This window comes from Aethalodelphis obliquidens, unplaced genomic scaffold (genome assembly GCF_003676395.1).
Source record: "Aethalodelphis obliquidens isolate GAN/ISIS:26980383/991018 unplaced genomic scaffold, ASM367639v1 scaffold1, whole genome shotgun sequence".
Taxonomy (NCBI): domain Eukaryota; kingdom Metazoa; phylum Chordata; class Mammalia; order Artiodactyla; family Delphinidae; genus Aethalodelphis; species Aethalodelphis obliquidens.
Genome location: NW_020837945.1, coordinates 91,550,101 through 91,622,189, shown reverse-complemented (window position 1 = coordinate 91,622,189; position 72,089 = coordinate 91,550,101). Strand labels below are relative to the sequence as shown.

Genomic DNA, 72,089 nt, shown 5'->3' with positions numbered 1-72,089 from the left:
CGGAAAAATGATAGTTGTAGTTGAAATAAGTATATTTTCTAACGTAATTTTCTAGCTCCATCAGTTTTGCTTTTTAAAAAAATTGTTTCCTTTTTACAGCCATGACATATATTTATTTCTTTTTATCACATTTTACTGCCTTTTAAACCCGTATTTTAGTTGAGAAAATAAGTACATTTTATCAGATGCAAATGGTAATTAGGTTACAAGCCTAGTAGAAGATGGGAAGTGGGACAAGTCAAGATACTCTGGGAGTCTTATCTATTCTTTTTGGCACAATTCAAATCAGAATTTATGTCTACAAGAAAATTGAACTCATGACTGTGGGGAGCCATGTGTGTTATCCCAGTGATAAAGGGAGAATTAGAGGAGCTGGGATTCTTATGCCTCTAGTTGAGCCCTCTCAATAGCTTCTTCTTTCTTTGTTACTTGTATAGTTTTTAATTTCATGACCATGAGTATCTGTATGCAAGTTACTTCACATATGATCAATTTGAGAATGGCTGTATTGTGTGAGGTATGCTAGAGCTTTCAGATAATTTTTTCACGTGTTAATAGAAACTGTTACTGCCCTAAGATATATAACTTTGAAATAATGTTTTAAGAGGCTTTTGATACCCAATGCACGTTCCTGTGCCTGATGCACAGTGAGGCCAAACAAACTGAAACATTGGAATTTGAGGCAAAGAAAGGTTTATTGCAGGGCCATGAAAGGAGAATGGGCGGTTGATGTTTAAAAAAAACCCCAAATTCCTGGAAGGGTTTCATCAAAGCATTTTTAAAGACCAGGTGGGGGTGGGAGTGGGTCGCAGAGTATGTGATCAGCTCTTGCACAATTCTCTGATTGGTTGATGATGATCAAACCTTAGGCGCCAGAAGATCTGGGAGCTATGTTTTCTTAATCATCAAGTAGTTAATTCCTTCCATTTGGTGGTGGTTATCTGAAAAACTCAGGAAATATGCACGAGATACCATTATCTGGTTACTTCAGAGAGGAGCTATAGCAGAGGATATGGGAGAGGAGTCTGTCCCCAGAAGGCCCCATAGGGTCCTGCTAGGTTACACTTTCACATTAGATGTTATAGTCCAGCCATGTTGTCATGTAATGTATTTTCTGTACGTTTCTTTGATAAGCAAGTCAAAACTGAAGTACTTGGATGTTAATGCTCAAACTGCTCAGAACTGGTTAGATCTGTTCCTTCACTGACCCATTACATCTGACATCAACGAAAAGTATCAGCTGTTTTTTCAAACGTACTTGATTTCTTCTGAAGGCTGCACATATTGTGGAAAATAAAATAAGCATATACGTGAAAATGTCAGCAGATATAAGGTAAACTATACAGGGAGGCTTCTAATGATGTTACCTTATTGTCTTGTTTTACAGAGGCATTTTTAAAAAAATTACCAGTGTGAGCAAGCATTCTCTTTATACTATTCAAGGAATAAATTCATATATGTTTATCTTCAATGCTTTAGTTACACACAGAGTCTATGGACAAAGTAGACATTTAGACAACAAACTCAATCATTTCTATATTATTTTTCTAGATTTTAGAGAATTGATGACAGAAATGTCTAATCTATTGCTAGATCACTGATTCTCAACATGAAAATAAAGTAATGCAAGCTTCTAAATTGAGGTAGTTAATTGCTACCTTTCTTGTATGTACACCTCATCAGTGATTCTGAAACTAAGAACCCTCAGACTAGAATTCCCTTCATGCTATGAAAGGTGCTCTGACATGCACTCATATTAAGACATGAGTTCACCTTTAGCATTTGACATTTGTTAGTCGTGGCCTTCAAATTGTTTAATTAAAATCGAAGTGCCGTTGTTTTTAATAACCCAGAAAGAATGGGTATGGATTAAATTAAATGTTTTTAAAAAACATGACAGTGGATTTAAGAGTACCGTAGCTCCTGTGTGAATATTGCAGTTGTTTGAAAAATTTTATGAAATATTCTTATTATCAAAATCTAATTTAAGGTTTAATGATGCAGTAAAGTTGAGATGTTCACAAAGAAACCAGAATAATAACAGTAAAAATTTAGCCATAGTTGAGTACAATCTAACTAAAATTTTCTGGTCAATTAGATTTGATTGTGCTGAACAGTGACAAACTACAGAAGTAATTAGAAATCACGTATTAGTGAGTGGCTGGATGCTGGAGTCAGTTAAAGCCATTTTATGCTGCCTGAGGTTTACCACCCCTTCCTGGGTCTCTTTAAACTGAAGCAGATGCAATTATCCCAATTTTTATTTTTCTTGAGGTTCTCACTAAACTGTTTAATAAATGTGATTTGTTCTGGAATTGACTATTTTATTTTCTTTAAGAGGCAGGCTTTCCTTAGGGTACAAGACTAATAAAAAAAAAATAGGGCAGTTAAATGATCTAATAGCAGCATTTCAATGGAAAAATAAAGCCTAGTATCATAAATAGCTTATAACACTCAGGGGCGCTGCATTTCTAACCCAATTGATTGAAATAGACCCTTGCCTGATATTCTAAGTTCCATGCAAGGGATAGATACGGAAGAACACCGATGGCAAAAGTCTTGAGGAACTTTTTATAATCTGTCCATAAGTATTCCCACATCCCCAATGTAATTTCATCTAAACAATGTTTTCTTTTAGTTAATCTACTCAGCATGAGATTAGCTTTGTTAGGAGAAGACTTATAGTCTATTGCCTTTAAAGTACATTTTAATAAATTCATTGAAATATTTTTTTGTTTTGAGCTATATCATACACTTACCTAATATAAAATGCATAAAGTAATTTAACCATAATAAATATTTGAATTTCATTGTACCATTTACAGTAGAAATGGTAATTTTTGTATTTTTAGAATTTGTCCTTGAAAGCTAAAATGATATTAATTTTTAAACTTTTTCTTTAAGAATGTTGTATTTCTCTCAGAAGACAATTTTGAAATAATTTCTTTTCTATTCTAAAGAAATGAAAGAACAGCATTCATATAGGGAATGAAAGGTCAGTCATTAAGAGCTAAGTAATATTTTTTAAAGAGGAAGAGCCCCAACTCATTAACTTTAGCTTTATACAGATAAATCAATTGTTACGTATCTCTTGCCTGATCTCATAAGTTTTCTGAAGCTTTTTACATATACTTTTTCATATAAATTTCAAAGATACCAACTTTTTTTTTTTTTTTGCGGTACGCGGGCCTCTCACTGCCTTGGCCTCTCCCATTGCAGAGCACAGGCTCCAGACGCGCAGGCTCAGCGGCCATGGCTCACGGGCCCAGCCGCTCTGCGGCATGTGGGATCTTCCCCAGACTGGGGCATGAACCGCGTCCCCTGCATCGGCAGGCGGACTCTCAACCACTGCGCCACCAGCGAAGCCCAAAGATACCAACTTTTAACCATATTAATCAGTTCGGCAGCAATTCATTTACTACTTGACACTGAAAATTATCTTCACACAAGTAGCTTCATTTCCTTATATAACTGAAATACATCTGTAACATTTCCTTGAAAATTTGACAAGTGTCTCGTTAACTTACATGGTATGAATTTCATACCTGTGTATATATGAAGTGCTTTCTTGTCCTTGAAACATCTTTTTATATTTGTCTTTCCAAGAGAACTATTTCTAAAGTTGATTTTTTTTTCAAGCTGAATGTTCACCTTTTAAGTAAAAAGTTGTTAGTACTACAGCAGAACTCATTCTCTTATTTCTTTTGCTCTTTTACATATAAAATATTTTCTCCAGAGGTAACATGTTAATATTTTAAAAAATATTCTTTAAAACTTTTCAAAGAGGGGCTTCCCTGGTGGCGCAGTGGTTGAGAGTCCGCCTGCCGATGCAGGGGACACGGGTTCGTGCCCCGGTCCGGGAAGATCCCACATGCCGCGGAGCGCCTGGGCCCGTGAGCCATGGCCGCTGAGCCTACGCGTCTGGAGCCTGTGCTCTGCAACGGGAGAGGCCACAGCAGTGAGAGGCCCGTGTGCTGCAAAAAACAAACAAACAAAAACAACCCCCCAAAACGAAAAAACTTTTCAAAGACAATTTCATACAAATATTTATGCTGAACCTTTTATATGCCAGATACTTTATTGGGCACTAGAGGAACAAGGGTAATTATGCTATACTACTTTCCCTCACAATGTTTGCTGTTTTGTGGGGATACAAATAATTACAATGTAGTGTGATATTGTACTGTGAGCATGTAAAAAGTAGCACAGGGTTGGAGTGATATTTTTTAACTCCCAAATACTTATTTCCAGCCCAGATCAATCTCTTTGGCTTCAGATTCAAATATTAGAGTGATTGGATTTTTAGAGAGCCATCTTGTCATACCATGCCAGTCCAAAAAAACAAATATAACATAACATAATATAACATCACATAATGTAATTATACACATGCATGTTATTACTTTAACATATGAAAAAAGGCATTTATTTGAAATTATATATTACTTATTATTTACTTTTACATTATTCCTAGTAAACAAAATTGCAGAATAGTTAAAATGGCAGTTAGCAGTAATAAACAGGACTAATTAAACAAATAGTATGTATAAAAACAATATTTTTATAATGTTTCATTCTATCCTGTGATATAGCAGTTTATTTTATTTTTTGAACTTTTACTGGATATTTAAATTTTATAAGCTATATTACTGTGAATCTTTAAGATAAATAAATTTGAGATTATAACAGGAGAATTTAAAAGCAAGCCGACTAAGTAAGCACAAATTACCTACATTTAATACAAAATAACAATGGCATGTTTCTTTCTGTCTCATAATACAGTAGGAGATTTTTACTCTTTCTCTTTCCTTTTCTAATAATGCTTCTCTGAACTGCCTGCAGGCTTTAGGTCATCATTCTTCTTGTAAGTAGTATTGGTAAAACTGAATATAGTCACATGTAAAACTGGTTTTGATTTGAAGCTCTGCTCTTGTCAAGCCCTCTTTGTACTAATCCTGGTATCAGGCCATTGTGATAGCACCAAGCTAAACATCCTCTCAACAGAATCCTTTAATTACTTAAGATTTTAACTCCTTGCAGCAGCAAGTGTTTAAACGTGCTAGAAATAGATTCCAGATCTATGTATCCACTCTGTATCTACAGGCTTGTTCTGGTGGACAAGCTGTTTGTCAACCAGGTCTTTTGCTTCTATAAATTTACCGTGTAGTCTAACCCTGTGGAAAATAGCCATCATTTCAAAAAACTTTAGAGCACTTTGTATGGCACCATAAGTTAAACCTCTCTTTCTCAGGGATAATGGTTTTAAAGTACAGAGATAATTTGAACTTACAAAAATGGATTCCAAATACAGTTTTAGTTAAAAAATGAAAAAGTCCTCGTTAAACTTGGCTTTCCTTTTCTGTTGATATTTTTTGGAGTTTTGAAGTAGTCTGTGAGTGTTTGTCTCAGCCTGAATATCAAACAACTTAGATGCAGTCAGTTCATTTTTCTCTAGATTCCTTATGGCCACTCAGAGTTCATCAGACAGATTTAAAGAAACAGTCCATAAATGTCTCTTTTGTTTTATTATTTATTTTTCCCTCTCTTCATTCTCATCTTCAATATATTTCCAAATTAAAGAAGATCATTATTCTTGTCCCATACTTTGGAAATGAATTTATGGCAGGATAACATTTTAACACTTTGTGTGTGGCCAGTGACAATGATAGCCATTTGTAGGCTCATGTCTAAGGAGGATACATTTCTCCATTTCTGTAAAGTCCAAAATCTCATTAACTACTTCTGCACATTGAGGAAACTGAAAAATGATCAAAAAAACTTTCATTATGAAAACCTCAATTTCACAGGTAGGTAAAACACACCCCCTTTTAGCAGTAGTGTATGTGTGTAAGGTATGCAAGATACTTAGCTGGTAATATCTTTGCGTTTTCTTTGGTCAGAAGTTTATAGGCTGATTGGGATTTTTCAAGATTTACATTCACACTGTCTGCCAAATAATGTAGATAGCTGAGTGTGGTAGGCAGAATCATGGCCTCATTAAGATGGTCACGTCCTAATCCCTGAAATCTGTTGAATATGTTATGTTACAAAAGAAAATCAGATTAAGGTAGCAGATAGAATTAAGTTTGCTAATCAACTATCTTTAAGTTAGGAAGACTATCCTTGAATATCCAGGTGGGCCCAGTGTAATCACAGGGCCTTTAAATGTGGAAGAGGGAGGCAGAAGGGTCGGTGTCAGAGTGGTGTGATGTACAGATCCAACCAGCCATTGGTTGCTTTGAAGATATGAGGGAACCACCAGACAAAGAATAGAGGTGGCCTCTAGAAGCAGGAAAAATCAAGAAAACAGATTCTCCCCTAAAGTGTTTAGAAAGGTAAAACCATGGTAATACCTTGATTTTTAGACCTGATGCCTTGATTTTAACCCAGTGAGAGTCATTTCAGAATCCTGACCTCCAGAACTTTAAGATAGTAAATTTGTGTTGTTTTATGCCATTAAGCTTGTGGTAATTTGTTATGACAGCAATAGAAAACTAATACAGTGGGCAAAGTCTAGTTTTTATTTGGACAAGGTATTACCATTCTTTATCTTCTCTGTGGTTTTTTATGATATTCTTATAAACCTCAAGAAGATGATTTAAAACTCCATTTTTCCAAATCAAATCACCTAAGAGCTAGAGGAAAATTTTTTTCATTGTTGACACGATTCAGTGCATCACTTGATATACAGTACTGTAAAAAGCATGATTGTTAATAAGGCCTGACTAAATCAGGTCTGTGCTGCAACAGGCCAACACATCAATTGTCAAAATTTCTCCTTTTGTTTGCCTACATGGTTGCAACCTCTGAATCAGGAAATGTACCTTTATTCATGTTGACAGAATAATCAAGTGGATGTAGGATGTGTGTTTATTCTTGTGGTGTGCCCACAGAAAAATACAGTAGCTATTTTTGACTGAGCATTGGTGTTTTGGGGGGAGATAAAAAAAAGTTTAATTGATTTAGAAGTACTTGCTTGCTTAATCTAGAATCTGCAAAATTTAGACTCCTATGTGCTTTCACATCTCCTTTTCCACTATGCCCAATCCCCAATTCCTTTCTGCCTTTTGTATAGAATGCTCTGTCTTACTTTCCTCCCTAATCCAGTTGTATGTGTCTTTCTATCCGTTAATAAAATAATACAGTTGTCTGGATTATGCTGACACTGGCATTATAATAATTCGCATTTCATTATCTGAAGTCTTGGAAAATGTGGTCACAATATGCACAATGTTAAAATTAAACTAGCTTTACCTTAATACAAAGTACATAGTTAATCCACAGGCAAAGTGAAAGTTGACTGTTAATGCTCACAATTACAATACATTTAGTTTGCAAACGTAAGTAACATCACTCATAGTCATGCAACAATGGATATTTCATTATTATGAACTACAAATCAGAGTTGACAACGTCAGTGGTCAGAAAAAAAGTAGTGACAGTAACTACTGAAAGTGAATCATCTATGCCATATCCATTTGAAGTTAAATAGAGTACTACTTTTAGGCTCAAATGTTTTGGCTGCTGTACGTATTTTGTACTTTCCCTCTAACCTTCTGTACCCATTTCTGAAAATCAGGATATTTTGCACCCTGAGGAGGGGTTTCCCAGGATGTGGGAATTTTAATGCTGAAACCTAAATAGTGTCAGGCAAACCTGAATCATTGGTCACTCTAAGACCAGTGAATAGCTTTGGTTGTGATTGGTATTCAACATATCTAAAAATTAGTCTGCTTTCCCATAGATATGATGACAATATATTTTCTCTCTTGGTGTATTGCACTAAATTGATCAAACCAGAAGCATAGGAATCATTGCATTACATCTCTTAATCCCCTTTTCAGTAATTCGCTAAGTCCTAAGACATATTTTAAAGTATGTTTCATTTTATTTTATGAATATCGATGCCTTCCCACAGTTCCAAAAATTATATATATTAAAAGATGTACAGAGAAAAATTTGTCTCCTTTCCACCTTGTTCTCAGTCTTTCCAGTTTCCACCCAGGCTAAAGCAGTCATTACTGTGATCAGTTTCGTATGCATCTGTATGAATATACATGCAAAGACAGATACCGTTTTTTATTCTGTCTTCCTTGGTAAAAATCACTGTCATTTGAAAACGAAAAGAATGGGCATCATATAGCAGTCAGAGGTTCTTAGCAATTCTAAAATGCACCTGGGTAAATATTTGCCAGCCTACTACCTAGAAGATTAAGAAAAGTACCTTGAAGTTAAGTCCTGGTTCTGCCCTTTGGGTATAACTCCCCAGTTTTTGTGCTCCATGGATTTTGAAGTTTTGGCTTTACTTTCTGGAAGGACGTTCATTTTCATTATCCTCCTTTGTTACATAAAGAAGGTGTTGGAAAGTATTCACTTATCGGTGACTGAGCAGCTTTCTTAGCCTGCTTCCCCCAATGGGAAGTTGGAAGCTTAGTGGTCTTTTACATGTCTCATCTAGTCACAGTCTCTTGCAGATGCAACTCTCTCAAAACCTTTTTTCCCCCCAAGTATGTTTGATTGCCGTCAACTGTGTATGCCAGAAGCCAGTTGACTCTCTTGGATATTCTATGTATGCAATTATATTTTTATGTTGTCTGCAGTTAGTAATAGTTTTACCTCTTCCTTTCCAAAATATTTATTTATAATTTTTTTTAATTTAATTTTTTGGCTTATATTTCCAGTACAGTGTTACGTAATACTAATGACTGAGAGCTTTTCCTTGTTTTTGATTTTGTTGGTAATGCTTCTAGTGTTGTCCTACTAAACATGACAGTGGCTTTTGGGCTAAGCTAGATATATTGTATCATATAAAGTAAATTATCATCAGTTTTATTTTATCGAATACTTTAATCCAAAATGGTTATTTGAATTTTGACAAATGGCTTTTCAGTCTTTTATACAAAGAGAATAAAATGTTTTTCTGCAATCTATTAATTTGCTATAAAAAGTTATTAATAGACTTCCTAATATTGAAAATTCTTAAATTCTTGGAATAAACCTCACTTGGTCATGATGTAATGTTATTTTTGTGTACACCTAGATTTTATTTGCTAATAATATTGAATTTAGGATTTTCCTTTGATATTCATAAGTGACATTGACTTGGTTCCTGTGTGTGTACATGCAATCTTTGTTGGATCAGGATGTTTTCTTCATTACCCTATATTCTGGAGAGATTTTAGAAGCCTTGAAATTTTTGATCTTAAAGATTTTAAAAATTTCCCTGTGAAACTATCGAAGACTGCTGCTTTTGGATTTATCTATTGACAGATTTCTTCTATGTAAATCAGTCTTTAGATTTTCTGTCTCTTCTGAGGTCAATTTTGGCAAATTATGTTGTCTTAGAAAATTATCCATTTTAGTTAGATTTTCAAGTTTACTTGCATGGTGTTTAGCAGCATTATGATTGTTTTAAGTTTATTCTGACTGTGGTTATCTTTTATTTATTTTGTATATTTCTACCTTATTACTTTTTCAAAAAAAATTTGGCTCACTGGTGATTTTCTTCTTTTCAAATAGTAAGCTTTTGAATTTATTTATTAATTCTACTATGCTTTTAGCTTTCTTATTTATTGCTTTTTCCTTTGTTAACTTGCTCTGTTTTGCTTCAATATAATTTGACATTTCTAACTCAAAATCAATTTTCAATACATTATTAGTGATTTTCTTATGGATAAAATACTTAAGAATAATAATTACCCCCTAAGCAATGTGTTTATCTTTTAAAAACTACATTTTGCAGAAGTAGGAGTTATGTAGTCCATATGTATGTAGCTCCATAAAAAAATGTAAATACATGTAGAGGCATAAAACAGTATGGCATGTTTTGCTAGAGCAAAAAATTTGAATGGGATACTACTGTAGATTAAACTGAGCCAGATTATGGAAAGCCTTTTTGCAGATTTATTTGTGTGTACTCTGATGTTAGCTTTTCCATGCATATAAGACTTGTGATGTATAATTAACATTTATGTATCTATCTGTATGTGTGTTTTTGTGTTTGTATGTATTTCTAATAATTTTCTAACAAATTTACTATGTTGTTGATCTCCTTTTTTCCCTTAGGATTTTATTCTAAAATTAGTGGGGAAGTTTAAATTACAGTGCGATTTTTTAAAATTTCCTTCCCGTTTATCATCTTTAAATTAGTTTTGAACTTTTAGATTTATACTTTAATTCTTTTGATTTATGGGGCAAGAGACAAGTATTGTATCCTAAATTCATGCTTTTTATATTAAGTAGGAGTACTCTGAAGGACTAAATAGCTATGTAACCTCTGGTCATTAGGAGTGCTAAGAAGGCAAGCTTGAAAGGTGTATGTGTGTGTGTGTATGAAAGTTTAGAGTTGTTTACATTTCCCTTCTTCTAGCCATTGGTCATCCTTTGTCTGTTCTAGCAAAGTGACTGCTATGGATTGAATTGTGTCCCCCCCTGACCCCCAAATTGTAAGTTGAAGCCTTAACTCCCAATGTGATGGTATTTGGAGTTTGGAGAGGGGGTCTTTGGAAGATCATTAGGTTTAGATGAAACAGTGAGGGTGGGACCCTCATGATGGGATTAGTGACTTAAAAGAGACACCAGAGAGCTTTCTTTCTTTCTCCTTCTTCCTCTCTCCACCTGCATGCACCACAAATCAAAGGAAGGCCATGTGAGGACACAGCAAGAATGTGGTTGTCTGCAACCCAAGGAAAGCAGGCTCACCAGGCACAGACCCTGCTGGCACCTTGTTCTTAGACTTCTAGTCTCCAAAACTGTGAGGAATCAATTTCTGTTGTTAAAGCCACCCAGTTTGTGGCATTTTGTATGGCAGTGTGAGACGACTAAGACAATGACATGCCACTTCATTTATAGAAGCCTCTGCTAGCTATTGTGTCTTTTTCAAAGTAGTAAAAAGATAATCATTTTTACCATGGTAGTGATTAATATGGGAGGTTGGATATATTTGGAAAATGGGATTGTTTTTGTATTTTCTTTAAAGATACATATCTTTTTAAAAATAGATCTTTATTGGAGTATAATTGCTTCACAATACTGTGTTAGTTTCTGTTGTACACTAAAGTGAATCAGCCATATGCATACACATGTCCCCATATCCCCTCCCTCTGAAGCCTCCTTCCCATCCTCCCTATCCCACCCCTCTAGGTCATCGCAAAGCACCGAGCTGATCTCCCTGTGCTATGCTGCTGCTTCCCACTAGCTAACTATTTTTAAAAGGCATATCAAGAAGGATATGCAGAGGTATAGTAAAAAAATGTGAGTTTGTAAAATGAAAATATTTTATTAAATTTCCAATTCAGAAATTACTTAATAGGCTTAAATTCTTGGAAAATCATGATTCCTGTGTGAATGAAGATTGGCAAAGTATGAAATAAGGACAGCATATTTCCACATATGCAACATTACAGAACTGTATTTTTAACATTGGGGATTTTGAATTGCTTGCTTAACAGTGGTTCAATGTGGGTTGGGTTAGAATATGAGTATCATTAGAAGAGTTTGCCTTGTGATTAATAGCTATAACTGTGGTTTAAAATTTTTCAATCCTGTTCCACTCAAGGGATATGACACTCTCATTAATAATGGCAGCTAAGGATGCTTTTCATGTTTTACATCACTTAGTCCTCACTACCATCTTTTGTGAGAAGTTTTATTATCCTTATTTTGCAACAAGGAAACTGAGAGTAAGAAAGGGTAGGTGCCTCTTCCAAATTTATATAACTGTGGCAGAGCTACACTGTGGCAGAGCTAACATTTAAATTAATTTATACCCTTAACCATTGAATGAAGATTTTTTGAGTATGTGGCTAATGAGCTTCTCCATTTGGTCAAAAATCTGGTCAAGTTAAGATTCAATACACTTTTGTTTTTCTTAGTTTGTTACACATCTTTGTTACATTTTTGTGAAATGCCAGATACCTTCTTTAAAACAAATTTTGAGCTGCCTCTGCTTTGCTTGTGTCCTAAATACATATATAGTGTGCCTTTGAATAGTCCAGTTCTGCATACTGGCAGATAATTTAACAGAGAGAGCAAGGCACATGGTAAGTCTTGAGAGAAACAGGACATATTTCCTGTTTCCAATGACTATTAGAAATTATTTTCTTACAACACTTATTTTATAAAATGACAAAGCGAATAGTTTATCCTTGACTTTAATAATCCTCATCCGATTTAAGACATTTGCCTGATATATAATAGTTAGAATAGTTCTAATCAAAATATCTTTTAATGTCTGTAATTCCACTTGCCAGTATGGTCCCAAATACGAGTCTGCACGACCATCATTCTGCTGTTGCAATTTCTAAGCAGTAACTTTGTTCATAGGTCCATTGTGTAGGCTGAGGTTTTAATCCTGTAGCTTGCTGTGTTTATTGATCTATTTCTTAATAATTTCATATCAGGCAATCACACGATTCACAAACTGTCTAGGAGGGAAGAAACACACACATTTCCATCAGCAGGAGATTGAAGTAGTTGTGCATTTAGAGGCTATACTAAGGATTTTAGCCTGGTCTGTGTTATGTAGAATGATTGTGAAGCACCGCAGTGAGACTTTTAGACAAACCAAAATTACAGCTTTCTTGTTCTAAAATATGAATGTTTCTTTAAAGAATCATTTTGGTATTTGCCTAAGGTTGTTTTCTCCTTCAGTTTGAATAGGATGTGAAATTTTCTAAGTCCAGATTAGGTGGTTAGCCAAGCAGTAGTCAGTAATGTTCAATCTTTGCTCTCAAATGTGCTTTTTCCATTTCGTGGCTCTGCTGAGTGTCTGGACTTCTGCTATGTATTCTGGGCCAGGCAACGTTCAGCTATTCTGATGTCACCTCTGCTCCATCTACTGGAATAATGATTTTTACTATGTACACTCTAGCAAAATCACTATTTTTATAATGGCTTTTTAAGGAATTTTGTCAGAAGCCTGGTGCCAAAGAACATTAAAGTTATTTAGTTAAATTGAGAAACCTCAGAGCAGAATTAAGATGAAACTATTAAATTAATCCTTTTCTTTTGCACTCAAATATATGCAGCCAACACTGTCTTCTGTCATGGAAAGATAGAGCACTGCTTTGCACTGAGGGAGAAGCCAGTGCATGAGAGCAGAGAAGTAGGTGAATTTTGAAATACAGTGGTACTGCAGTGTTCAACTTGCTCTGATTCCTGATTTCACAGCCAGCCACAGAGAGCTATTTGTTCTCAGTCATGCCCTGACCTCTCGTGTCTCCTTGCCTTTGTCAGTGTTCTTTCTTCTTAGAGCCCACTTCTCGACCTTGCTTACTTGGAAAACTCCTATCTCCCATTTTTCAAGATTCCTGACTTTCTTTTGTATTTCCTGATACCCTTAGGCAGAAAAAAAGAGTTCTCTTCTCTGTGTCCCTATAGTATGGCCAATCTATTTCTGTTTTAGCATTTTTCACAAAATAATTATCTCTATATATCTGTCTTCGTACATTAGTCTCTAAACTTCTTGAAGGCAACAGAATTGTGTAGTTATTGTTGTCACTTCTGATCAACTGCCTTTGTTAAGGAGGGGAAGTTCCAATACTTGGAGATCACTTTGCTTGCAAAGTGTTTGGATAGAAGTACTCAAGTCCAGAGAAGTTAAGCAAAGCACCTTTGTTCTGCATAAGAATAGCTAAAAGATTTTGGGCAGGTGATGGCAGAGAGACCAAAGGCAGGGATTCCATGGCCTAGGCAGCCAGTGAACAAGGCTTGGGTATCACTGAGGGGTGGTCATGCTGCAGGGTAGTCTGGTTAGATGCTTAGCCAGAGAGACTTTGGCAAATAGACATGACTTAGGAGCATTTTGGAAGTGGGAGCCTATGGCTCACCTTCTCCTCTGACTTTTCTACAAAATAGTCTTCATTGTTCACCATTGATTTTTGCTGCTAGAACATAGTTTGAGGAAACAAAAAGAGATGCTATTTTTTTCCTCAAGGTTAGCCTGAGGTGAAAGCAGAGATAACATGTCTAGGGATAGACAGACCTCTAGTTTCCAGTGAAAACTTCAGAACTGGCAGAATACCTGGTACGTGATGGTACTCAATGAATCGATGAGCAGAGGAATGAATGGTGAATTCTTAGCAAAATGCAGGAGGAGCCAGTAGAGTAATTGATTTTAACTTTTTTTTCAGAAATTCAAACTTCTTTAAAATTAGCAAAGGAGGGGAAAATGCACATACTGACCTGAAAAGTTACTACCGTTGTCCCTTGCAGCAGCAGGAAGCAAGGTCTGTGAGCAGGCACCTTCACTTGCCTCAAGACCTCAACAACTCACAACAGGGACCAGCCAGCATCCCTGTCCTGGCTCCTTTCAGTCCTCAAAAAGAGACAACCACAGAGACCCAGTTTCACATTTTAGAATCTTTTCTTACCCTCTTGATGAAACACAAATCTCCCCAGGGTGTAATGTATTTTATTTTTTTCAAGGAGGCAGCATGGTTTAGTGAAAGACAGTGGAGGAAATCTGTTTAGATCCTTGTACCAGCACCTTCTCACCTTCATTAATTACCTTCAGGTTAATTGATGGAATAATAACATCTAAAACTGGTAAAGAGCTAGGGATATAGTAGATACTCAATGACCTTTCCCTTTCCTCCCTTATCTGTTGGCTGTACCCTTGGCATAAGAAGTCATCAGATATGCCAAGGGTCAATTTCGATAAAGTGAATGAAGTACATGTAGCAGGAACACTTGAGGGTAGCATCCGGGCACAGGACGAGTACCTGAAAAATGAGGAGCCTCAGGCTCAGAAGACAATTCCCCCTTGCCCATTGCTGCCTTAGGCTTGCCTTTGGGGTGACCTTTTGCCATGCTTTCATCAGCTGCTTAGCAGCATAGGAAGCCTGTCCAGGAGCAACAGCTTCATGCTCGTCCAGTCCCTGCTTAAACTATAGATTGCTATAGACTGCATGTGTGTCCCCTAAAATTTGTACATTGAAATCCTAACCCCCAAGGTAATGGTATTAGGAGGTGGGACCTTTGGGTGGTGACTAGGTCATGAGGGTAGAGCCCTGATGCTTGGGATTAGGGCTCTTATGAAAGAGACCCTAGAGATCTAGCTCGTCTCTTCCACCATGTGAAGATACAAAGAGAAGATGCTGTCTATGAACTACAAAACAGGTCCTTACCAGACGCTGAATCTGATCTTGAAATTCCTAGCCTCCAGAACTGTGAGAAATTTCTATTGTTTCTAAGCCCCCCAGTCTATGGCATTTTGTTATAGCAGCCTGAATGGACTAAGACAGAGACATTTTCATATTGTTGAATGGCTTAATGGTCTTGTAATGTGGATGAATATTTGGTCTGTCTAGGATGGGTTTAACACTTATTTTCATTTGGATCATGAAAAAGCAGATACTTTTTTCACACTGCTGCCTCACTTAGTTTAAAGAAGGGAATTCAAACAACATTTTACAGTGAGATTAATTGCTGTTCTCTACTGGGCATTGTCTAGACTGTGTTCTTTATCTATAACAATGCCTATGTCTATAATTTATAACAGATTTTAGAAAAATATGTGTGTGCAATAATTATGCCAGCAAACTTTTTTTTTTTTCGGTACGCGGGCCTCTCCCTGTTGTGGCCTCTCTCGCTGCGGAGCACAGGCTCAGCGGCCATGGCTCACGGGCCCAGCCACTCCGCGGCATGTGGGATCTTCCCAGACAGTGACACGAACCCGTGTCCCCTGCATCGGCAGGCGGACTCAACCACTGCGCCACCAGGGAAGCCCCCAGCAAACATTTTATCTAGTTATAATGGAAGTACTTTCATCCACATATTTTTTTTCTTTTTTTTTTTTTTGCGGTACACGAGCCTCTCACAGTTGTGGCCTCTCCCGTTGTGGAGCACAGGCTCCGGACATGCAGGCTCAGCGGCCATGGCTCACGGGCCCAGGCGCTCCGCGGCATGTGGGATCTTCCCAGACCGGGGCACGAACCCATATCTCCTGCATCGGCAGGCGGACTCTCAACCACTGCGCCACCAGGGAAGCCCTATTTTTTTCTTTTGATAGTAGAAAATATAAGATTTGTTTCTCAAGAAATTTAGAATTAACTAGAAAATCTGTTTTGCATTTATGCTACCAAAATTACTTGTGTATTTGGCAGCTGGGATTAGTCTACTATTTGCATTATTTTATAATGGCTGCACTCAATGCTGTGTTGTCAATTTGCACTCAGTCAGTTTATCTATAATGATTCAGATGTTTTAAATGTACTTGTTTTTAGATAGGAGAAAAAAAGATCATGTATCCTTTTTACAATTTACATGAAAGATCCAGATGCAAATTAATTTGCCTGTTCAAATTCTTCTCATGATTTGTAAGAGATGAAATTCTCATTTCCCACCCAGATTGATTTGAACATTGTGTGCTGCCTTATTAATTGGTAAACATGCAGTTATAAAGATGCTTATGTAACCTCCTTAAAGTTTTTTGTTAACTCTTGGAAAGAGGAGCATACAAAAGTTGGGAGCAGGAATTGTGTGTATTACACATTTTGATGGCGTAGAGGTTCGTTAAAAATTAGTTTTCAAGTAAATTTTTAATCATCTATAAATAGATCTGTCATAATAAATTCTAAATAGAATTTTCGAATTAGGGTTAGACCAAATCTAGTACTGTATTTCTTATGCTGTGTAATACAGTAATAATAACTTTTATTTGACTAATGTTTTATGGTCTACAAAACATTTCAAGAGCATCTTATTTAAACTTCCAGTTCCCTGTAAAGTAGATAGAGCAGGCAATAATTTTCTTCCCATTTTATACTCAAGGAAGCAGATTCTCTCAAGGGTGAAGCTGCAGAAAACAATGGAAGAGCTGCATTCGGTACCCATAGGCCTTCTCTTTCTGACGTCTCCCCTACATCTCCATGTCAGTGAAGCCTGTGCATGACCCCACACTGCCAGTCATTTTTCTTCTTGTTTGCAAAAAAAGCCTTCCTCCCTAGAAGCTGCGATAGTGATTCTGCAGTGAACTATAAAAAGACAGTTAAACTTTCTAACCTAATGGTAAATTTCCAAGGTCAGCCAATATCAAAGACATTGTCTGGATTCACTCACATAGAGAAATCATTCATTCATTCAATGGGGACTATAATTAGGGACTATGGGCAATACAGATAAGTGAGCCCCAGATTTAGTGTGATCCTTGATTCATTTTCAGATTTATTTGTGGTGGAGAATTTAATTACTCATCTATTTATAACAGCACTGAGAACAGGTCACAGGGCTTTGTCAGAAGGGCAGCTGCATGTGGACAGGCACTGGGTAGCCTCTGCTGGGCTCTTGCCATCCTTGTTGCTGCTTCCTAGGTGTGTAGGTTTATAATACAGCCATTTGTGATGGATTTTTGGCTAGACCCGGGGTTGGCAATATTATGAACATGGGCATTCATTCGTCTTTGAGAAGAAATGTTCCCTTGTCATGGCTAGCTAAATTATATACACTTGTTTTGAATTCTATTCAATTGTCTTAGTTGTTTTTTTTTTTTTTTAATTTTTGATCTACTTCCAATTTTTGCTTTCTGTGATTATCTAAATCTAGTAAACAGGGCAAAGAGAAAAGAAATGATTTCTTTTTTTGACAAAACCAGTGTGTGATCTCTTAATTCCTAATGATCCCCATATAGCTGATACAGTACCCAAAGGTTCTCCATGGGCCCTTTGAATATAATTTTCCCTTTCTGATCGCAGATTCTAAATCCTTTCCACAGCAGTGCACACTGCAGGCTGTCACCTAATCTCACATGTCATATTGTCTTATATCCCTTCTATTTCTAAAGAAAGTAATTGTTCCAAGTGACTGGTGCTATACCAGAATCCATTTTCAAGTGGTTAGCAGTATCTACCTTATAATGATAATTGAATTTGATTATTCTGATTTGAAAAATTTCATGGAGCCCCTGTTTCTGAATTATATTATTAAAGCCACTTGATATTTTTTACATTGATAGGAGTTGGAAAACCTAACACACCTGCAAGTTTTTAGAGTAACTAGAAGCCACTAAGTTTCTCTTCTAAAAGAAAGCCCAAAAAGTGGAATAAAAGATATTTTTAATATCTTATAGTAGAAAAATAACAAATTAAAGCTTACTACATGACATGTAAAATGCATTTTTTACAATATTCTAGAAACAAATTTTAGGAGCATATGCTTTGAATTATGTGTAAATGCTCATATTTATTATGATTTATCTAACAGAGAGAATATAAAGGCTGCTGTTATATTTGAATTCTCTGTTCTGTGTTGTTCATTGCAGGTAGATATTATGTTTCATAGTTTAGAAAGTTTCACATCTCTGTGGCCCTATGTTCAATATTATACCTTCCAAATTTATAGTCACATATATTATGTATTTTTAAGCCCTATTGAATTTTTCTAATTTTTTTTCATGAAAGAAAACAATGCATCTATAGTAAAGAATCTTTCTATATACATATCTTCTAATTTATTAGGGACCTGCTCATATACACATATTGAAAATTTTAAAATGACTTCAAGGTCCCTTATTACATGGAAAGCATTTTTCACTTAAATGTCCGACATTTAACATGTAGTAATTGGAAATAAATCTTCAGTAATGATATTGTGAAAGAGAAACTACTGGGATGTATTTTTGAAAGAGAAGAATTTGTAATTAAGTATATTGTGAAAACACAGCTTTGTGCTTTTTTTTTTTTCTATTTTGTGGGAAATGATAAATAAAGAGGAGGGTTGTAAATTGGGAAGAAAGAGGATGAGTCACATAATTGAAACACTTCTGAAATTCACCATTGCAACCATTTGAAATTAAATGCCCTGCTAAAAAAGATTAAGAGTTAAGTCAAATCTCCATTTTTAAAATTTGCCCAGTATTTAGATGCTGAGGGAGATCACTGTTGTGTGAATGCAGTAATATTGCCAGGATAGAAGTTTATTTTTCTTTCATTCAAATCTTCAAATGATTATTCAGGCTTCTGTAATTTCATGGAGAGATTATTGCCACTTGTCTTTGTTGGTTAAATGACCTGACAAAGTACTTCCTAAGCTTTTGGTATTTAGAAAAACATGACATTTGGCTTTTTTTTTTTTTAATAAATTTATTTATTTTATTTTTTGGCTGTGTTTGGTGTTCGCTGCTGCGCACGGGCTTTCTCTAGTTGCGGCGAGCAGGGGCTACTCTTCGTTGAGGTGCGTGGGCTTCTCGTTGTGGAGCACGGGCTCTAGGCATGCGGGCTTCAGTAGTTGCGTCACGCAGGCTCAGTAGTTGTCGCGCATGGGCTTAGTTGCTCCGTGGCATGTGGGATCTTCCTGGACCAGTGATGGAACCCGTGTCCCCTGCATTGGCAGGTGGATTCTCAACCACTGCGCTACCAGGGAAGCCCCAACATTTGGCTTTTGTTTTTCTTTTTTATAAATACCTGGAAAGTACAATCTGAAGACATTTTGAGATCTTTAGATTACTTCAGATAGCATATCACAATCAATAATTTATTTGTGCTCTATTGTTTATGGTTAAAAACAAGGCATGATATGGCTTTGATTCAGTTTGTCTTTCTGAACTTTTGAGCCAAATTTCTAAAACTGGGCATGAGAAGTACACTTGAAATAAACATCACTTACCTGTGCAAATCAGGTAATTACTCACATAGCTACCTACCAATTAGTCACTTATTGATGCAATTAGCTGGAGGTACAGCTAATTTGGGGTAAAGAAAATATATGTCAGTTCAAAATGAGGACAGCCTAAAATCTAGCTTAGTGGTTAGTTTCACTTAGGATAAGGAATCCTCAATCTCAAGCAAATATAAGAGTTTGAGCACAATTTTAGGTATTGAGGGTAGTATATAAAAAATATGATCATTTGTTCTGGTTTCACATAGTTGGTATTCCTGGCTCAGATCTTGGAAGGAATTAATGCTTTTAGGAAATGTGGGTCATTTTTATGCTGACTCTTTTATCCCCCAATTTATTTTGTTTGTTTGTGTTTGTTTATTATTTTAGCTGTCTTGAGTTATAATTACATATAAAGTTATAAGATATTTAAAGTGTACCTTATGATGATTTGATATACATTGTGAAAGGATTCCCCCAGCCCACTCTCTAGTTAATGAACACATCCATCATTAGATGAATTTTCTTTGTGATATGTGTGACAACATTTAAGTTCTGCTCTCTTAGCAAATTTCAATTATACAATACAGTGTTATCAATTATAGTCACCATGTTTTACAGTAGATCCTCAGACCTTTTTTACATTATAGCTGAAAGTTTGTACCCTTGTACCAACCTCACCCTGTTTTTCCCACTCCCCAGCCCCTGGCAACCACTTTTATACTCTCTGTTTCTATGAGTTTGACTTGCTTTGTTTTGTTTTAGATTCCACATATAAGTGATGCCATGCAGAATTTATCTTTCTCTGACTTAGTTCACTTAGCATAATAGCCCTGAGGTCCATCCATGTTGTCACAAATGTTTCATTTTTTTTTAAGTGGTGGAATAGTATTCCATTGTATATATATCACATCTTCTTTATCCATTCACTTATAGAAGGACATTTAGGTGTGTCCATATCTTGGCTATTGTAAATAATGCTGCAGTAAATATGGAGTGCAGATAACTGTTCAATGTCCTGTTTTCATTTCCTTTGAATATATACCCAGAAGTGGGATTATTGTATCAAATGTTAGTTCTATTTTTAATTTTTTGAGGAACTTCCATACTGTTTTCCATAATGGCTGTACCAATTTACATTCCTGTCAACAGTGTACAAGGGTTCCCTTTTCTCCACATTTTCGCCAACACTAGTTATCTCTTGTCTTTTTGGTGATAGACATTCTGACAGGTGAGAGGTGATATATCACTGTGATTTTGATTTGCAGGTCCCTGATAATTAGTGATGTTGAGCACCTTTTCATATACCCCATTGGCCATTTGAATGTCATCTTGGAAAAGGGTCTATTCAGTTCCTGTGTCCATTTTTTAAATAGATCGCTTGGTTTTTTGCTATGAGTTATATGAGTTCTTTATATATTTTGAATATTAACCCCTTATCATATATATGAAACACAACTGTTTTCTCTCATTCCATAGGTTGTCTTTTCATTTTGCTGATGGTTTTTTTTTCCGTGCAGAAGCTTTTTAGTTTGATATAGTCCCATTGTTCATTTTTGTTTTGTTGCCCTTGGCTTTTGGGGTCGAATCCAAAAGAAATCATTGCCAAGGGTAATGTCAAAGAGCTTACCCCTTATGTTTTCATTTAGAGTTGTATGGTTTCAAGGCTTACATTCAAATTTTTATCTATTTTGAGTTAATTTTTGTGTATGGAGTAAAACTGTGGTCCAGTTTCATTCTTTTGTATGTGGCTGTCCAGTTTTCCCAGCACCATTTATTGAAGAGCCTGTTCTTTCTCCATTGAATATTTGTGACTCCTATGTTGTAAATTAATTGACTGTATATGATTAATTTATTTCTGGACTCTCTATTCTTTTCCTTTGATCCATGTGTCTGTTTTTATGCCAACACCATACTATTTTGATTACTATAGTTTTATAATATAATTTAAAATCAAGAAGCATGATGCCTCCAGCTTTCTTCATCTTTCTCAAGAATGCCTTGGCTATTCAGGGTCTTCTGTGGTTTCATTCAAAATTTAGGATTTTTTTCTATTTCTGTGAAAAAATGCAATTGGAATTTTGAAAAGATTAATTTAAGTTATAGATGGTTTTAGGTAGTATGGACATTTTAATAATATTAGTTCTTCCAATCATAAGCACAGGATATCTTTCCATTTATTTGTGTCTTCTTTGATTTCTTTCATCAGTGTCTTATAGTTTTCAGTGTACAGAACTTTCACCTTCTAGTTAAATTTATTCCTAGGTATTTTATTCTTTTTCACGCAATTATAAATGAAATTATTTTCTTAATTTATCTTTCTGAAAGTTTATTATTAATGTATTTAAGCATAACTGATTTTGCTATGTTGATTTTATATCCTATAACTTTACTGAATTTATTAGTTCTAATAGATTTTTTGTGAATTCTTTAGGGTTTCTCTGTGTAATATGTCATCTTCAGATAGAGACAGTTTTACTTCTTCCTTTTTTATTTGGATGCCTTTTATTTCTATTTTGCCCAATTGCTCTGAATAGGAGTTCCATTACTATATTGAATAAGAGTGGTGAGAGTGGGAATCCTTGTGTTGTTCCTGATCTTAGAGGAAAAGCTTTCAGCTATTTAACATTGAGTATGATGTTAGTTGTGGACTTAGCATATATGAGCTTTATTATGTTGAACTGCATTCCCTTTATACCCAGTTTATATCTAGCCAAAGCTTTGTCTAATTTTCTTATCTTTTCAGAAAAAAAAAACAGCTCTTTGTTTCATTAATCTTTTCTGTTGTCTTTTTAGTCTCTAATTTATTACTGCTCTGATTTTTATTACATCCTTTCTTCTACTAACTATGGCCTTCATTTGTTCTTCTTTCTCTAGTTCCTTGAGGTGTGAAGTTAGGTGGTTTATTGAGATCTTTCTTTATTCTTAATATAGGTGTTTATTGCTATGAACTTCCCTCTTAGAGCTGCTTTTCCTGCATACCCTAAGATTTTGTATTTTGTATTTTCATTTTCACTTGTCTCAAGATAATTTATTTTTCTTTTGATTTCCTCCTTGACCCATTAGTTGTTCAGTAGAATGCTGTTTATTTCATGTATTTGTGAATTTTCCAGTTTTCTTCTTGTAGTTGATTTCCAGTTTCATGCCATTGTAGTTAAAAAAGATACTTGATATTATTTCAGTCTTCTTAAATTTACTAAGACCTGTTTTATGGCCTAACTTATGATCTATCCTGGAGAATGTTCCATACCCTTGAGAGAAATATGTATCCTACTGCTTTTGGAATGTTCTGTAAACGTCTCCTGAATCCATCTGGTCTAATGTGTCATTTGCGTCCAAAGTTTTCTTATTGATTTTCTGTCTGGATGATCTATCCATTGTTGAAAGTGGGGTTTTGAAGTCCCCTACTAGTATTGTATTGCTGTCTATTTCTCCCTTCAAGTCTGTTAAATTTTGCTTTACATATTTAGGTGCTCCTATGTTGGATGCATAAATATTTACAAATGATATATACTTTTGTTGGATTGATCCCTTTATCATTATATAATAACCTTTTTTTCTTATTACAGTCTTTGACTTAAAGTCTATTTTGTCTGATATGAGTATAGCTACCCTAGCTTTTTTTTTGGTTTCCATTTGCATGGAATATCTTTTCTCATCCATACACTTTCAGTCTCTGTGTATCCTTGCTTGTGAAGTGAGTCTGTTGAAGGCAGAATATAGTTGGATTTTTTTTTCAGCCATTCTATGTCTTTTGATGGGAGAATATTATCCATTTACGAAGTAATTATTGCTAGCTATTGACTTACTATTGACATTTTATTAATTGTTTTTGGCTGTTTTATAATTTTTTTTTCTTCTTGTGTTCTCTTCCTTTGTGATCTGATCATTTTCTGTAGTGGTATGCTCAGAGTCTTTTCTCTTTATCTTTTGTGTGTCTATCATAGGTTTCCTTGAGGCTTACATAAAACATCTTATATTCATAAGTGTATTTTAAGCTGATAATTTAACTTCAAATACATACTAAATCTCTACATTTTATTCTTCCCACCCCCACATTTTATGTTTTTGATGTCACAATTTACACCTTTTTACCTTGTGCATCCATTAATAAATTGTTGTAATTATAGTTATTTTAATACTTTTGTGCTTTAACCTTCATACTAGATTTATAAGTGATTTACCCACTAACATTACAGTGTTAAAGTATTCTGAACTTAATTGTACATTTACCTTTACTAGTGAGATTTAGGCTGTTATATGTTTTTCTGTTACTAATTAGTGTCCTTTTATTTTAGCTTGAAGAAGTCCCTTTAACATTTCTTGTAAGGTTGGCTTAATGGTGATGAGCTCTTTCAACTTCTACTTGTCTGGAAAATGCTTTATCTTTCCTTCAGTTCTGAAGGACAACTTTGCTGGGTAGAGTATTCTTGTTTTGCAACTTTTTCTTTCAGCCTTTTGAATATATCATGCTGCTCTCTTCTGGTCTGCAGTAGTTGAGTGTGTGCCAAGACTCATTTTGATGTGGGTATTTTCATGTTCTACTGATGTGTAGGAGTCAGTCACTTGTTTCTGGATTTCTTTCAGATGGAATTGTTCCATGTATAGTTGTAGATTAGCTGTGTCCATGAGAGGAGGTGAGTTCAGGAGTCTTCTATGTTGCCATCTTGGACCAGAACTGGTACACTTTGCTTTGGTAGTTCTCAGTAGCTTATAGCCAGTTTCCAGCTATGAAGTATGGAAGAGATGGAACTATGAGTTCTGGCAAGTCCCTGTGACCCCACTGCAGTTTTATTCTGCATTTTAAGTTTTAAAAAATCTTATAACCTTGATTCCTTATCTGTACAATGAAGGCTCACAAGGTAATTGTTAAAAAGTAACAAGTAAAGTAAAGTATATAGTAATTGAATTTATTACTGTCATTTACTGAACTGCCTACTGAGTACTAGGTACTCCACTAAGTAATTAAGTTGTGTTATCTCATTTTCATTCTCTCTAGAACCCTTTGAAAATACACTGCTTTGTTCCAATTTTACAAATTAGGATACGGAAGCATACAGTTTATCTAATTTGCCCAAGATCATATAGTGGTAGAAGTCAGATGCTAACTTAAGTTCATCCAACTCCTGAGCTCAGCATCCTTAACAGATACCCTTTACTGTGTTACCGTCTAAAATCAGAACTTGACACTGAACTGCTGACTTTGTTAAGTTAGCTCTTTTCTTCTTCCCTTGGACTAGGATTAGGTCAATCCCAGCTGTTAAGGGAAAGAAACAAGTACAAAGAAACTTACTGAAAAATTTTAAAATTTCAGAGTGTTCTAAGTCAGAATTGGGGCTCCATGATGGCTAGACATACTTCAGGATGTTAAAACCTTGCCCCAGAGTCATCCTAAGGCAATTCTTCAGGCTCAGTCCCTAACCCACTAAAACTTATTTAGAAAATCAGATTGCTATGTGCTGGTCATTAGATACCAAGTCATAATTTTAATATTTGCAACAACAGTGTCATTAATAGAAAAATATTAACTTAAAGCCATAGATTTAAAAAGAAAACCATTAATAATTTTTAAAGAACATAGTAAGTGAGCTATATCATTATAATGTATAATTTATAATAAATACATACCATTTACAATGTAATGTTGGGTTGGCCAAAAAGTGCCTTTGGTTTTTAAGTAAAAATAAAAGACACATTTTTCATTTTCACCAAGAACTTTATTGTAAACAACAGTGTATTCACCCTTTTGTTCCATTACCTTCTGCCATTTTTCAGGCAACTTCATAATTCCATCCTCCCCAAACTTTTAATCTTTTTGAGCAAAGAACTGTTCCAGGTGCCTTTTACAGTAGTCTCCCAGGGAATTGAAATTTTTTCCATTAAGAGAATTTTGTAAAGACCAAAATAAATGGAAATCCAAAGGTGCGATGTCTGGTGAATATGGCAGATGAATTTCCCAACCAAGCTGTAACAGTTTTTGCCTGGTCATTAAAGAAACTTGTGGTCTTGTGGTATCCTGATGGAAGATTATATATTTTCTGTTGACTAATTCTGGACGCTTTTCATTGAGTGCTGCTTTCAGTTGGTCTAATCGGGAGCAGTACTTGTTGGGGTTAATTGTTTGGTTTTCCAGAAGGAGCTCATAATAGAGGACTCCCTTCTAATCCCACCATATACACAACATCACCTTCTTTGGATGAAGACCAGCCTTTGGTGTGCTTGGTGATGGTTCATTTTGCTTGCCCCACACTCTCTTCCATCCCACATTATTGTACAGTATCCACTTTTCATTGCCCGTCACAATTTGTTTTAAAAATGGAACATTTTCATTACATTTAAGTAGAGAGTCACATGCAGAAATATGGTCAATGAGGTTTTTTTCGCTTAACTTATGTGGAACCCAAACATCAAAGTGATTCACATAGCCAAGCTGGTGCAAATGATTTTCTAAAGCTTGATTTGGATATTTTGACTATGTCAGCTATCTCGCACATGGTAGAATGTTGATTGTTCTCAATTAATGTCTCGATTTGATGGCTATCAACTTCAACTGGTCTACCTGACAGTGGAGCATCGTCCAGAGAGAAGTCTCCAGCACTTTGCAAACCACTTTTGACACATTCAATCAGTCACAGCACCTTCCCCATACACAGCACAGATCTTTTTTTGCGTTTCAGTTGCGTTTTTATCTTTCGAAATAGTAAAGCATCATATGCTGAAAATGTTGCTTTTATCCGTCCATCTTCAATATTAAAATGGCTACACAAAAATTCACCAATTTTGGGCTTCCCTGGTGGCGCAGTGGTTGAGAGTCTGCCTGCCGATGCAGGGGACGCGGGTTTGTGCCCCGGTCCGGGAGGATCCCCAATGCCGCGGAGCGGCTGGGCCCGTAAGCCATGGCCGCTGAGCCTGCGTGTCTGGAGCCTATGCTCCGCAACGGGAGAGGCCACAGCAGGGAAAGGCCCGCGTACCGCAAAACCAAAAATGAAAAAAAAAATTCACCAATTTTGATAAGTCTTTTTTTAAATGCACGCTGATATGACAGCTGTCACATACAATCTAAGAAAATTGTTTTGAATGAACTTAAAGACAACTAAGTGCTGCTAGAGCCATCTTACAGAAAAAAAAAATGAACCTTTGGCCAACCCAATATTTGAAGCTTCTTGGTGTAAGAGGGAGGTTCCAAATAATGACTGTGAATAAAGAGACATAACCACAGTTTCAGGGGAAATTAAGCAATAAAGTTACTTTGACCCTAAATGTGTTTCTAATTTTTAAGGTACCGTGTTTGATCCTACTATGAAACATTCGCTGAAACATTGGACTGACCTCATTTTATTATATTAAATATTCTACATTGATCTATAGATTTGATGTATCTAGAAAATATTCTATGAATTTAAATTTCCAATTCTGTTCAGTGGAATATATGAATATAATAATATAATGAAATCTTAGTATTTTATGCACTAAAGCAGATTATTAAAAGAGAAAAATGTTGAAGTAGCATTTATCACAGACTCACTCTTTGACTGTAGGAGAGACAGTTCAGTGGGTTTGCAATGTATCTAGTGTTAATGGTGTAGAAAACGAAAAATACCTATGAAAATGTTCAAGTTGCTAAAAACTGTAGGGTGAAAATAATTTGAAATTGGGTTTCTTTAAGGTCCATATATCAGTTTTTTTTGTTTTCCCTTCTCGTTGGAAACTCAAAAAATTAAAACCATTTTAGATTCATAACATTTTAGATATTTTGGGGAATAAAGTTAACTGATCAACTTCCCCCTCTACTGATTTTAAATTAGGAAACTGAAGCTAAGAAAGAGAAAATAGAATAATAGAGTATTAAAGGAGAAGAGACCTTGGAAACTGCCTAATCCAACCTTCTTTTTGTGATTCAGAGAAATGGAAAAATTTCCCAGGAACACAGGGATAATTACTACCAGAGCCAATTCTTTCCACTGGCCACCTTCTTTCTACTATCTACTATTTTTATGAAAGTTAAGGTTAAACATCATTATTCACTCACCTGCTGGATCCTAAGTAGAATTACAAATGGTGATTTTTGTGATCATATATGCCATAGTTCATGATCTTTTGTTTCAATCCACAGTTTTAATCTAGGCAACTTTTATGTACCATATATGCAATTTCCTTTCCTGAGACTTAGAAATTAAAAGCAAACAAAACATATATCACACTGCTGTTAGAAGGTCAAGGTTGACAGTTCTTAAAAATTAATTTATAGAAATTTTGATAATTAATAAAATTAGTCACCAGTAACTTGGGGTTAGATGAGGGTAAGGACATGTACTCTGGCAGTAGTGGGGGTGGGGGTGGAGAGGAGGGGAGAGATGAGATGAATGATTAAACAGATAGAAGTAGAAGTGGTAGTTTTCTTATGGTGTGAGTTTTATAATATAGGAACAATCAGAGGAAACTTATTTGAGTGTTGAAAGATAATCTGAAGCAAATGGGACAGAAATTTGTTATGGAGGACTTGGAAATTATACGTGTACAAATTACTTTCTACCTGTCTTTGTTTCTTTTCTATTTCTGTGACAGCATGAAAATAATACAAAGAGGCATTAAGTGGCCAGAAAAATAAAAGCCAACCAAGTGATTGAATTTGGACTGAATAACACACACACACACACACACACACACACACACACACACAGCTTGGCTATGGACAAATTTAGTGTTGGAATTTTTGTGAAATATTTGAACTTATACTGTCATCTAAAGAACAAGTTTCATGACCAGCATGGAGACCGAGAGAGAGAGAGAGAGAGAGAGAGAGAGAGAGAGAGAAAGGAAGGAAGGAAGGAAGGAAGCAAGGAAGGAAGGAAGAAGAAAGGAAGGAAGGAAGGAAGGAAAAGAGAGAGAGGGAGGGAGGAAGAGTGGGAGGGAGGGAAGGAAGGAAGAATGGGAGGAAGGAAGGAAGGGAGGAAAGGAGAAAGGAAGGAAAGAAGGTAGGAAGGAAGAGAGGGAGGGAGAGGAGGGAGGAAGCGGGGGAAGGAGGAAGTTTTTCTTCCTATTACATTCCACCTCCCTCAGTGTTTTCACTTGCCTGCACTTGGCCTTATATTGAAAGGTGGGCAGCCTGTAGTTTTGAAATTTTCAGAAACTTGTCATTTTCATTATAGGAGCTGGGGTGGGCAGGGGGAAGGGATAGGAGTGAATGCAAGTAATATTTGTGCTTTTTTAAGGTTAAATGACAACAGTGTTGTTCAGGTCAAGATCTTGAAGGGTGAATCCTTATTTATTTTTGAAAGCAGGATTTAAGGCAGTTTTGCAGATGACATAGATTTTAATATAATTTAGTAAAATGCCATTTGTTGGCAAAATGATAACATGAGAAATTGCTTGTATTATTTTCTATGACTTAAGTTTTCACACCATACAATACCTATCTGCCAAAATGAATATGATATCCTCACCTAACAGTGTGTCAGTGAAAGAAGTAATCAGAGTAGAAAGAGAGCCCCCCCCGCTGCTACTGTGAACCAAACTCTATGAGCCCATTATAGCTGCCAGTTTGAATGATACTCATACACAAGACCCTTGGGAAAAGCAACATCACTTCCGCTGCTGGGTCTACTACAGTATCATTTCAGATAAATACCCCGCACAACAGTTTTAAATGTTTGGACATTTTGTTCTCAAATTATTGTACTATCGGTGTTATTTCAGAGGCAGCTTGTAAGGAAAGAGACTTCTGCTTTGCCTGGGTAATGCCTCTTTATACACCCTCTTCTTTCTTGTCCTATTTGGTTGTCATTATGCAATGCTTACATTCAGTTTTGATATCACATTAACTTCTTGGGTCAGTTTTGCTTTCTAGAATTTGGTCACTATCCATTCCTTAGATATGGCTTTTGGCCCATGAGGCTTGGAATTTTGAGGTGGCCATTTTGAAGCTATTATTTTAATGTGTACTCACAGCCCCTGGTATTGTTGATTTTCACTGAAATTCTTGAGGGCCATTGCTTTCTTCAGTTTATCTCTGAGGCTCTTCTGAAGTGAGAGTTAGAAATGAAATAAAGGTAAGGGATGGTTGACTGTGTCTGGTGTGCACATTATATGTCAGTAAACAAAGCTATGAACTTGTTTCTTTCAGGTGACATCAAAGGGCAGCCTCCTCACAAAAGCCTTAACAAGTGCCTATGCCAGTTAGGCCACCATCATGGCTTCTTACATTATTATGATTTCTTTCTAGCAGCCTCATTATTTAAACAGTAGCTGAATCTTCTTACCTACTCTAGATTTAGAGCACTCCTTTTATTTAACAAATGCTTATTGAGTGTCTACTTTGGAACAGGCACTGTTCTAACTACTTGGTATAGATAAGGGAACAAAATGGACAAAACAACTGCCCTCTGGGAGCTTACCTTCTGTCATGGATTAGAGAACATGAAGTACTATATGAAGGACATGAAGTACTACAGAGCAGGCTGAAATTACCCTACTATCTGTGGGCCTTAGACAGAGCCTGAACATACAACTGTGCATTTTGTGTACTACATAACTCCTGGGAGTGCTACTCACTTAATTGTCATGTGAGCAGTGCTCCCTGGAATTGTGCAGTGCAGAAATTCTGCGTCCTGGGGTGGCAGCCCTAGTGCTCGGCCAGGTGCAGGTACAGGCAACAGCTTTTTGTCCAGTCCCACATGGTCTCTTGAGAGTGGATAGACCTGAATTTTCTGCAGGAGTGGGTTTCAGGCTTGATGAAAATAAACACAAATGAGCATTTCAATGGGTACAACTTACAGAAGTTAGAATTCACTGCAGTTCAACAGAACGAATTGATTTAATAGCAAATGATATCAGAAGACATCAAACTTCAAATCTCCCTGAACCCTGGTGAGATACATGGTCAAGTTGTTGTCAAGGCTAATTTTTCTATCTAGTGTGAGATCTTCCTAGTTACCCTCTTCTAGTTACCAACTTCTTTTTCCACCAAACATGTCTCTTTAAACTTCAGCATAATTACCTTAAATTCCAAAAACTGCCTTTTACAGGCCACTTCACCAGGATCTAACACTCAAGTTCGGAGTAGGTTTTCTCATTGCCCATCAAGCACCATCATATGCTATCTTGCCCCAAATGTTTATGATGGCCCCCTGCCCAGTCACTGTCCACCACTGTTACGATGCTTAGTGGGAGGCCCTGCCCTGGCTTACACATGCCAGAAGGGCTGAGCCTGGCTGCCTTGGCCCAGTCTTACCCTGCCAAGTGATAGTTCCTGACATTGGGACATGTTTACATCAGTGTCCAGGGGTTGACTTTCTCTTTGGACTTTTATTTTCTATTTACACAATCCTCCAAAAATAGATTATCAGGAATATCTAAGCTCAGTTGGAATTATTCCCTTTTATATTTTTGTTTTCCTGTGAAGTTCCTGATGTAGAGCTGAGTGAATAAACAAGGAATGCACTGGCAGAGAAGTGCAAAGCTTTTGGCTCTGATCAAATTGAAAAGTTTGTGGTTGCCATCTGGGCCAGCAAATAAAGTTGCTGCCAATAGAACAGAAATGTAGAAGTAAAGAGACCGGTTACAAACAATCACCTTAATTTCAGTCTGGGATATTTTGATATAGGTTATGTAACAGTCCTGGGAGAAGCAAGTCACTTCAACAAGTTGGTGGATGTGAAGAAAAGAGAAGTCTCAGAGTACACAGAAAACCTTCCTGGCAAGTTCCTATTTATTTACTTTAGTTTTAGCAATTTCATTTTGCTTTCTTTGAGTCAGCAGATGATAAACTGGTTTCGAGAGGCAGTGTTTTTTATGGCAGTACCTTTAGTGAGGAAATCATGAATTCTTCTGTAAGTAAGCATAATTAGATAATATGACAGGTATATAATAATGACTTTAGTTGGGAGGTAGTATGACTTAGTGGTTAAGAAAATAAACTTTTGAGTGAGATAGAACTAGATTTATGTTTTAGCTCTGAGAGTTACTGATGATGACCTTGGGCATGTAACATTAACTCTGAGCTCAGTTGCTTCATGTATAAAGTGGAGATTATAACACCTAACATAGGGATGTTGTTATGTGGAATAAGTCAGGTAATGTAAGGTACATTCTCCTGTGCTTGACTCAAAATGCAGTACTTAATCAATTGTTGATATTACCATTATTTAATTATTTGGAAATATATTTAGTAGGTTTTTAAAATAAATAATCCTATTTTTCCTCATAGAAAAAATTAGGAAGATTAGTACATTTTTTTGTCTATAACATGAGTAGATTATAGAATATGGTTCCCTGATGGAGCAGTGGTTGAGAGTCCGCCTGCTGATGCAGGGGACACGGGTTCGTGCCCCGGTCCGGGAAGATCCCACATGCCGCGGAGCGGCTGGGCCCGTGAGCCATGGCCACTGAGCCTGCGCATCCGGAGCCTGTGCTCCGCAACGGGAGAGGCCACAACAGTGAGAGGCCCGCGTACCGCAAAAAAAAAAAAAAAAAAAAATAGTTCTGTCAGTTATTGCATTATGCCTATGTCAAAAATCATTCGATTGAAGTTTTTTGCTTTATTATTATACTTTAAAATTATAATTATACTTTTAAAATTCTTTAGTTTTTACACCCTCATTTTCATTTTTAATTTTGCTGATATATTTTTGTGAAAAATCCTTTATATTTGCAATTTAATGCTACCATATTTTAATAAATTAGTATAGTATACCTTTAATTTCATTAATCTATCCCTATGGATGTTTTTAAAAACTTTGGGGTTGAATAATTAAAATTGATTTATTTTTATGTTTACTTTTAAATAAAAGCAAGCAAAGGTATGAGATAAGATCTAACCACTATTTGGCTCCTTAAACAAGTTATTAAATGATAGTGTTTTAATTTCCATTTTTTCTAAATATTTTATATTATTTTCGTATTGGCCTTTGTTTCCATGGATTTATTATTATCATTAATATTTATTTAAATGTATTATTAAATTGTATTTGTATTATACTGCTTTCAAAAAATGTAGCCATAATATTGTTCATATTTGTTTTTCATCTACTTGGTGTGATAAAGGCTAAACCTTAGAAGTGTTTTAACATATTGGTGAAAGAATTTCCTCTCTTCATTGTTTGAACGAAGTCATGTATTAATCAGGGTTCTCCAGAGAAACAGAACCAATATGATATATAGAAAGATATACAGAAAGAGATTTATTATGAGGAATTCACTCATACAATTATGAAGACTGAGAAGTCCCACAATCTAACATCTATAAGCTGGAGGCCTGGTAAAGCGGGTGCTGTAGTTCCAGTCCCAACCTGATGTCTTAAGAACCAGAGGAGCCAATGATGTAAGTCCTAGTCTGAGTCTGATGGCCCTAAAACCAAGGGGCCAATGGCCTAAGTCCTGGTTCAAGTCCAAAGACCAAAGAACCAGGACATTGATGAACAAGGTCAGAAGATCAGTGTTCCAGCTTAAGCAGAGAGAGAATTCATTTTTACTCCACCTTTTTGTTCTATTTGGGTTTTCAACAATTTGGATGATAATAATGTTTTATCAGCTATCTGGGAATCTCTTAGCCCAGGCACATTGACACATAAAATTAAGAATCACAGACCATGAGTCCAATTACATATGTAAGCTATATATATATATATATATATATATATATATATAGTAACAAACTATGTATTTAAGTATATTATTGGTATATCTATTAATCTATTTTCTTTAATATATCTAATATTTAAAAGTGGGACCAAAGGTGGCATATTAGAATATTTCAAAGTATTTTATCATGCTATTATACCTTTCATTTTACATTTTATAATATGATTCATACTGGGCCATGAAGACACAGCAAAGTAGAGCACAGAAAATGCAGTTTGGACTTTCCTATATCCTCATTTTTCTCTACGAACATATTTTTTTCCTGCTGTGGGAACCATCATTTTACTGTTTTGAAAACAAGTGTAATTTTCCTCTGCTTTTTTATATTTTTAAAATTTTATTTTCTCTCCTTGAAAAATTATTTAAAATTATTGTCTATTGTCTCTTACTATTGAAATAAAACATCTTTCGCTTTTCCAGTGACCAAATTTAGAGATATAGAGGCCTCCACATTTTTTCCCATACTTTTCTATAAATGCTACAATAAAAAATATTAGATTCCCATCTTTAGAAACTGTATATCAATGATAACATTTTCTGTGAATTCGTATTTAGAACAGGAAGTAATCTATGCTGTCATATCTATCTGCACACTCATTAAGCAAAATCACAATTTATACATAAAAACACACACACACGTGTGTGTATGAACTGAACTGTGCAAATAATACACAAATTACAAATAATAGCTTGCCTCTGAGGACTGTTATCACTGTGAGTTCAAACAAGGAAATAGAAACTTGATATTAGATTTTATGTATGCTCACAGTGCCTGCCAATTTGGAATACGATCCACTGTGTGACAAAAGAGTGATGTATAATCACTGTTTGATCAGAATCAACAAATATTAAAATGTTAAGTTGGGGCAGGGAACAGCACTGCATTAGAGGTCTCAGACCAGAAAACAAATTCTATGGGAACATGGGTGATTCTGTTACTTCTCATCTGTGATTAGTAGGGTTAGAAATATTACAGATTAATGGATTTCATGTATCAGTGAAAAAGCAATTCAAAATAAGAGTTAATAATTTACTAGGTTATTTATATTAAGGAATACATAAATGATATTAGAAACTGAATATTTTTTGAATATTTGAATTGTATTTTATTTAATTTTTTATACAACAGGTTCTTATTAGTCATCAACTTTATACACATCACTGTGTACATGTCAATCCCAATTGCCCAATTCATCACACCACCACCCCCACCCCACCCCACTGCTTTCCCCCCTTGGTGTCCATACATTTGTTCTCTACATCTGTGTCTCAACTTCTGCCCTGCAAACTGGTTCATCTGTAACATTTTTCTACGTTCCACATAGACACATTAATATATGATATTTGTTTTTCTCTTTCTGATTTACTTCACTTTGTATGACAGTCTCTAGATCCATCCACGTCTCAACAAATGACCCAATTTCATTGCTTTTTATGGCTGAGTAATATTCCATTGTCTGTATGTACCACATCTTCTTTATTCATTCGTCTGTCGATGGGTGTTTAGGTTGCTTCCATGACCTGGCTATTGTAAATAGTGCTGCAATGAACCCTGGGGTGCATGTGTCTTTTTCAATTGTGGTTATCTCTGGGTATATGCCCAGTAGTGCGATAGCTAGGTCATATGGTAATTCTAGTTTTAGTTTTTTAAGGAACCTTCATACTGTTCTCCATAGTGGCTGTATCAATTTACATTCCCACCAACAGTGCAAGAGGGTTCCCTTTTCTCCACACCCTCTCCAGCATTTATTGTTTGTAGATTTTCTGATGATGTCCATTCTAACTGGTGTGACATGATACCTCATTGTAGTTTTGATTTGCATTTCTCTAATAATTAGTGATGTTGAGCAGCTTTTCATGTGCTTCTTGGCCATCTGTATGTCTTCTATGGAGAAATGTCTGTTTAGGTCTTCTGCCCATTTTTGGATTGGGTTGTTTGTTTTTTGATATTGAGCTGCATGAGCTGCTTGTAAATTTTGTAGATTGATCCTTTGTCAGTTGCTTCATTTGCAAATATTTTCTCCCATTCTGAGGGTTGTCTTTTTGTCTTGCTTATGGTTTCCTTTGCTGTGCAAAAGCTTTGAAGTTTCATTAGGTCCAATTTGTTTATTTTTGTTTTTATTTCCATTACTCTAGGAGGTGAATCAGAAAAGATATTGCTGTGATTTATGTCAAAGGGTGTTCTTCCTATGTTTTCCTCTAAAAGCTTTATACTGTCTGGTCTTACGTTTAGGTCTCTAATCCATTTTGAGTTTATTTTTGTGTATGATGTTTGGGAGTGTTCTAATTTCATTCTTTTACATGTAGCTGTCCAGTCTTCCCAGCACCACTTATTGAAGAGACTGTCTTTTCTCCATTTTATATCCTTGCCTCCTTTGTCATAGATTAGTTGACCATAGGTGCATGGGTTTATCTCTCGGCTTTCTCTCTTGTTCCATTGATCTATATTTCTGTTTTTGTGCCAGTACCATACTGTCTTGATTACTGTAGCTTTGTAGTATAGTATGAAGTCAGAGAATGTGATTCCTCCACCTCTGCTTTTTTCCCTCAAGACTGTTTTGGCTATTCGGGGTCTTTTGCATCTCCATACAAATTTTAAGATGATTTGTTCTAGTTCTGTAAAAAATGCCATTGGTAATTTGATAGGGATTGCATTGATTCTCTAGATTGCTTTGGGTAGTATAGTCATTTTCACAATATTGATTCTTCCAATCCAAGAACATGGTATATCTCTCCATCTGTTGGTATCACCTTTAATTTCTTTCATCAGTGTCTTATAGTTTTCTGCATGCAAGTCTTTTGTCTCCCCAGTAGGTTTATTCCTAGGTATTTTATTCTTTTTGTTGCAGTGGTAAATGGGAGTGTTTCCTTAATTTCTCTGTCAGATTTTTTATCATTAATGTATAGGAATGCCAGAGATTTCTGTGCATTAACTTTGTACCCTGCAACTTTACCAAATTCATTGATTAGTTCTAGTAGTTTTCTGGTGGCATCTTTAGGATTCTCTATGTATAGTTTCATGTCATCTGCAAACAGTGACAGTTTTACTTCTTCTTTTCTAATTTGTATTCCTTTTTTTTCTTTTTCTTCTCTGATTGCCATGGCTAGGACTTCCAAAATGATGTTGAATAATAGTGGTGAGAGTGTACATCCTTTTCTTGTTCCTGATCTTAGAGGAAATGCTTTCAGTTTTTCACCATTGAGAATGATGTTTGCTGTGGGTTTGTCATATATGACCCTCATTATGTTGAGGTAGGTTCCCTCTATTCCCACTTTCTGGAGAGTTTTTATCGTAAATGGATGTTGAGTTTTTGTCAAAAGCGTTTTCTGTATCTATATGATGATGATATGGCTTTTCTTCTTCAGTTTGTTAGTATGGTGTATCACATTGATTGATTTGCATATATTGAAGAACACTTGCATCCCGGGGATAAATCCCACTTGATCATGGTATATGATCCTTTTAATGTGTTGTTGGATTCTGTTTGCTAGTATTTTGTTGAGGATTTTTGCATCTATATTTATCAGTGATATTGGTCTGTAATTTTCTTTTTTTGTAGTATCTTTCTCCAGGGTGATGGCCTCATAGAATGACTTCATAGAATGAGTTTGGGAGTGTTCCTTCCTCTGCAATTTTTTGGAAGAGCTGGGGAAGGATGGGTGTTAACTCTTCTCTAAATGTTTGATAGAATTCACCTGTGAAGCCATCTGGTCCTGGACTTTTGTTTGTTGGAAGATTTTTAATCACAGTTTCAATTTCAGTGCTTGTGATTGGTTTGTTCATATTTTGTATTTCTTCCTGGTTCAGTCTTGGAAGGTTATACCTTTCTAAGAATTTGTCCAATTCTTCCAGGTGTCCATTTTATTGGCATAGAGTTCCTTGTAGTAGTCTCTTAGGATGCTTTGTATTTCTGCGGTGTCTGTTGTAACTTATCCTTTTTCATTTCTAATTTTATTGATTTGAGTCCTCTCCCTCTTCTTCTTGATGAGTCTGGCTAATGGTTTATCAATTTTGTTTATCTTCTCAAAGAACCAGCTTTTAGTTTTATTGATCTTTGCTTTTATTTTCTTTGTTTCTATTTCATTTATTTCTGCTCTGATATTTATGATTTCTTTCCTTCTGCTAACTTTGAGTTTTGTTTGTTCTTCTTTCTCTGGTTCCTTTAGGTGGAAGATTAGATTGTTTATTTGAGATTTTTCTTGTTTCTTGAGGTAGGCTTGTATAGCTATAAACTTCCCTCTTAAAACTGCTTTTGCTGCATCCTATAGGTTTTGGATCATTATGTTTTCATTGTCATTTGTCTCTAGGTATTTTTTTATTTCCTCTTCGATTTCTTCAATGGTCTCTTGGTTATTTAGTAATGTTTTGTTTAGCCTCCATGTGTTTATGTTTTTTACGTTTTTCTCCCTGTAATTCATTCCTAATCTCATAGAGTTGTGGTCAGAAAAGATGCTTGATATGATTTCAATTTTCTTAAATTTACTGAGGCTTGATTTGTGACCCAAGGTGGGATCTATCCTGGAGAATGTTCTGTGCGCAGTTGAGAAGAAAGTGTAATCTGCTGTTTTGGGATGGAATGCCCTATAAATATCAATTGAATCTATCTGGTCTGTTGTGTCATTTAAAGCTTCTGTTTCCTTATTTATTTTCACTTTGGATGATCTGTCCATTGGTGTATGTGAGGTGTTAAAGTCCCCCACTATTATTGTGTTACTCTCGATTTCCTCTTTTATAGCTGTTAGCAGTTGCCTTATGTATTGAGGTGCTCCTATGTTGGGTGCATATACATTTATAATTGTTATATCTTCTTCTTGGATTGATCCCTTGATGATTATGTAGTGTCCTTCCTTGTCTCTTCATTCATTCTTTATTTTAAAGTCTATTTTATCTGATATGAGTATTGCTACTCCAGCTTTCTTTTGATTTGCATTTGCATGGAATATCTTTTTCCATCCCCTCAGTTTCAGTCTGTATGTATCCCTAGGTCTGATGTGGTTCTCTTGCAGACATCATATATATGGGTCTTGTTTTTGTATCCATTCAGAAAGCCTGTGTCTTTTGGTTGTAGTTTTTGATCCATTCACGTTTAAGGTACTTATTGATATGAATGTTCCTATGACCATATTCTTAATTGTTGTGTGTTTGGTTTTGTAGGTCCTTTTCTTCTCTTGTGCTTCCCACTTAGAGAAATTCCTTAAGCATTTGTTGCAGAGCTGGTTTGGTGGTGCTGAATTCTCTTAGCTTTTGCTTGTCTGTAAAGCTTTTGATTTCTCCATCAAATCTTAATGAGATCTCTGAATGAGATCCTTGCCAGGTAGATTAATCTTGGTTGTAGGTTCTTCCCTTTCATCACTTTAAGTATATCATGCCGCTCCCTTCTGGATTGTTTAGTTTCTGCTGAGAAATCAACTGTTAACCTTATGGCTGTTCCCTTGTATGTTATTTGTCATTTTTCCCTTGCTGCTTTCAATAATTTTTCTTTGTCTTTAATTTTTGTCAGTTTGATTACTATGTGTCTCAGTGTGTTTCTCCTTTGGTTTATCCTGTTTGGGACTCTCTGTGCTTCCTGGACTTGGGTGGCCAGTTCCTTTCCCATGTTAGGGAAGTTTTCGACTATAATCTCTTCAAATATTTTCTTGGGTCCTTTCTGTCTCTCTTCTCCTTCTGGGACCCCCATTATGCAAATGTTGTTGCATTTAATGTTGTCCCAGTGGTCTCTTAGGCTGTCTTCATTTCTATTCATTCTTTTTTCTTTATTCTGTTCCGCAGCAGTGAATTCCACCATTCTGTCTTCCAGGTCACTTATCCGTTCTTCTGCCTCAGTTATTCTGCCATTGATTCCTTCTAATGTAGTTTTCATTTCAGTTATTGTATTATTCATCTCTGTTTGCTTGTTATTTAATTCTTTTAGGTCTTTGTTAAACATTTCTTGCATCTTCTCGATCTTTTCCTCCATTCTTTTTCCAAGGTCCTGGATCATCTTCACTATCATTATTCTAAATTCTTTTTCTGGAAACTTGCCTATCTCCACTTCATTTAGTTGTTTTTCTAGGATTTTATCTTGTTCCTTCATCTGGTACATAGCTCTCTGCCTTTTCATCTTGTCTGTCTTTCTGTGAGTGTTGTTTTTGTTCCACAGGCTGCAGGATTGTAGTTCTTCTTGCTTCTTCTGCCTGCCCTCTGGTGGATGAGGCTCTCTTAGAGGCTTGTGTAGGTTTCCTGATTGGAGGGACTCATGGTGGGTAGAGGTGACTGTTTCTCTGGTGGGCAGAGCTCAGTAAAACTTTAATCCACTTGACTCTTGATGGGTAGGGCTGGGCTCCCTCCCTGTTGGTTGTTTGGCCTGAGGCACCCAACACTGGAGCCTACCTGGGCTCTTTGGTGGGGCTAATGGCAAACTCTGGGAAGGCTCACGCTAAGGAGTACTTCCCAGAACTTCTTCTGCCAGTGTCCTTGTCCTCAGAGTGAGCCACAGCCACCCACCACCTCTGCAGTAGACCCTCTAACACTAGCAGGTAGGTCTGTTTCAGTCTCCCTTGGGGTCACTGCTCCTTCCCCTGGGTGCCGATGTGCACACTATTTTGTGTGTGCCCTCCAAGAGTGGAGTCTCTGTTTCCTCCAGTCCTGTCAGAGTCCTGCAATCAAATCCCACTAGCCTTCAAAATCTGATTATCTAGGAATTCCTCCTCCCATTGCCAGACCCCCAGGTTTAGAAGCCTGACATGGGGCTCAGAACCTTCACTCCAGTGGGTGGACTTCTGTGGTATAAGTGTTCTCTAGTTTGTGAGTCACCCACCCAGCAGTTATGGGATTTGATTTTATTGTGATTGCACCATCCCTACCGTCTCATTGCGGCTTCTCCTTTGTCTTTGGATGTGGGGTATCTTTTTTGGTGAGTTCCAGTGTCTTTCTGTTGATGATTGTTCAGCAGTTAGTTGTGTTTCTGGTGTTCTTGCAAGAGGGAGTGAGAGCACATCCTTCTACTTTGCCATCTTTGTTCAGGGCCCTGGGGAGTAAGTATTTTTTATCTTAATTTTTTTTACATACTTAAAATAATTAACTCAAGTACTTTTAATATCCTTTTTTTCCACCTTTTTCTAAGGTACATTTTATAATCAAATTCTTTCATTAAAAGATGATAAACTTCATAAATTTCTATCTGGGCCTTGTCTGAGGCATCATTAGTTTAGAACTTATAGAGTCTGAATTCTTGAATTTCTTTTGTTGTTCAAATATCTGAGTGTCTGTTTTTGTCACTTTGATCATTCATTCATTATGCTTTTAAAATTAAATTTATTTTTCAAATCCAGCACTATGTTGCCTGTCAGGGATATAGGTCAGAGGTAAAGCCCCTGATGTTTAGTGGAAAAGATACAAACATATACAAATAATTGAAGGATAAAAATATTAGAGTAAAACCAAGTTATAATAAGAATACCCCTACCTCTGTCTGAGGAAGTTGGATAAGGCTTTAAGACAGAGGTAACATCAGAGATGTGTATTGATATAAAATAAAAAATTTTGTATTGAGTTCAATATAAGGTTCTATCTAACACCCAGTGCAGTACTTACTAGGAACATGGTTGTTACTGTGTGAATAAAGAATGGGGAAGGTAGTATGCTGGCATAGAAAAGTATACAGGAACATGGTTTGTTGATGGTGTATGTATTGGGTGTTGCTAATATATAGGTCCATGAGATTTGGTGAGGGAATGGCCAGAAATGAACATAAAGAAGTAACATGGAGCCTGATTACAAGGGTTTTGTATTTTTTTCACTAATATGGTCAGGTTGTATCCTATACACAAACCAGGATCAGTAGAAATTTGGCAGTAAGAGAGTGATATATCTGATCTGTTATTTAGAGATGCTACAAGAGAAGAAACTGTTGGAGAGATTGTTGTGTTAAGAGTGTAAGAGAGATCAAAGCTCTAGTAGAATTTTGGAGGGAGTTTTAAGAGAAGTAGGAAATTCCAGAGACATTTCTAGGATAAAACTGACAACATGTCATGACTGACTAGGTTTAGAAAGTGATGGAGAAATAAGAAAAGATGCATACCCTCAAACTTTTATCTACACTCTTATTAAACCAACATGGATAGACTTTGGCTTAGATATGGGGGACACAGAGATAGTTTGGACCCAATATTTGCCCTTGTAAAGCTCATCGCTTGGTGTTTCTCCCAGTGAGATTTTAGTTTTGATGATCATGAGGTTAATTGATTCATGCTTTCCTGATGTATAGGATAAGACTAAGCTTTCCTAAAATATAGAAATTAATCAATGGGTTAAGTCAGCTTGCTTTCTTGAAATCTTCAATCTTTTGTCTTCAATATTTTGATGTCACTGTGCTGGTATGCTACTCTCTTTTTCTTCCTAAATGACTTAGAGTTTGAAAATATGTGTGCAGGACTTCTCAAGAATAACATATTACTGCATTAGAGAGAAATAGAAAAGTATTACCCCCCAGATGTTTATTGTAGTTTGCTTTTGAATATTTGTAGATTGAAATTGAGTAGAGAGGATGTTGATTAGCATGCAGATTTTTTTAGTTGTCTGTAATAGGAAACGAATTGGTGTTTTCCTTAAAGAATGAATTTAAGGAAATGTGGTTTGAAAAGTGTAGTGTTGTTAATCACACTGATCCAAGTAGTAGAAACTATTGATTGAGTAAAATAAGCAGTTTTGATTATTTAACTGCAGGCTTCATTCTGGGAAACCAGAATTAAATGGTGGTAATAACTGCAATACTTAATACATGAAAATTCTGACCTAACACTGGGTGTACTTTTACAAAGATTAACTCATTAAATTATGTGACTTAAATTCTGCATTCTGCCCCTCTGTCATCTGCCCACCCCACCCTTTTCATTATCCCACCTCCCCTGCTCCTAATACTATTCATCTAACCCACAGCTTCTTACTGTTAGAATCCCTGTGCTCTGCAAGTAGCTGTCTTACATGGAATACAATAAATTGGTACACCTCTAACTAGCTTCTGTGGCATCCATGTGGTCCGCCAGAAACTCATATATCCGTGCCATGCCAAATGGTGGAAATATAGGTTGACCCACTGGTATGTCCTAGCTTAGATATACTCTCTCTCTCCAGTACTCTTCTGAGACAGATCTTCTGGTTAGCTGCCCAAACAGACATCTAGCCAGGGAATGAAATACATGAATCCCTTTCTTAGGCACCCCATATAATCTCTCAGTAATATCTTCACATCCTACTCTTGGCTTTAGGGAGAGACTGTAGCCTCTCGTCATGAACATTGATTCCTCACAAAGCAGAGAATTTAATGACAACCCTGTTCTTTTACAGATTCTACAGAGGAGATGAAGTGATGGCTAGTGGTAGCAAGGCCAGTTTTGCCTCCTTTTAGTAAGCTCATGTCTCATCCCCACTTTAGGTAGCTCATAGACCATTCCCTTTTAAGCATGGATTGCTTAGCACCTTTGACAATTCTGCATCAAAAGGAAAAATCTCACATAACATCCTGTTGCAGGCACATCCTAATATACACACCTACACACAAAATGAATTCTGGACACCTTAGTTATCCTAATCACAAAAGTAATAGAAAAGTAAGCTTCTAAACAATGAGACAACACTTTCTCAGAGAGCCATGGCTTTCATGTTGTCCAAAAGAGGAAGGTTAAAAACTTAGAATTATATACAAATTTAGTTTAATGATATTACAAATTTGGTTGTTTGGTTTTCACTTCAGATCTCCCAAATAGAAGAGCTAGGCTGCTCTATGCTTGTACACTGAGAAATGACAACTGTCTAAAGGATTGGGCACGTGTCCTCCTGCAGTCCCGTAGTGTCAGTGTTATGAGTATAGTGTGTTTCAGAAAATAGGATAGTGTATAAAAAATAAATTTTTAATGCCTTTATTGAGATAATTCATATATCTCAAATCTACCTATTTAAAATATACAGTTCAGTAGCTTTTATTATATTCAGAGTTATAATGTGCAACCATTACCACAATCAATTTTGGAACACTTTTGTGCTCACTTTGGCAGCACATATACTAAAATTGGAATTTTAGAACACTTTTCTCACCCCAAAAAATAATCCTATGCCGATTAGCGATCACCTTCCATCTCGTCATCTTCCCAGGCCCTGGCAACCACTAATCTACTTTCTGCCTCTGTGAATTCATGTATTCTGGACATTTCATAAAAATAGAATCATACAATGTGCCATCTTTTGTGGCTTGTTTCACTTAGCATATTGTTTTCAAGGTTCATGCATGTTGTAGCATGTATCAGTATCTCATTCATTTTTTATTACAGAAAAAAATTGTAAATAAATTGTAAAGACTCTATTGCAAGTTGGGTTCTCCACAAAGGAGCTTAGAGATGGAATTAGGCATGCAAAAGATTTACTGGTGAGTAACATCTGTGAAAGGAAAGGAGCAGAAGCAGGGTTGTATAGGGAGGCCATCAGATCACAGTGCACTTCTCCCGCCAGGATCCCCCAGAGCAAAGCTTGCCCATTGGAGGAGTCTTCCTCTGGGAGGAAATGCTAGGCTCTGGTACTACTGCCTTGCTTGGTGATTGGCCAGGGGCTGTCCTGAGAAGAAGCTGGAAGCTGAGACAAACCATACTCCTTGCTGGTGGGCAGCAAGTCCTTTCTTAAAGAGCAGTCTGGTGTCACATCTTTATGACTAACATGGCTAAAATAAGCATCCATTAAAAACAAAACAAAACAAAACAGCCTCAGTTATCTGAATGTGCTCTCTGGGAATGCTGGATTAAAAATAAGCCTCCACTGCATATTCATTTGTTGTCTTTTCTTCCTTAGCAGTTGGAAAGCAGAGGCTCTCACTTTCTTCCTTGTTTTCAAGCGACCAAATTCTTTAAATTGAAGTATAGTTAATTTACAATGTCGTGTTAGTTTCAAGCGTACAGCAAAGTGATTCATATATACATATGTGTATACATTCTTTTTCAGATTCTTTTCCATTACAGGTTATTATAAGATATTAGATATAGTTCCCTGTGCTATACAGTAGGTCCTTTTTGTTTACCTATTTTATACATAGTAGTGTATATATGTTAATCTCAAGCTCCTAATTTATCCCTCTCTCCTCCATCATCTTCTTCCTTTCTGAGTCAACTTTCTTCAAGTAAGAATCTTTGCAGACAGTGGGAGCTCAATAAATGCCATTGATTGACAGACCTGGACAGGCAAGACAAATATTTCTTACTTGGACCTAAAATCTTCTTTTTGGCACACAATAAAAGAGCACCATAACTCTTGTCACTCTACACCAAGATGTTCTACAGTTTACAAAGTGCATGTGAAAATTGTTCTGAGACTATTGGGTAGCCTCCCAAAGGGTGTGCAGCTAGGGTAATGATACGGGCAATAGAAACCATGATTCTATACCATGCTTACTGCTCCCAGCACACTGACAGATATCATTGGCAGTGAATGCCCATGTTTAGGTTATAGGCTTTAAAGACTCACACCTTTGTTAACACTGCAGCTCCATAGCTCCAGAACTACTTCTTATTGAAATCTTCTTATGAATAACATTGAACCATGTGCTCCATCCAGTCCCCAAGTGCCCAAAACCTTCCTGAATTCCACATACCTTGTTGTGAACTGGAAAACTAATCTGTACTCCCTCAGCCATGAAATTTGCCACTCAGAAAACTACATATTTGTAATTTGAAAACCTGCAATGATACATTGTAACTGAAAGATGATCTAATCTCTAGGCACATATTGCTTTTGGTTTTCGTTATTGAAGATGGAAGAGATTTCTCTCATTTCAATGATGGATCTCTATGTACTTCTTATGAATCATGGTGGCAGTGTGATAAAATTAAGACATTTCATTGATTCAGTTATGAAGGACTTCATTGCTCACCATGGGTGATAAAAACTGCATCATTGTTTACACATAATATACATATTTAAGGACATAATTCATTTCAGAGTGCACAGCACATTATGTGATCATAGAGAAAAGCTTTTTAAAAAATTTTCCTTAAACTCCTTTGGGGCAAAAACAATAGAACAGCTTTGGAAAATAATAGAAAGCCATACAACATCAGGAATTAATTAACTAAAGTTTATTGCTTCATACACTTTAATTTCAATCACAGTACTAATGAGTAGAGTGATTATGTAATTTGTCAATTGTCATAATCTTTTCAAGGGACAGAATACTGCAGTCTCCTCCTTGTTAACTTGGACACCTGTCCAGAAACTACTGTCCTACCTCCTTGTAAAGAACCTCTCTCTACGAAATATAGATTAAATTAGCAGAATATTTTGACCAAGACATACATGTATTTCATTGTTTATTTTAGTAGGATATAAAAAATTATGATACAACCCTTTGCCACCAAGTGTTCTCCTTTCTCTGTTCTAACACAAGGACATAGTGGAAATTAATAAATAAAACTGGAACTCAAACAACTCAAGTGATTAAAGAGTTTGAAAATATTGAAAAAATATATCTACACTTAAAAGATTGTTAACTGTTAGACGTAGAAAAGCAACAGTACATTTTTTGAAGATGATGAAAGTCAAATGCACCTAATACTATCCAATGTAGGCCTGAGAACACTATGTCTACTGTGAGAAAACAATAACATGGCTGATAAATTGCACTATTCTTTCTGTGTTGATGAGAGATTTGATTTCCTGAAGGATTGAAAGTTAAAGGAATGAAAAAATACAGCAAAGGGTATCTCTACTCTTAACCTGTTCTGTTTAATGTGGAGCTTGGTCCATCTGCTGTTTCTACAATTTGACCCTCTCCCTTCCACATATGTCTGCATAGGCACACTATTCTCCGTCTTCCCTTCATGCTTCAACAGGCTTCATCTTCAGTTCTCTTGTGAAAAGTTGACAAGCGGACTTTAAGGAAAATCAAGGTGGTCTTTTGAATGCCAGAAAATGGTCTAAAAAAATGCACATAGACTACAGTATTATTAGGAATGAATATATGTTTCTTCTAGAGATGGTATGGTACTGGTATTCCAGGGTTATGCCAATCACACAGATTTTCAACCTGTATTGAGTGAATATTTACTATCTGCATGTTGGTACTGTTCTGGGCATTAATACTGTTTCCCAAGTAGAGAGACATTCCATAATCTAGGTGTTCAGAGGAACATTGAACCCTGTTCTCAATGCCATGGTCTAAGTGTTAAGTTTTCCAAGGGAGGGTCTGGAAATTATCTTTGATGATTAAAGGGGATATTCGGCGTGGTCAAGATAAAACTTTTCATCATATGATATGTCATTTTTGTTGTTGTTCTTTTTTTTTTAAAAAAAACTGGAGTTTTTTATTTATTGGAGTATAATTACTCCAATGGAGTATAATTACTTTACAATGGTGTGTTAGTTTCTGCTGTATAACAAAGTGAATCAGCTATACATAAACATATATCCCCATATATCCTCCCTCTTGCGTCTCCCTCACACCCTCCCTACCCCAACCCTCTAGGTGGACACAAAGAACCGAGCTGATCTCCCTGTGCTATGTGGCTGCTTCCCACTAGCTATCTATTTTACATTTGGTAGTGTATTTATGTCCATGCCACTCTCTCACTTCATCCCAGCTTACCCTTCCCCCTCCCCGTGTCCTTAAGTCCATTCTCTACATCTGCGTCTTTATTCCTGTCCTGCCCCTAGGTTCTTCAGAACCATTTTTTTTAAAGATTCCATATATATGTGTTAGCATACAGTATTTGTTTTTCTCTTTCTGACTTACTTCCCTCTGTATGACAGACTCTAGGTCCATCCACCTCACTACAAATAACTCAGTTTCGTTTCTTTTTATGGCTGAGTAATATTCCATTGTATATATGTGCCACATCTTCTTTATCCATTTATCTGTCGACGGACACTTAGGTTGCTTCCATGTCCTGGCTATTGTAAATAGAGCTGCAATGAACACTGTGGTACATGACTCTTTTTGAATTCTGGTTTTCTCAGGGTATATGCCCAGTAGTGGGATTGCTGGGTCATATGGTAATTCTATTCTATTTGTAGTTTTTTAAGGAACCTCCATACTGTTCTCCATAGTGGCTGTATCAATTTACATTCCCACTAACAGTGCGAGAGGGTTCCATTTTCTCCACACCCTGTCCAACATTTATTGTTTCTAGATTTTTTGATAATGGCCATTCTGACTGGTGTAAGGTGTTACTTCATTGTAGTTTTGATTTGCATTTCTCTAATGATTAGTGATATTGAGCATCCTTTCATGTGTTTGTTGGCGATCTGTATATCTTCTTTGGAGAAATGTCTATTTAGGTCTTTTGCCCATTTTTGGATTGGGTTGTTTGTTTTTTTGATATTGAGCTGCATGAGCTGCTTGTATATTTTGGGGATTAATCCTTTGTCAGTTGCTTCATTTGCAAATATGTTCTCCCATTTTGAAGGTTGTCTTTTCGTCTTGTTTACGGTTTCCTTTGCTGTGCAAAAACTTTTAAGTTTCATTAGGTCCCGTTTGTTTATTTTTGTTTTTATTTCCATTTCTCTAGGAGGTGGGTCAAAAAGGATCTTGCTGTGATGTATGTCATAGTGTGTTCTACCTCTGTTTTCCTTTAAGTGTTTTATATTGTCTGGCCCTACATTTTGGTGTTTAATCCATTTTGAGTTTATTTTTGTGTATGGTGTTAGGGAGTGTTCTAATTTCATGCTTTTATATGTAGCTGTCCAGTTCATATGATCTGTATTAAAGCATGTCTTCTATGTGTATAGAAGCAGGCAGAACCCTAGAGTAATTATTATGAGTTAAAATGACAGAGAGCCACATTTGAACTAAGTATGAGGAAGAACTAGTTCAATGTTAGAGCAGTTCAACTTTAATATAAAGTATTTTTATTCATTCAACAGGTATTTACTGGCGCTACTGCGCACCTCTTCTGTATACGTATATTTAATAAAGAAAGTGTGCACTTCCCATTCTTGGAAGCAGAAGGAGGTTGACAAGCCAAGCAAAGCAAGATAACCGTTTGCTGGAGGTGTGGAGAATGGCTTCCTGCACTGTTTAGGCAATTGGACCAGATCTCCCCTGTATTCCCTCATAGGGCTGAGTTTCAGTTACACCATATTATATGGGCAGTAGTTAGAAAGACAGTACATGGTAAGTGCTGTAAGAGAGGTATAAAAATAAGTTCTAGGGGCTTCCCTGGTGGTGCAGTGGTTGGGAGTCCTGCCGATACAGGGGACGCGGGTTCGTGGCCCAGTCCGGGAGGATCCCACATGCTGTGGAGCAGCTGGGCCCGTGAGCCATGGCCGCTGGGCCTGCACGTCAGGAGGCTGTGCTCCACAGCGGGAGAAGCCACAGCAGTGAGAGGCCCGCGTACCGCAAAAAAAAAAAAAAAAAAAAGAAAGTAAAAAACGTTTTATAGGATTTAGTGGAGAAAAAATAATATTAGAAGTAATATAAAAATAATATTAGAAGGCTGTATAGTGATAAAAAGTGAGATTTGAAGGGAACCTTTAAGGATTGATAAGACTTAGTGTAAGAGGAAATATAGGGTCTAGGAAGGGGGAACAAAATGGGTGAAGAGTTGAAGAGACAAGTGCTTGATGTGCTCAGGAGGGATAGTGTTAAGCATCCTGGCCATAATCATGATTTTTATGGAGGAATAACAGGGACTTAGGCTAGAGAAATAGGCAGAGAGGGAATGCTTCTCCTCTCCTTTATGGACAGAAGGGCAAAATACCCCATGTGTACATTGGTTACTTAATACAAAACTTTTGTGCCCCAGGAGACAGGTCAGGGTCACTATTTCCTTTTACTAAAGGAAATTAAGACTTTATTAAGACTTTAGATAAACTTGAGTCTTTTCTCCTTGTAGGGAAGTGTGAGAATAGATATCTATTGCTTTTGACTGTCAGCTGCTGCTGTTGGTTCACTACTGAGATAACAGTTTACTCTTATTCAAGCTGTTAAAGTACTAGATCACAGAGTTTAAGTAACAAATAGATGATCCAGAGAATGACATTGCTTCTCACTGACTACAGGGTTACACTTCAGTCAAGGGTCTTCTCCAAGTGAGAAACAGTTCAAATATTTGGAGGATAGAGAAGGAACGAATGCAAAAGTAGTGTGTGTATGTGGGTTTAATAGACTAGTTCTCTTACTTTTCAGTGGAACTTTTACTATTACACTGGCTTTTACGCAGTTGCCTAATGTGCAAAAATAATTCCAATATTTGCATTGACACAAATGACACAGGATTATGAAACATTTTACAGAAATCTCTGTGCTTACGTGTATTTATATATGTGTTAAATGCATGTGTTGTAATTTGTGTGAACTACTCACCCAGTTGAGCAATAATGACTAAATTAGGCAATGAAATGAATGCATTCTATCATATTTAACGTGAAGGTGCTTGATGTCTCTTGGCTGGTTTTCCTCTATTTCTTAATTACGTCCATGTGTTTTCATGTAAAGATGAGCTGAACATACAGATGTCCAAAAACTTCTGTAATGCCATCTAATGGAGTCAACATTGTTTTCCATACATTTTAAAAAATAATTTGCATCATTTTAAACATTTATGCCTTTTGAAACTGCCATGTTTAACTGTAGAATGGAAAAGATAGTTTTTGTGACTTCTCACTTGAGGATCTCAGCTGGGTGGAATTATTTACTAGAGCTTATCAAATGACTATAGCCTTTGTTTCCTTTCTTGGCTTGTCCCCTTCAGTCTTCTCTGAATTTCTGTTACAAGTGTTTACCTGATGACAGTGAGAATTACATCTTGGCATGAAGAGCCCAATGGATGCTGTCCCAGAGTTGAGGGGTATTGCACTCTGTAACTGCAGAATTATGGCTAAATCCTAGCCAATCCTGACCCTTTGCAGAACTTCATCACTGGGATCAGAGTTCTTTATATTTTGTGCAGTCAGATAGTGTGCATTTTGTACCCCTGGCAAACTGCCAATCTCTAAGCCAAATTCAGCCCACAGAGTTTTCATATATTTTTTTAATGCCTCAGTGGGTGCTGAGTGCTACAATTCTCATATTTGTTTCTTAAGCTGCCCTATCTGGGTACATCAACATTATCTGTCTGGCCCTGAAATCCTGAGTGCTTGAGTCTCCTGCAGTGCTAGAGGGTGTGTTGGAGAAGGCTGCGGCAATAACAGGTTATAAACCCTACCTGCAAAATTCTTATATCAGAAATTTCAGAGGGCTTTCAGGGTATCCATCGTTTAAAAAGTACTCCCTGGCTATGCTATAGTTCAGGCAGGGTTGAGAACCATTGTGATAAGAGGAACCATTTGCCTCATTAGATTCACTAACTAGAAAATATACACTAACTCAAAGCTTAGACTGTTGCTCTAGTTCTCAAAGGAAAAAAAACCCAAAACTCTCAATAAATAAACAAACAAAACCACAAAACCTGTATTGAGTGATTACTACGTGCTAAGCATGTCATGTATGTTATGCTATCCAGTCTCCACACTAATGGAACATTTTCTGGTTCTCATCTTCTCAGTTTCCTGACCTTGATCTCTATGTCATGTCCCTCTCTTACTCTTTGCATATACTAAGGCCCTCACTCTGCCTCTTTACCCTGGTGTATTTGCTTCATAAGAATTTATTTTTCAACTGAAATTATTTTATTTGTTCATTTTTTTGTTGTCTTGCTCCTGTTTTGGAATGTAAGCTCCATGAGGACAGGTCTTTGTTTTGTTCATTTCGATATTCCATGGACCTAGAATCATGGCTGCTCCATTATCAGAACTGAGTAGATATTTGTTAAATTAATAAATGTCTGCTCATTTATCATTCTTCTTGACTTCCTATTGCATCTTCTCTGTTTCCTTTCCTTTTGATTAGAAAATTCTAAGACTTATTTGAGGTCAATTTTTTTAGTATCTTTGAAGAAAAAACACTGTACAACATTTTTATATTTCCAAAATAGTATCTCAGTATTGCTGTAGTTACAATCACCCAACCAGGATCATCTTGTTATATAGGGGTGATTTTAAGAAGGAACAAATGCAGGATAAAATTTATTCTTTATTTTTAATCTTTCAATCATACTCATTTAATTGTAGTTTTACATACCTCACAAAGGTATCGTGATAATTAATGTCTGTTTAGTCATTTCAAAATAATAAGGCACCCTGAACCCCTAAGGCAAAAAGAGTTCTATGAATGTACATAATTAGTATTATAGTTTTCTCATTTGTAGAACACAGAGAGAAAATACCTATTCACAGTCACAAGGGTATTATTGAGATTAATTAATTAATGTTTATAAAGCAGCCAGAATGTGGGGAAAAATACATTTTCTTTGCTATTTAAAGTGCATTTCAAAGGTAAAGAGGCAAATTATGTTTGCAGTTTAGAGTTATTTACTTATTTATCTTGAATGTTCAGATAAATTGCAGTTTTTACACTTGTTCTCCTGAATCACGTACCAGGTCCTAATACCCTTTTCACTTCTTCTGTACTTGAGCAGACCCTATAGCCCTTTGTTTTTTCAAAGTGGAAGTAACTGCTCAATGCATAACATATTATTTCTTCTTTTCAAATGTAGCTTATTCTGAAAAACATACAGGTTATCTTAGTCCTGTTTTATTTTTTCTTTGTCAACATGGTATGCTTTATTTTGCCCTTTGAATATGATTTTATGTAAAGCTATTGAATTTGACATTTCTTTATCTAGGCAGATGTGGGTGTGATGCTACAGTTTTGGTTCTTTACCATGAGTATGACACTTGACTTCAGATTGCTGCCTTTCGATTGAGTGGTTATTAAGATGTAGGCTCTGAGAGAATGAGACACAGACTATAGTTATGTTGCTTTCCTGCCATATTTATTTATTTTGTTTTATGCTCTTTGAAGTCTTTGAAATTGAAACTAAACGTTCATGATTTTTTTAATGGGTTCCAAATGTGAATTTTGGCTCTAAACTTTGTCAATGTACTCTACTTCCCTATTCAAATTTGCCTCTTCATTACCTCCTTATCGCTGTGTTTTCAGTAGATTACAGCAGGCTCTTCTCAGTTGATATTGACCCTTTTGTCCTAATTTAGTGCATCTTCCACAGCCAGTGACTGTGTAAAGGCACAGGGATTACATGATTAGCTGTGGTATCTTTATACCAGTATCTAGTTAGTTAACTGGTACCAAAAGGCCAGGGCACAGCCAGGAGCTCTAGTTAAATAAGCATCAAGCTGCCATCTGATTATTTTTGCGTGATCCCTTGCTTGGCAAAAAGCTTTCCAGAAAAAAGTAAAATTATGCTTGTTATTCTTGTGCAGAGAGGATGATTAATCTGTTTTGTATTTCCCTCCCAGACCCCCAGTTGTCCCTTCCTCTATGACAAGGAGCCCTGAGATTTTTTGGGTTTTCCGTTTAGGTTCCATTTGGGTTTTCCTATTAACAAATAGGAAACCATTTGCTAATAATGGAGAAGAAATTTAGGGAAAGATAATACATCTTGATGTGGAAAGATCAGGTATAAAACTGAATTGTAAAGTTATATAAAAGGCGTAGGTCCATGGTGTATCGAAGAAACACAAGGTTTGTCTGAAAGTTTAGTTAAGGTTATGCCCTTCTATAGTAATAAAGATTAAGGGAACATCACTCAGCTTCCCTCCTTCTACCCTCAATATACAAAAATTAAATTTGCTTCTTCTCTAGTGCCTTATCAAATAAATATAGATATTCTGATACGAAGTTAGAACATCTGGCTAATCTCATCATTGTGATTATTACATGATGTATAAAACATAGTTCTGTAAATCAGCAGAAAATAAAGTTCACTAACTGGTTAACTAATGGGTTAATATAATATATTTGGTTTATATTCTTGTAAGGACCCATGAAGAGATGAGATGACATCTTTGGGGGTTAGAGTTGGATTTGAATTCTTAGAGATGATGAAATTTTTAGGTTTTCTTTTCCTCCCTCCAAACTGACAAAATATTTCACAAGTTAAGGAAAACATTGAAAGTGTAATGAAAACACAATGCGCAAAACTGCCTAAATGCATCTCGTTTATTTACATTTCTAGATTTTGCAAAGCTAAATTATTGGATTTCTTCATTGTTTTGACAGAGCCATGCTGAAAAGTAACTTAATACTTCTTGTAAGGTGCTTTTAGCTAGAGCCGGAACTACAAAGACTACTGGGTTAGAAATAGGCTTCATTCAACACAGGGTTTGCCAGGAATGTGCTTTGCTCTCTTGACCTCAAGACTGATTAAAGATTAATTTGTTATCTTTAACTTTTAAAATAGTTTAACAGAAGATGGAAATGTATCACTATATACCCTTAGATAAATCTTTACATTTTTACAAATAGATAAATTGTTGTATAACTATTGTCTTGTTCTGTGGCATGTACAGTTGTTTGCTTGGCTAGTTGGGGTGTTATGAACTTATTTATATTCAGTAAAATAATATCACCCTCTTCCATAATGAAAGGTACTCTGCCTTGACTTGTTATTGACTTTTTTAAAAATGTAAGATAGAAAATATGTGTACATAACAATATACAACTTTGATGATGCTGTCAGAGATGTATGTGCCTAAAAAACTCCAATCACACTATGTGAAGATGAGTATTTGAAGTATAACCCAGCTTTTGGTTGAAGACCCTATGTCTGCTTTTACTCTTTTTTTTTTTTTTTTTTCTCTCACAGTTTCAGTCCCTTTAATTAGGTGCTCTGAAGAGAGGGCAGAATGGCAGACAAGGGGTGGAGAAGGTGGTGCTTCTTAAGCCCCTTTCAGTAACCGGTCAGTCCTCATCCTCTGGCAGCTGGATCTTGCTGGGGTCGAAGCAGTTGGAGTCCATGATGGGGAGGCCATTGGCCTCTCGGTATTTTACAAGCCTCTCAGCTTCCCGGCGGGCCCACTCCTGCATCCTGTAGTCAGGCAGATAAGCCACAAAGGTGCTGCCAAGGACCAAGATGATGGAGAAGCCAAAGAAGAAGACGACCCGCATGTTCCAGAGGTCCACAGCAGGGTCCCTGTCATAACCGTGGGAGTCTGGGTTCTTCTCGTAGAGGTTTTCGTCCTCGGGATCTGGGTCCTCCTGCCAGCGTAAAGTCGGTTCCGGCGGCCGCTTTCCCGCCACAGCGGACGGGGCGATCACAGCCCTGGAGGAGCTGGATTCCCAGCGAACACGGGCAGCCGGGAGCCTTCGCCTCGCCGCCACCGCCAAAAGGCGGCGGCCGCACAAACCTAACATCCCGGCCACCATGACAGATCGTTCTGCAGTTTATCGGGGGCGGGGACGGAAATGTGACTGCGCAGCTGCAGCTAGTCCGAGCGTGAGAATTGTCGCTCCGCCCCTACCGCAATAGGTCCCGAGTCGAGATTTTGTTTTCAAAAGGGCGAGGCGTCCTCTTTCCCTCCCTCTGTCACGGCCTCACGGAAGCAACCATCTTCTTATCCTCTCGATCAGGCTATGGAATTTCTGACCGAAAGGCTGTGGAATTTCCTTGAAAATAAAGCGGTAGCACTCGTGTGAATTCCGTTCCCAACCAATCGCACGGAGAGCTCCCTTGCCCTCTGGCGAGAAGGGCGGAGCTTCCGTTGCTCTTTCATCTTAGAAGGAAGCCAACCTTTTTTTTTTTTTTTGCAGTACGCGGGCCTCTCACTGTTGTGGCCTACTCCCGTTGCGGAGCACAGGCTCGGGACGCGCAGGCTCAGCGGCCATGGCTCACGGGCTCCGCAGCTCCGCAGCATGTGGCATCTTCCCGGACTGGGGCACGAACCCCCCGTCCCCTGCATCGGCAGGCGGACTCCCAACCACTGCACCACCAGGGAAGCTGCTTTTACTCTTTGAGTCGCAAACCATATTTACTGAAATAGAGTTGCCCCATGATTTGATTAACATAGATCATGTACTACAATAGCTAGCACAGTGCTGGATGGAATGAAATCTTTTGTTGAATAAATGGGTTAAAGACATAATAGTCAATTTAGAAGGCATATTGAAAGTTTGTCATGAGGGGAAGAAAGCATCAAAATTGAAGTCACTGAGCAATTTTAGCAAATGTTGAAGGGTTCAGGGTACTGAAGTCTCATCGCAGGTTTCACTGAGTTCTCTTTATTAACTGGACCAGATGTGGTACATTTTTTATGCCCAGGCAGAAGTTTCTGTATTTAGCTGGGGGAATAATCCTTTAACTCTGAATTGCAAAATGATTAGTCTCTTGTTTGCCATGAACCTTATGGTCTGTACCCCTTGTTCAAGCAATTAATCATGCCTTGCAGTGTTTCATGGGTGTTCCCTTGCATAGTTATTTAGCTCTTCCATTGTTTATGGCCCCATGTAGAACATATCCACAAGTAAATTGTTGAGGCAGGGAACAAGTTGTTTGTGTGTGTGTGTGTGTGTGTGCGTGGTGTGGTGTGGGTATCTGTCCATGATTGTATGTTCTGAATTCATTAAATGTCAAAAATATTGCAGGTTTGATAGTATTTCGATGAATTCCAGAAGAATCAGTACTATAAAATAGGTTAGGACTGTATAATATTCATTAAAAGAGTTACCGTTGTATAATTATGAGAAAGGACATAGCATGTAAGAGTTGACCCCTAAAAAAAAATAAACAGTTGGAAGCATGAAGGGAACCTGTGGAAGGAACTGTGAGTTGGTGGATATTGATGGGAGAGGGGAGGGGCTAGCTCAGTACTCGGCAGGACCTTATCAAAGCACATTGTATTTTAAGTACCTAAAGTTTTCAAAGCCTTGGAATATATTAGTATATTAAGGAACTCAGCTTATCTAGGTTTATCTGTGATCAATCTGATTTCCTTCATCTGTTAAGTTGATTAAGAGAAATGTGTATTATTTGGTGATAAATGAAGAACACAGCACAGCAGAGGCATATTGCATTTGTAGATTTAAAACGCATTAAACATTTGCTTTAGACAACACCATGAAGAAAAATGACTTTTCATAGATTTCCATGAGCAAAAGTGTCTGGAAAGGTAGCCTAAAAAACGAAAGGAAGTCAATGTACACATGAATGGAAGAAAATTATTGCTATGGCAACTGGTGTGTGGCATTAGAAGCAAACTTATACTGTGCTTAAAAAGATGATCCTATAAATGAATGGATAAACTTTTAAAATGTTTGCCCTTTCTTAACTCAAATAATTCAGAAGTAGCTCCCTGAACAAAATTGCAATCTGAGAATTGTTGGAAAACCATAGTTGTTAATATCCATTTTATCTCTGGAATAGGGCTTAAATGTATTTTTTAAACCTAGCTAGGACAGAGATATGTCCTAGGGACATATCAAGAAGGGAATACATCTTCTGGGTTTTTATAAATTGGTGATCAACTTGTATGTCAATTTCTTATACTTAAGCTGAAACTTCATGTGCTTTCTGATAACTTTTATACCTTGTACTTAAGTATTTGTCCCTACCTATACTGGAAAAGAAAAGACAGATTAACTTGATTAATAACCAAATCAGTAGTTCACAATCACTTTTAGAGTGTTTGTGATATGAAGGTTAGATAATAGATAAATAGAGGGTAGATGATATGTATACATGAATAAATACCCTTGTTGCTCTCTAAAGTAGACTAAAAAAGAAATGTTAGAGCCTTTTGCTAAGTTCTTTGAATATGAGTTCAGGTTCTCTTTTGAAAGGCTGACAAGTTCTTCCTTTAACTTCCTGAGGGGGAATAAACAATGAGAGATCCTGGGAGTTTGATTTTAACCAGGGGAGTCTCAACAGAACTTGGCATCTTAGGCGCAGCAAAATATAGCAACGAAGCACCATGGATTATGACATTATTGGGAGGTATTTTTCACCCAAATCTATTTTACTAATGAAAGGACAAAGAGATGAGAGTAAGAAAAATGCTGTTATAAAGTGCATACATTCTCAATATTACCTCAAATTGAGGTGAGCCAAATACAGAGATCTGTCTTGGGAACCAAGTGGAACAGAGGGTCCAACCCAGACCAACTTGCACAGGCAGCACTACTGATTACCTAGATTACAGGGCTCCCTTCTCATGCTCAGGATATTGTAATACAAATGTTTGAGAGGTTTGTGTTGTAGAAAACAAATGATCACAAAAGGATGAACTAGGTCTTAAGTAGAGAGATCATAATGAGCCTGTGAGATTGGAATCTTCTTGAGTAATGGAGACTTATAGTATCTTCTGCTGCTGAGATTATTGTCATTGTAAGAAAACTGTTTTCATTAACCCATATGACCTCATTTGTTCTGTCTGGTGGCCAATAATACATGGACAGAACACCAGGACTAGAATAGAAAACAGCTTACAATATTGGTGTGGTGGCTTCTAGGACTGGCTGGAGTTGCTATCTATTGTGGCAGTTTGTCGTGTTTCATTTACTTTCTTTGCACTTTGCTGCCACCAAAGAAAGTTAAGTCAGCAGCTGGGGTTGGGATTGGGTAGGGAGGAAAGGGAGAGTCAACAGACCCTACAAAATATTACTGAGTCTTGTTGCCCAATTGTGACTTAAGAAAGATTTTAAGTAAATTCTTTTAAAATGCAATTATTTGAGAAAACTAAAGTATCCTAACTATGTCTATAGCTCTCACCAGGAACCCTGGTGTGAAATGCCTTCTAGAGATGGTGCTGGGGGTTAACAGGGAACTCATTAATTGATTTAAAGAAACAAAACCTAGAAGATGTTTTTAGACCAGTATTTAAGGAGGTGAGAAGGATCTGAAATGCAAAAGGTAGATGAAAAGCCACAGAGATGGCTTCAGGACACTGCTTTCTACCAGCAGCCAGTGTTAGAACAGCAACCACATGGAATAGCTGACTTAGCAACAGCTGCTGAGAGAAGTCAACCATGGACGCCGTTGCTGAAAGCTGCCACTTAGAGACCATGTGGAAGCCGAGCAAAGTTAGAGGTACAAACTTTGAGATCAGCCGTCACAAAGGCCCTGCTGGAAAATGCTGGCCACCAGGTCTGATTCCAGAAGCATTAGATGGAGTGTACCTGCCAATGGGACCTTGTCATGCTAAGTGAAACCTCTGACATATTTCCTTCACAACTGGAGTGGCCCTTGAGGAAAAACGGGGTCTTTGACATCCCTAAAAACTAGGGACTGCTCTCTTTTACTCTATTCAAGGGAGGAGGCTGTATGACAATTTTACACATTCCTACAGGAGCCAAGTGGGATTTCCTGACAATTGTGGACACTTGGGCCCCAGTTTCCTGGTAGAGCGTTGTAGCCTTGTAAAGGGTCAAGATCCTAGAAATCTCCCCATTTGTTCGGTTCCTAATATTGATACTCTAGCTTATTATAAAATTGATCAATATGGCATGCTTCATCTGACCTGATTTCTTTTCCTCTTCTCCATTATGTGGTTCATTAAAAACAATAATCTGTCAAAAATGTGCATAAGTAAAGAATAGTTGTTTTGTACCTTGTTGAAATATTTCTCTATAAAATGTAACAACATGCAGAAAAATAATAATTTGTAAATCATTAATATCCCCATGCAACAATGTGTACCCAGTGGGTACTCTAAAGAATGCTGATAATTTATTTAGAATCAAGGACATGTTGTCAGTTTTATTATTATTTACTTCAGTTTTATATCCACTTAACATGTGTCCTGGTAGACATCGGTGAGATATAGTGTACATAGAAACAAAAAATATAATATAGGAAAATATAAAGTATACTTTAGTTCATGTTTTGAGTTTTAGAGTTTGCTTTAGGGTTTATTAGCTTTGGAGTACTTACTGTAGGAAAGTGCAGTTGCAAAAGAACATTGTGTTGAAATAAGAGTTGTGAACATCTACTACATCTCAGAAAATTTCCTATATAGGGTAAAAAATTTCACAAGTTTTCTGAGTGTTTTTAGTTTTTGTAATGTTTTGGACCCTTTCCATAAAAAATTCTCATGAAATGCAGTTGGTACTCTTCTGCCCTTCACTTAGACCTGGACAACCAGGACCCTGCCTTGGGCTGCATTCTTTCCAGATCCTTGGCTGACCCTCCTCCCACCACATCTCTCCCAAAGGGACATGCCCAACTGGAGCCCATGTCCCTCCCTGTATCCCCCACATCCCAATCCCATAATGTTGGTACCAGGGAGCTAGAAATTCTCTGCCCCAAATATACCCCTAACCTGCTTCCTGGCCTTGCACAGGTCTCTTTCTGAATCTGTCTTGGCGGATGGAGCCAGGGGCAGGGAGGAGCCAGTAGGGCTCAGATGCAGCTGGTGGTCTCCACACACGCACCAGGCTTCTGATTTTCCTCATGGAGCCTGGTTTAGGAAGAGAATGGGGTGAGGCTGAGGGCTGGGTCCTCTGTTTGTACTCTTGCTCCGGACTTGCAAATGTTAGAACTGGGCCGAAATACTTACACTTCAACAACGACAGAAGAAACTGTCAGTTATTTTTGGGTATAAGTAACATTAACATGTTTATAATTTAATGAAAGTGACTTAAGATTGCATGAGCTAATTCTTTAAAGTAAATGAGTTTATTTTTCAAATGGCATCTTTATTAGAATACTTATGTTCCACATGAGTATGATATTTACTTGTCAGTTGTCAATAACTTCATCCATTGAAGAATTAGGACATTGTATAAACTCATTATTAATCAATTCTAGGAAGAAAACTAAAGCAAACGAACAAACCAAAACAAGCAAACAAACAAAAACCTCCTGTCAAACCATAAGTAATGCCGTTCTATTGTTTTCATGTAGCCTCTCTCTAATTTATTAGGCTTTGTAAAAATAAAAATAAGGTTTATATTCTTTTCATTTGTTTTTATTTACTCTTAAAAATATTCTGTTTACCCAGGACTAATCTAATCAGCATGTTCACGTGTTTAGTGTGGCATATCTTTATAAGTGGCTACTCAAATACTTTGTAGGTAATACTTAGGAATTTATGATGATGTAAGTTATTGCAACACAGAATCAAAATGAAGGAAATGTAAAATAATTTTGAAAGTTATAAAAAGTAATTTAGGGATGGATTAGAAACTGAGTATCAACATAAAGATAGTTTCCATTGTCTAAAAAGCAATTAATTGAAGCTGGTGATAAAGACTTCTTTGGGGTTGAGAGAAGATGAGAAGAACACATAAGAATCATGTTATAGAATAGGAAATGATGATTCACCAATACATTGTATGTAGGAGATAAAATAAACATGGGTAGAGAATTCTTTCATTTTAAATTGGGGTTGAAATTAGGCAGAGAATGACCATGAGAAACCTGGGTAGTAGACAGCAAACTGTGAAGCCTTATCTGGCTTGAAAGCAGCATCTGAAGTAAAAAGAAAATAACAGAAGTATTATGGGCTACCACAAAAATATAGACAGCAAAATAGTCATCATTTATATTTCATTCAACAAGTATTTACTGAGTACCTCATACATGTCAGCTACTGAACTAGACACAAGATATTTCAATGAGCAGAACAAAGATTGTTGCCCTCCATAGAGCATGCATAAGTGGCTTTAAAACCAAGCTTACTGTTCAATTGTTTCCTAAAAGATCCATATTTAATGTTATATTTTCCAAAATCCCATGAAGAATATGTATTATACACAGGAGGATATCAATATGTCCATACTTTTTAAAAAAGTCTTGCAATAATACAAACTTTTGATACACATGCAAATGAAACACTGATGGAACTAGGGAAAGATTTTTCTACAAGTAAGCAAACATCTGAAGAAATTGTTATTGACCATACTGACACATCAAATAAACAGTTTGACAAATCGAGGATTGATTTAAAAGATATTTTTCCTATTGTAATTATTGCTTCTCTTTCACTTTTATAAACCTGATTGATCTAGGAAGTCTCTATTTTTACCCCTCAGTTCACTACATAGTCTTTCTACTTATACTGCTCAGGTTCTAGTTCTCACTGAAATCTAACAATGCTGCTTGATCTTCTTGTCCTATTAGACTTAGGGGTGGTAACAGCTTCCTACTGTTGCTAGGTCCTGGATGCTTCACCATCCCCTGTTGGTTCCCATAGCCCTGTCCATACTTCTGTAGATTATCTGTTAATTACATTGTCAATTGACTCCTTCGTGTGTGCTATCTGCCAGAATGATGCATGACACAAAGATAAATAGCAGTGTTGAAGAGAAGCTCGGGGCTCAGATTGTCCTCTCAGCTCTTGCTCCATTTGGAAAATGAGAGAATGGGCCCTTTCACAAGATTTCGACATTGAGAAGTCTTGGACAGAAACCATTAAGAGAGCATCTTCAGAGACCACATAACTTTCCTGAACGCATTTAAAAAACACTTAAGCCCCTAGGCAGTGTTAGAGCCACTTCCTCCAAAAGCTGCTCTTCTGTAACATTTAAAAATATTCTCCCCAGATGAGGAGAATGTTGTATCACATAACACTATGTTAATGTTGTATTAACATAGTGTTCCAAGACCAAATCAAAGCTTAGGGCTAAGAATTCTGTTTTTCCCATTTTTTCTGTTGCTTAGATGGGTGGTGACTGACCCATCTTGTGTGCCAATTCTCTTGACATTTGTTCGATCCCTTTTTATCCATACGGGTGTGGTGGAGACAGTATAGCCCCAATCAACACTGTCTTCTGGCCCCATTTTGAAACATCTACCCAAAGGTAAGCTATCTAACATAGCAAATGACCTATATTTGGTTTGACTATCACCAGTCTCCCATAATGTTTTTTGTCCCTTCTTATCATTCTTAAAAAAGAAAGCTAGCTCCATCCCTTGTACAATTTTAAGTTTCCCCCCAATTTTAGGATCTTTCATAATGTTGGCATTGTATTATATTACAGCCTTATTTAATGCCTCAAATCAGTTATCTTTATGTGTGATTAACTCTTCCTGAAAAAAAAACAGTTAAAATTTCAAAGTTAAAAACAAAATCTGACAGTTAAGAGTAAAGATATTATCTGCTCTAAGGGAGTAAGGGATAATAGCAAGCATAGCTAGAATATTCATTTTGAGTTGGCCTTGCTAAAATAAGCCCTCTCTGTCTACAGTATAAATATCTTTCAGTTTAAATTGCCAGTTTAAAGCGTTTGCCAATGCATTTTTTTGAACTTAGCAGAGATTTGGATTGATTTATGTAAGATAAAAATAGTCACTTTATCTTTATATGATAAAATGTGTCATAAGCATTGAAATATGAAGGTTCATTTTGAGTCATTGGAACCACTGCACTTATAAGGTGTTTACAAGGATAACAATGTCCTTAAGTGCATAAGTACTTAGTGTATCGTGATGGATACAGGTTTTTAGAGAAATAAACAGTATCCTAATTTACTTTGTCTTGCCATATTCTTTTCTCTTATGAGACAGAATAATTTATCTGTATTGATAGAAGATGATTTATCATAGTATTCATATGAATTATCTGGTAATTTGTGTTTCTTTTTCATTAAATTCTCTCTATTGGTTTTCAGATATAAAAACTGTGTTGAAATGGTTTTATTTTTTAACAGCACAAGCCCATTAGAGGCTAGTCATGGTAAATAACCTCTAGCCAGAATTGGGTTAATTCAGATTATTTAACAATAGGTTTTTTAGAGTATATTCTATTGATTATTTTATTCATTTTGATTCAGAAAACACTTACTGGCTAATAATGTAGGGTGGTCATCATGATAGGTTCTTGGTAAACTCTGTAATTAGGCACAAATCACCACCAAAGTTATGGTCAAATCATTTGTTTATTGGTAGTTCTGAGTGGTAGTAAGTTATATGGTGCTTCTGAAAATCATCCAGAAGCATTGGCTTTTTTGTAGAACATTCTACCAATAAGTGTGGATAGTTCTTTCTTCCAGTTATAAAATAAAACAATAAAAAATAAATCCAATCTTAAGTATTTTTGAAAATTTGTTGATTTATAATGAATTTATTTCTATGGTCAGCTTTTTCAAAAGAGAGCATAATTTAAATAATTATATCAACTAAGACTCTTTTTTGAAAAAGGATTTATATTAGTCCTGAGTTTTTTCAGGTCTTATCACACAAGACACAAAAGTACATAATCCAACTGGATGTTTTATATCTGCATAGGAGTGATTTGAATTGTGCAGGTTGAAAGATACACTTGAGCCCATTCAGATTCAAAATGCTGCTACCTTTATCCTCAAATAAATTATTTGGTTTAACAATAGCTCTCCTTTTGTAAGAAAGAAAAATAAAGCTTGGTAGTATCTAATGTTAATATAATGATTCTAATACAATTACAGTTGCTGAGCAACTGGAGAGAATGTGAGAAGTCCAAGGTCCAGAGTAGCAAGAAGCCCAGTTTTTAGTAGTTGTGGATTCATTTTCTTCCTTTTCAGAGTAAAGTATATGGAAAAACTTGATTTTATGAAACTTTACAATATATTTAATGTTTAATGACAAGTAGGTTATATTCAGAGAGTGACAACCTTCTACCCAATGTAATTGCTCTAGTATTTGCTCAATAAATCATGTCAAATGACATCAACAACTTTACTTTTTCTTTAGTTTTAGAGGTACTAGACAAAACTTATGGTTTTATAAATTAGAATTATTGATTATATAAGGCCAAGCCAATATATTATTATAATCCTTTGTCATATTTATTCTTTATATTCTAGCCCTATTAATATAGGAAGAGGAATGGGAGAGAATAGAGAAAATATAAGAATGAAATTTCTAAAGATGAGTAGTTTTCTACAGTTATGGATATTCAATTGCTCGTGCCTGGTAGTAGTTCTTTTTCAGTCATTGGTTGGTTGCCAACTGAGGGTATCTTTTTCTGTACTTAAGTTTTACTATCACAGAAAAATATGCTCTGCAGAGAGGCTATCAAATGATAGATATTATAGCTCTTCCCATGTGGCATTTACTATCAAATTTAGATTTTTAAAAGGTTTTCGTTTTTCTTTATTTTTATTAACACAACAATTTAATGATATTTGAGTTGTGGAGAAATAAGCTACTGTGAATATCTGATAGCCTTAATATTATTAAGATATTGCTGATTCTTTAATATTTTTTCTCTCTTGATTTGTGTTTTTATTACTTACTAGAAAATCAAAATTATGATCTATAGAAAATCACTGTTCTCATGAGAAAATTTGCCACTTGGAAAAGTTAAACAATGAATTTACCAAAAAATAAACAATAGATTTTTATAAAAATAGAGCTATCTCTTATTTAATTTAAAAGTTGAAATTACTAGCTCAGCATTTTTAATATGATTATTTAAATGTGCTGTAATAGTGTGCACTAGTTGTTTGAGTATATATGTATTATTTCCTGAAATATTTTTATATCCCTAGAATAGTCTAATGCCAAAAGATTGGCATTTCTCCATCTAATAGAGAAAAAGATCGCTATGCATGGAATATCCATGAGATGATTTCATTATTCTCTCTCTGTCATTTTCTCTTTTTTACATTTTTGGGGGGTTGTCTCACAATGGAAGTGGTAGGATGGTTTGAAATGTGGGATTAAGTGTACGTGTTGGACAGCTGTGTAGAAGTTGGCATTTCCATATCTAGATTCTTGCCTAGACCCATTTCTTTAAACAATTATTCTGTTAATTAAATCCTGTGTGCTCAATTGGGGAAGCAGGTAATGACTTGTAGAGATCCATCCAATTTTGAGACTTTGTGAAGTGTCTTTGAACTAAAATCATTGGCAGAAAGAAGACCAAAGCTTACTGTATTTTTTTTTTGCTATTGGTATCATATGTATTACTTAACAGAACCCAAGGGATAGAATTTGCTTAAGGAAACAGGAGGGTCTTTTAAGTTAAAATTTGAGAACAAAATAAGAACAAATAGCTTTGTAAATATTCTATAAAGTCAACATGACAGTGAACTGACAAACATGATAATTGAAAGAGATATTGAGTGATTAAGCCTTCAAACAAATTGTAAATAGCTTAGACATAGCATTAAGTAGGAGATATTCACTTAACATTTGAAAAGCAACTAGATATCCATAGCTGAAGAAATGTTATTTTTTTCTTCATTGCTTTTCCACATGTCTTTTAATAGGTGATACTTTCTTCATAAGTAGACTAGTAATTATTATTGAAAAGCCACCTAAATGATGTAGAAAATGATTTAATAGAAATGAAATTATATCTTCCATCTTTATTGAGATATAGTTCACATATCATACATTTCACCAGGTTAAGTGTACAATTTAAAATGGTTTTTAGGAAGTTCACAGGGTTGTGCAACCATCGCCACAATCTAATTTAGAACATATTTATCCTCTCAAAAGGAAATCCCACAGCCATTAGCAATTGCTCCCACTCTTCCCCACAATTCATCTCCCCTACCTAGACCTAGCCCTAGGCAACCACTAATCTATTTTCTATCTCTATAGACATGCCAATTCTGGACATTTCGTATATATATAATTATACAATAAGTGATTTTTTTGTGACTGGTTTCTATAATTTGGTGTAATATTTTCAAAGTTTATTCATGTTGTAGCATATATCAGTACTTCATTATTTATTAATGAAAAATATTCCATTATATGGAATACCATATTTTATTTATCCATTTGCTAGTAAACAGATAATTGGAATATTTTCACTTTTTTTTTTTTTTTTTTTTTTTTTTTTTGCGGTACGTGGGCCTCTGACTGTTGTGGCCTCTCCCGTTGCGGAGCACAGGCTCCGGATGCGCAGGCTCAGCGGCCATGGCTCACAGGCCCAGCCGCTCCACGGCATGTGGGATCTTCCCGGACTGGGGCACGAACCCGTGTCCCCTGCATCGGCAGGCAGACTCTCAACAACTGCGCCACCAGGGAAGCCCTATTTTCACTTTTGATCTATTGTTAACATTCACGGACAAATTTTTGTGTGGATTTATGAACACTTGTGTACACATTTTTGGTGGATATATTTTTTCATTTCTCTTAGATATACCTAAGATTGGAATTGTTGGGTCATATAATAATTCTATGTTTAATGTTCTAAGGAGCTGCCAAACTGTTTTCAAAAGTGATCGTATTATTTTATATGTATGAGGAATCCAATTTTTCCACATCCTCACCAACACTTGTTACTGTATGTCTTATTTATTATAGCTATACTAGTGAGTATGAAAGTATGAAGTGATATTTCATAGTGATTCTTGACTTTCATTTTCCCAATAACTAATAGTCTCAAACATTTTTAAAATGTGTTTCTTTGTCTTTTGTATATATTCTTTGGAGAAATGCAAAGAGGTAATTAAGGTTAAATAAGTTCACATGGGTGGACTTAGGACTAGTGTCCTTATAAGAAGATGGAGAGTCACCAAGGATGCCTGCTTCCTTTCTCTCTCTGTCTTTCCACTCACATGTACCAAGGAAAGGCCATGTGAGGGTACAGTGAGAAGGTGGGCAAACCAAATAGAGAGACCTCAGGAAAAAACAAGTGCTGGCGCTATGATCTTGGGCTTTTAGCTTCCAGAACAGTGAGAAATAAATTCTATTGTTTAAACTACCTAATCTGTGGTATTTTGTTAGAGCAGCCCTAGCAGACTAATATATCCCCTATCAGATATAATAATTTGCAAATTTGTTTTCCCCACTTCACAGATTGTCTTTTCACTTTCTTCACGGTATTCTTTGTAAGACAAAAAGTTTTTAATTTTGAAATAGTCAAATTTTGTCTTTTTTGTTTTTGTTGTTACTTGTGCTTTTGGTGTTGTATCTAAGAAACCATTGCCTAATCCAAGATCATTAACATTTATTTATATATTTTGTTTTAAGCGTTTTATAGTTTTCATTCTTACAGTTAGGTCTATAATCCAAATTGAGCTAATTTGTGTGTGTTGTGTAAGGTAGAGGTCCACCTTTATTCTTTGGCATGTGGATATCCAGTTATCCCAGCCCAAGTTGTTGAAAAGAAAAGACTGTGTTTCCTCTATTGAACTGTCTTGGCACCTTCATCAAAAATCAACTGACCATATTTGTATGGGATTATTTCTGGACTCTCAATTCCATTCCATTTATCTACACATCTATCCATATGCCAGTACCACAGTAAGTTTTTAAATTGGGAAGTATGAATCCTACAAACTTGCTCCTTCTTTTCATGATTATTTTGGCTATTCTAGGTCTGTTGAATTTCTATATGAATTTTAGGATCAGCTTGTTTACTCTGCAAAAAAGGCAGCAGAAATTTTGATAAGGATTGTTCTGAATCTTTCAGTCAAGGGCAGCATTGCCATCTTAACAATATTAAGACATGATCAATGAACGTGGGATGTATTTCCATTTATTTATAACTTTTTAAGTTTTTTTCAACAATGTTTTGTAGTTTTCAGTGTATAAGATTTTCACTTCTTTTGTTAAGTTTATTTCTAAGTATTTTATTCTTTTTGATGCTATTTTAAATGCAATGGTTTCCTTAATATCATTTTCACAAAGTTGATTGTTAATATGTAGAAATATAATTGATTTTATACATTTGATCTTGTATCCTGCCATCTTGCTGAGTTTATTAGTCCTAATAGTTTTTCTAGTTGATTCCTTAGGATATTCTATATGCAACATAATGTCACCTGCAAATAAAAATAGTTTTACTTCTTTCTTTCCTAGGTCGACATTTTTTTGTTCTTGTGTAATTGCTGTGTCTAGAACCTCCAGTACAATTTTTTAAATTAATTAATTTATTTATTTATGGCTGTGTTGGGTCTTCATCGTTGGGTCTTCATTGCTGTGCACGGGCTTTCTCTAGTTGCAGCAAGCGGGGGTTACTCTTCGTTGTGGTGCACAGGCTTCTCATTGTGGTGGCTTCTCTTGTTGTGGAGCCCAGGCTCTAGGCCCGTGGGCTTCAGTAGTTGTGGCACGTGGGCTCAGTAATTGTGGCTTGTGGGCTCTAGAGCTCAGGCTCAGTAGTTGTGGCACACAGGCATAGCTGCTCTGTGGCACATGGGATCTTCCCAGACCAGGGATTGAACCGGTGTCCCCTGCATTGGCAGGCTGATTCTTAACCACTGCGCCACCAGGGAAGTCCTGAGAACCTCCAGTACAATGCTGAATAAAAGTAAAGAGTGGACATTTCTGTCTTGTTCCTGATATTAGAAGGAAATCATTTAGGTTTTTTTACCATACCATTAAGTATGATATTAGCTGTGTTTTATTTGTAAATGCCTTTTATCAGGTTGAGGAAATTCCTTTGTATTCATTCATAGTGTTTTGAGAATTTTTATCATGAAAGTGTATTGAATTTTATCAAATACTTTTTGTTTGTCTATTGACATGATTATATAATTTTGGTTTTTTTCTATTAATATGATATATTACATTAATTAACTTTTGGAATTAATATGATTTTAAAGTATGTTTTTAATGAGTTCCTTATCAAGATGGTTTAAGGGGCCACCAAAAAAGTTGTACCTACACTGTGGCATCTCTAACTTGGTTAATGGATTGTGATAGGTATTTCAGAAATCAGTGCTGAAATTAGTTTTGTAAACTCATATCTTTGCCACCAGCTAATAATTTAATCTGAGAATATTTTTATCCACATTTTAAAATATTTCAATTGCCATTTTCAAAGATGGGATCATACCTTTTCAAAATTTTCTCCTGTAAGTTTTCAACATCAAAGTCTATATCCACATTTATTAGGTATAATATATTCTTTTAAAATACATCATAATGTATGTATTGATCTTTATCATGTGCAAAGTGAATTCTCAATCTCTCAGGAGCTGATTTTAACTAAGTTACAATGTGAACACCTCCTTCCTTTCTAACTTTTATTCCTACATTCAACAATAATTATTGTTCCTCTACTTGGTACAAGCCCATGCCAAGTGTTGGGGATACAATGTAAACAAAACCAGCAGGGTTTGTTCTTTTATGAAGTTTACAGTATTGTGTGGAAACAAACATTAAACAAATGACCCGAAACTAAATGTATAATTACTTATTGTGATAAGTGCTGTAAATAAAATACAAGATAGGAAACAGTGTAATTAAATGTTACTGAATATGGGAGAGGGAGGGAAAATTGCTTATCATCCATGATTACCCTTGAAAATTTCTCAGTGGGTAAATTTTGATATATATGACTTCTGTATATAATGCTGTACACAAATTTTATGGTGTGGACTCTGAATTAGACTAAAGAAAGGAATAAAATGGAAAACTTGTATGTGGTTGTCAGGACTGTTTAAAAAAAGTAACTCTACAATTCATAGGATAGAAAGAGTATGAATGGGTAATTCGAAACTATTCCTACTTTCCAGAAGGATTTACTCTTTTTTCATTTGATAATAAGACTAATTCATATTAATATATTTAATAGATTTACATATTATAAAGATTAAACAAGATGCTATGCTCATTTAATTTGGTTTAGGTTTTAAATTTTCCAATTATATGTATGAGAGGTTCAACTTCTGCCTATGCCATTTGGGCAATTAGTTAATCTTTCTATTTTTCTTTTTTTTTTTCAATTTGTAAAGAAGGCAATAATCAGAGTTCCTACCTAATAGTGTATTTGTTAGGGTTAAAATGAAATTATCCAAAAAAGTATTTTAGCATAGCATCTGGCACATATTAGGACTCAATAAATGTTAGCTACATCTATTAGTAATTAATTTGTGGGATCTTTTTGTCTGTCAAAATGGGAAAATTTAGAAGAGGTAAAACCAAGAGTAGTTGCCTCCTACCCCATTAATGATTCTAGGATTAGACAAAATTAGATTTGAAGAATGTCATGTATTTCATATATATACAATTCTCCTGTTTTTACTATCTTAGATAATGGTAAGAAAAAGGATATATCTCGAAGGATTACTTAGTTGCTCTAATATTATGGTGATGAACTGGTTTTTGTGAGTTTGTTTCAGTGTAGCACATCTAAACATGACTTGTTGATTACTGTCCAGCATTGCCTGGAACAGCTTGGAATAAAAACATAAACTTTTAGCATTATTTATGTTATCTTATTAACTGATGATGCCTATCAAGTCTTTTATTTCAGTAATAAGATTTCATATTAACATATCAGGAATTATTATGTATCAGTTTGACTCTATTCTGTCAAGTTTCCATTCTGGCTTTTTTTTTTTTTTTTTTTTTTGCGGTACGTGGGCCTCTCATCGTTGTGGCCTCTCCTGTTGCGGAGCAGAGGCTCCGGACGCGCAGGCTTAGCGGCCATGGCTCACGGGCCCAGCCGCTCCGCGGCATGTGGGATCTTCCCGGACCAGGGCACGAACCTGTGTCCCCTGCATCAGCAGGCGGACTCTCAACCACTGCGCCACCAGGGAAGCCCTATTGTGGCATTTTTTATTCACTAATTTTCCTTAAGCATTTTGTTACAAAAGCATAATCAACTCAGTGAGAAATAAAGACCACTGTTTAGATACCACTGGAGAACCCAGTGAATTATTTCATCAAAGTTTGCCATCTTAGACTATATTTACATTTTGAAAACAAATAAAAATATGAGATAATTCATAACTATCCAAGAAAAAAATTCTGCTTCAGTTGTGTAGGCATTTTATGTAAAAGTATATTTCGACCTAAATTATCCATGTGATGACCCTAGTTCTCTATAACCTATATTGGGCCTGAATTATCCTATTAATTATCAAAGTGATTGAACTAACTTTGTTTTTGATTATATACCAGTATCTTCCCTGCCTTCATAGCAGCAGTAGTTATTAACCACTGTGTAATTTATTGTTTACTTGTTTGAGGATAACCACAGCAGCCTTTACTTATCTGATGATGAATGGTTTATCAGGGCCTTTCTATATATCATCACTAATCCTATGTCACAGGTTGGCCTCCACCCAAAGCTGACTCTAACACAGAGTTTAGGGTACAGGATGTTTGGAATGGTGTGCCCTGGGACCAATACCTGTGTAAGGGAGGAAAGGAAGCAGGATTGGGCCAGAGTTAAACTACTCCATAGTCCCAATGACCGTCTTCACCAGCACCACAGGAAGATCTGGAGCTAGAATGACCCATGAGAGTTGGGCTTAGAGGGGCAGAACTTTTTTTTCCATGTAAGTCAGTCATTTGATGTGGGACACCCAGGATATCACTGTGGGCCAGGTGAGTCTCTGCCTCTAAGTCTGACCTTTGAAGGGACTGATAGCTGAAAGCTGTTTCCCAACAGCACTCTCAAGAGTGGAGACCACAACTCCTTTCTTTTTTTTTTTAATCTAAATATTTTAATTTTTTTTCTTCCAGCACTGTATAAGTTTAAGGTATACAGGATAATGATTTGACTTACATGCATCATGAAATCGTTAGCACAGTAAGTTTAATGACTATCCATCATCTCATATAGATAGAAAATAAACGAAAAAGAAAACCAAATTTTTTCCTTGCAATGAGGACTTGTAGGGCTTACTCTCTCAACAACTTTCATGTATAACACACAGCAGTGTAAATTATATTAATCATGTTGTACATTACATCCCTCATACTTACTTATAACTAGCAGTTTATACCTTTTAACCACATTCTTCCAGTTCCCTTCCCTCCACCTCTGCTTCTGGTAACTACAAATCTGATCTCTTTTTCTATAAATTTATTTGTTTTCTGAAGTATAACTGAGCTACAATACTATGTTAGTTCCTGATACACAACATAGTGATTCAATATTGCTACACATTACAAAGTGATCACCACAGTAAGTCTTGTTACCCCACACTGTACATTTTATACTTGTGACTCATTTATTTTGTAACTGGAAGTGTGTACCTCCTCATCTTCTTCACCTATTTTTCTTATTCCCACATGCCACTCCTTTCTGGCAACCACCTTTTTGTTCTCTGTATCTATGAATCTGTTTTTGTTTTGTTATGTTTGTTCATTTGTCTTGTTTTCTAGACTCCACATATAAATGAAATCATATGGCATTTATCTTTCTCTGTCTGACTTATTTCCCTTAACATAATATC

At 36.2% G+C, this 72,089-nt stretch overlaps 1 protein-coding gene across 1 annotated transcript; it reads right to left on the bottom strand.

Moving 5' to 3' along the window:
- Window positions 1-53,888: 53,888 nt before the first annotated feature.
- LOC113622902 (NADH dehydrogenase [ubiquinone] 1 beta subcomplex subunit 11, mitochondrial) lies at window positions 53,889-54,511 on the bottom strand. Its single transcript, XM_027111598.1, has one exon. It carries the CDS (start codon window positions 54,450-54,452, stop codon window positions 53,988-53,990), a length of 465 nt encoding a protein of 154 aa, XP_026967399.1. The 5' UTR covers window positions 54,453-54,511; the 3' UTR covers window positions 53,889-53,987.
- Between the last annotated feature and the right edge of the window lie 17,578 nt (window positions 54,512-72,089).

Excerpts from the sequence above, each read along its gene's own strand:
- LOC113622902 (XM_027111598.1), bottom strand. The coding sequence starts at position 54,452 with ATGGTGGCCGGGATGTTAGGTTTGTGCGGCCGCCGCCTTTTGGCGGTG.